At 42.6% G+C, this 71,666-nt stretch overlaps 1 protein-coding gene across 3 annotated transcripts; it reads left to right on the top strand.

Annotated features, from left to right (window-relative positions):
• Positions 1-18,493: 18,493 nt before the first annotated feature.
• EIF2AK3 (eukaryotic translation initiation factor 2 alpha kinase 3) lies at positions 18,494-70,266 on the top strand. Of its 3 annotated transcripts, XM_075571974.1 has the most exons (18): positions 18,494-18,855; positions 26,749-26,878; positions 34,415-34,609; positions 37,179-37,309; positions 37,774-38,008; positions 38,292-38,454; positions 42,428-42,568; positions 43,708-43,830; positions 47,542-47,652; positions 56,031-56,254; positions 57,674-57,786; positions 58,993-59,115; positions 60,348-60,497; positions 62,112-62,889; positions 64,259-64,426; positions 64,799-64,900; positions 66,891-66,953; positions 68,887-70,266. In XM_075571974.1, exons 1-18 carry the CDS (start codon positions 18,566-18,568, stop codon positions 69,061-69,063), a joined length of 3,417 nt encoding a protein of 1,138 aa, XP_075428089.1. In that variant the 5' UTR covers positions 18,494-18,565; the 3' UTR covers positions 69,064-70,266. The 3 variants fall into 3 exon arrangements, with proteins under 3 accessions (XP_075428089.1, XP_075428098.1, XP_075428106.1); XM_075571983.1 differs by lacking the exon at positions 47,542-47,652; XM_075571991.1 differs by lacking the exon at positions 26,749-26,878 and having other exon boundaries at positions 18,718-18,855.
• The last annotated feature ends 1,400 nt before the right edge of the window (positions 70,267-71,666 follow it).

Here is a 71,666-nt window from a genome sequence, read left to right as displayed (position 1 = left end):
ACCCACTAATATCTCGTACATCAGATTCTGCACTACCCCGACCTGATGATGTACTGGGCCAATGGGGTTTTCTATGTACACTCGTGCAGCCGGGTAAGTGCGATTAACCCCATGGATACAGGTTACCTGTAAGGAGATTCCTGGCAGAAACCCGGACTTAACCAGATGTGCAGCGACCAACGTAACTGTACTACCAGTATTAAGCATTGCTCTTACAGGTACCCCATCTACTTTGACTTCACACATCCTATTCTTCTCTAAATGTCCCATCTCTATAACAGTTTGCTTAACAGCAGGAACCCCACCCTAAAAATAACCCACAGAAATGTCACATTGTATTCGGTCAGAGTTCATAGGGCAAACTGCCGCCACATGTCCAAGTTCATGGCATTTGTAGCATTCAATATACATCCCAAAACTGGGCCGGGGGGTTTTCTCCAGTCTATTGGAAAGAGTGGGACTAGAGTACCTTCTATGGGCTGTGGGACTTCCAACTCTTTAAGTTAGTCTATGAGTCCTTGTGCCCTCTTAGGCCAATGAACAGTCTTACTGGACCTGCTGATGTGCGGGGATCGAGGACCGGAAACTCATCGGGACTTGAACTCCGGGACATCTCCTCAGCAGCAAAGTAACGTTCCACTAAAGCGACCAACTGCTTTGCTTTTTGGGAGTAATTCTGGCTGACCCACTTCTGGATGGTGCGAGGAAGGCCCCGCAGGAACCGGTCTATGACGACGCTTTCGACAACGACAGCGGCGGCTGTACATTCGTCGGGCTGGAGCCATTTCCGCGCAGAGTGGACGAGTGTTATGCCAGAGTAGCCCGCTGTGAGGACTCGGGGGTCACATCAGTCGCAGCGTGACCTCCCCTCACCACTGTCCGCTCCTGCGGCTGTGCGGTTCCCTCCTCGCCCGGCCTCCCTGCTGAGGGGACTTCCTCGTCCGCCCCGACGGGCTGTTGCTGCCCCGCGCGGGGCTGGTGCTCGGCTGCCTGCCGTTGCTTCTGCGCGCGCATCCCCTGCTGTTACGGAACACATTCCAGCACCAGCTAATTTATTCACTGCTCTTGCAGTGAAGCCACACCTCCCTTCACTGGTTACTAGTTAACCCTAAACCTTATCACCTGGCAGCCTATTATGGAAACCAATCCTGGACTGCTCCTAGGGCTCCTCCAGGCCTGCCTCCATTAACCATTGGTCAGCCACAGTACTTAATGCCTGTTCTGCCTCTCTCACATAGCTCGACATAGCTACAGGCGTCTATTCTGGCACTCCCTTTGTCTTCGTGCATTCAGGTTACGACCCGGCTTGGCGGACGTGCTTACCTGGCTCTGGATCCCGGCTCCCTCTTGACCCTGCAGCTACACCTGTTCACACCTGGCCTGGCAACGCCAAAACTCCACACTCCGGACACGCTCCTTCTGCTGCGGGTGCGTGCACATATACGTCCCCACCTCAGTTTAAGGGACGAGTCTGGTCTGCGGGCAGCACCGGCGTAACATTATGTCGAGCCCACAAGACGCAGACCAGACTGACATGGCCTCCATGATGACGGCCATGTATCAACAAGTCCAGGCCCTAACTGACCAAATGGCTCTCCTCACTCAACAGGTACAGGACGTTTCTTTTCAGGCACCACCTGGGACCGCACCGCCACTGTCGCCAGAACCGGGCAATTCCACGACTTCCGGCCCGAAGATCCCGGCACCTAAACCGTATGCAGGGGATCCACACGCCTGTCACGGTTTTCTCAATCAGTGCGAGATCCAGTTTGAGATGGCTCTACAGCAGTACTCCACTGGTCGCAAGAAAGTGGCATATGTGTACAGCCTGCTTACAGGGAAAGCACTGGCATGGGCCTCCCCAATTTGGGAACTCCATCCCGATATTACCCGTGATTATGCAGCCTTTAGACGAGACTTTCGACAGGTCTTTTATACCCCCGCACGCCAAGAAACTGCCTCTGACTCTTTGCTTGAACTTTCCCAGGGATGTTGTTCCGTGGCCCAGTACGCCTTGGAGTTCAGGACCATAGCAGCTGAGACACGATGGGGCCAGGAGGCTTTAGTCTCAGTCTTCTGGCGAGGCTTAACAGATTCCGTCAAGGACGAGCTCGCCTCACAACCTAGGCCAGGGCTTCTGGAGGAACTCATCTCCCAGGCCAATCGAGTGGATCAGCGCCTTCAGGTACGCCGCCTCCAATGCCAGCTTCCCCGATTTACACCCTTCCGTGCTCCTTTTCCGAGATTCTCTCCAACCACAGGACCTGCCGTCTCCCTGCTACCCCCTTTGGATGCTCCGGAGCCGATGCAACTTGGAGTCCTGCGTTCCCGGACACCAATACAGCATGCTCGCCAAGTCGGTGGATTATGTTATTACTGCGGATCCTCCGAGCATCTGATCCGTGAATGTCCACTATGCCCGGGAACCGACCAAACCCAGTGAGTACGAAGGGGCTCTCCCTGGGTGCTAAATCTCCTTGTCCCCTTTCCAGGAAGGAACTTCCCAAGAAATTGACCATTCCCGTCTCTCTCTCGGGTCCTACCTTCCATACCTCCACTGCGGCATTTATCGATTCTGGCGCGGGAGGAAATTTCATGGACCAAGCCTTCTCTGAACAGAACCAGATTCCTCTCGTTAGGAAGAAGTCTCCCGTTGCCTTGGTCGGGATTGACGAGCGTCCGCTCACCCCGGCATATATTTCCTTGGAGACTTGCCCCATCACCCTTTCCTCTCATTCACACAAGGAGACCTTGGCCTTTGATGTAATCCACGCCCCCGGAACTCCGGTCACTCTCGCCTTACCCTGGTTACAGAAGCACAATCCTCTCATCAACTGGACATCCCAAGATCCTATTGCTTGGAGGTCGAGATCGGAGGAGCCGTTTCCACCAGTCGTACTTCCGCCTCGACTGCTGGCCAATGCATCCAACCCTAGGGGAGGATTGCCCGCTCCGTATGCTGCTTTTCTGGATGTCTTCTGCAAAACCCAATCCGAACTACTACCTCCTCACAGATCTTACGATTGTCCTATAGACTTGGTACCTGGATACACATTGCCCAAATCCAAATCCTATCCCCTCTCTCTTCCTGAGACGGAAGCCATGAACGAATATATCTGTGAGAACCTTAAACGGGGCTTTATTCGGCACTCCAATTCACACGCAGGAGCTGGATTCTTCTTCGTCAAGAAAAGGGACGTACTCTCAGACCGTGTATTGATTACCGGGGACTGAACCGCATCACGGTGAAGAACCATTACCCACTTCCTCTCATTTCTGAATTATTCGACAGACTTCAAGGTGCTAACGTGTTCTCCAAGCTTGACCTTCGCGGGGCGTATAATCTTATTCGCATCCGGGAGGGCGACGAATGGAAGACTGCCTTCAACACCCGTAGCGGCCACTACGAGTATCTCGTGATGCCTTTCGGATTATGCAACACTCCGGCGGTTTTTCAGGACTTTATCAACAACGTCTTTCGGGATGTCCTTAATCAGTTTGTAATTGTTTATTTGGATGACATCCTTATCTTTTCCAAGAATCTACAGGACCATATCATCCATACCAAGTTTGTACTCTCCCGTCTCCAAGAGAACCGTTTCTTTGCCAAGATGGAGAAATGTCTCTTTCACCAGTCTACCACCTCTTTTCTGGGATATATTATTTCCAACACGGGATTTTCAATGGATCCTGAGAAACTTAAAGCCGTAATTGATTGGCCGCAACCTAACTCCCTCAAGTCTATTCAGCGGTTCCTAGGCTTTTCCAATTATTACCGGAAGTTTATTCGGAACTTCTCCACAATCATCGCCCCGATCACAGCACTGACCCAAAAAGGAGCTGATCATTCATCTTGGTCTTCTGAGGCAGTCATAGCTTTTGAAACACTAAAACAAGCTTTTGTCTCAGCTCCCATCTTCGACACCTGAACACCAATTTTTCTTTCGCCCTAGAGGTAGACGCTTCGGACTGCGGGCCGGCGCTGTCGTATCCCAAAAGTTTTCTCCCCAGGATAAACTTCACCCTTGCGGTTTTTTCTCGAAGAAGTTTTCCCCAGCTGAGAGGAACTATGATGTGGGCAATAGAGAACTTTTGGCCGTCAAGTTGGCCCTTCAGGATTGGAGACATCTGTTGGAGGGGTCAAAAGAGCCGTTCACTATTCTCACGGACCACAAAAATCTTTTATACATCGAGAATGCCCGTCGCTAAGGCCCCCGCCAAGCCCGCTGGTCGTTATTTTTCTCCAGGTTTAATTTTATTTTGTCTTACATTCCCGGCACTAAAAACGTCAAGGCGGATGCTCTCTCTAGACAATATTCTTCTGATGAGAGACCAGAGAAAACTACAGAGTCTATCCTTCCCAAAAAAATATCCTCGCGGTCGCTACATTCAAAAATCATGAGGTATCATCAAGTCTCAAAGCCACCTTCCTAGCGATCTTGAGATCCCGAAGGATACCTTATACGTGGAGGCCAAGTTTATTCCGGAGATTCTGGAATAGGGACATGCTTCCCGTTCTGCAGGACATCCAGGCTACAAGAAGACTTTGGATCTCATCCGTCGTACCTTTTGGTGGCCCAATATGGCCAAATCTATTCTTGAGTTTACCCGGGCCTGTCCGGTATGTGCACGCAACAAGATTCCTCGCCAGAGACCCCATGGTCTTCTTTTGCCCTTATCCATCCCGGAACGCCCCCGGTCCCACATATCCATGGATTTTATTGTCGAATTGCCTAGGTCGAATGGCATGAACACTATTCTAGTAGTCGTGGATCGGTTTTACAAGATGGCACACTTTATTCCTCTCAAAGGATTAGCCGAGGTGGAGGATAGGAGAGTTTGGGAGGTCAGAGGGCAAGCCAGGGTTCGAAGTCCAGAGCGGGTCCGCAGTCAAGCCGGTTCGGTACACGTGAGATCACTAGAAAACACAGAGACAGGGCACTGAGGCAGGCACGACCGTGGGTAACGTAGGTCACACAAAGCTATGCTCAGCCAAAGAAGGAATGGCTGAGCAGGGTACAAATGGAGGAGAGAGCCCAATGGGAAGAGGGGGAGGGACAGGGGAGCGACCCCATGGGAGGCAGGGATAGGTAGGAAAAAAGCCACAGCTGATTGCCTTGACACGAAGCTTGTGGGTGGTGTACGCGCATCAGGCGTGTGCACCGCACGGGGGAGGTGCGCGCGGCCTGAGCTGGGGTCGGGAGTTCCTCCTGCGGGAGGACAGAAGCGTCTGAGGACGTGCGCGCGCATGCGCGTGTCTTGTGGCGGCCGCGGGGAGCAGGGAGGAAGAAGGAGGGTCCCGCTTGCGGCAGAGGATCTGTGGAGCCAGGACCGGGGAGCGCCGGGTGAGTCGCGGCATGGGGGGGAACCCTCTTGGGGAGAGGTGTTCCCCGAGATCTTACACTGTAATATTTACTGTATATGAATATAGGAGTGTGTACTTAATACCATCTCGCTACTATCAAGTCTTGATGCAGGATTATTCTGCAACACACTCAGGGTATTCTACCACCTTAGGCTGAGTCACAGTTTGCCAGGAATAGCCCTGCCATAGTTTTCTAAATCTCCCTCTCTCTCAGTTCCTTTGTCTGTCCACCTGATGTGCTGCTGTTTCTGTCTACTCTGGGGTTTCCTCTGTTTGTCTCCTCTTGGGTGCTCCTGTCTTCTGTCTCTGCCTGCCTTTATAGTTTCCTCTTCCTCTTTGCCTTTGCTTTGTGATCCTGACTCCAACTTCTGCATGCCCTGACCTGATCTAATTTGACCTGTTCCGTTACATGTTAGTCCCGATTTCATATTAAAGGCCCTTGCCTATTTACTAGCTTGTCCCTGTCTGTTTCCTGTTCTCGAATCCCAGTACTGCTGCTTGCCATGGACCTAAGCCAGTGACTACGAGTACTGCTGCCTGCCCTGGACCCCTGCCTGTGACCCCCGACGATCTTTGCCTGCTCCCCGCTGTTCCAGCCACGAGGTCCTACCCGCTCATGGAGTCTCCCTCGTGACACAGTGATTGAGTCACTCCAAATAATAAAGATGACATATGAAAGCTAGTCATATACACCGATATGCCGTTTTTCTTCTCTTCTTTACTTAACCAATTATTGTACCCTGCACCAGTGAATAAGGAATCTAGTCAAAATTATCGATTTATTTATTTATCCACACCATTGGATCACTCCCTCGAGTTATTTCTTTATTTGGTTTAATTATGTACTATCTGACCACCAGCTGTAATACTCTGTCGCCAGGTATCCCTGGACGAATCTTACCCGATTAGGTTTTACCTCCAGATTGGTCCCACGTCTTGGGGTATATCCAACAACTGTATCAGTCGTACGTGACTCCACCCCCTGAAGAAGCGTGCCTCGTCAAGTGAAACACGCATCGGGTGTTGGTGACGTCATGGCCAGTGATGCTCACGAGTGAGACAGTCCTACCTGGGATATGCCATCCAAAGATGGTGATATAGCTGTGCCTGTGCTAATGTTATAGGAGTTTTTTTTACTGTGTTTATAATACGCACATGATGTTCTTTAGCAATTTACTGTGTTAATTATGTGGTGATTTGTTCCTGTTGCCTAATTAGTCCACTGATGGCTGATATAATATAGACGTATACTCGTCACAGATATGCAGCCAAGGCATCACACAGTAGTGGTATTGGATCCACTTATACTATAAGTATATATTTAATACTGTATAGACTACATGTTTCTCAGTTATGTCCATTACCTGCACATTATGAGTGCCACCTAAACATAAGTCTAAGTCTATGGCAACTGGCTATATTTACATCTACATCACATAGTATTGTTTGTTATATACTTATGTAGCAGGGTAGTCCGCTGCACCTCCAGAGGGAGCTGATACAGCTCTTCGGGCTTACATGTGGAGGTGTGGCGGCCACGTTGGAGCTCCTAAGGACAGGGGGAAAGGATATTCCCTACAGGGACAGGATATCCTCTGGTACAGGGGACGGCGTGGCAGTTCTGCTGGCGACCTTGGTTGAGAAGGTTGTGTCCGGGTAGCCAGTAAGGATGCCTGGGATTAGGCCAGGAACTCCCATAGGCCAGAGCTGGGCCCTGAGCCACCCTAGATCATGTGTGGTAGGGACGGCCCTATATCAGGACTAACCTCGTAGTTAGTCGTCGTGAATCAGTGGAATGGACGACCTGCAGAGGAGGAGATACTACTGTGGCTGCCAGAACTAAGGAGCAAAGGGAACTGTGGGGAGTCCCTGCCACGTGGGATCACGTATGTGGCTTCTGCTGGCTTATCAGGATTCCCTGGTTATACTGCTGTAACCAGGAAGGTACCAACGTGCACCATCCATACAAGGGGGAGGCTAGTGCTGGCCTCACACATACATTTGGGAAGGGATCTCTTGCGGGACACTTTCAGTTTGCGAGCGACCAAGGTATTGGGTACGGTTGGGACCCCCAGGGAAAGGGGGCTATTGTTACTGTTTTGTGTATTGCTTTATCTACATCAGGATTGGACCTGTTGATAAAGAATACTGTTTATTACTGCTGTGTGGTTATGTTATTACTGAACATGTTCCCGTGAGGAGACATCCCGCCAACGCAGAGATCCTCACGAGAGCGGGCGCTGCACTGCGCCCCCCAAGATCCCCAAAAGCGGAGGCCCAGGTCTGTTGTGAGCTGACAGGTTAGCACCAAAAACACCTGTAACACACAAATCTCCCATGGAGGGGACGGGGGGTTGTTACACTTAATAAGGGTGAGATTACTAATTGTATACCATGATCAGCTGGTCTACTGGCAAACCCAGACCAAATATTTTGTTGGGTACTATTATTGGATATATCCATCAATATACGGCTACTAGCCAATTGGCACGTATATATATTGTCCTGGTAAATATATTTACCACAATCCATGAGGATTTAAAAGATTATTCTCACTGTATATATTTCACTATCGTCGTTGTTGATATTATGATTACAATTTTATTATTTTCTTTTATTAGCCATATTGAGTACATTGATACGCCTCCCTCAGCTCCTATCTTGTGGGCTACACACTACACTCTCTGATCTTTATGGATATTGGCATTCTAATCCAATCTATTATCCCGTCTACACTTACAATAAGTTCATACTGCAGGGATGGCCATTGATAGTTTAAGTTTCATGTAGTAGACATGTATGTTACCTATGTCATGATTCTTATCTTATCCCTTCCTTATCTCATATGTTTGATGTTAGTCTGTTAATATGATTCATTTGCTTGTTAGCCATTTATCAAGTTTTGTTCTTCAAACTAGCCCTGATTAATATCAGGTGATATGCTGTTTTTAGCAGTATACATTCAAATACACTATGGGGGCGTAGCATTTAAAATGTTAATATTATAAAGTGAATATTTTAAGTGGAATAAAAGTTATGCAGGTGATTGGAAGGTGATTGAGAGAGAATGGGGGGGGGGAGCGAGAGAAAGGAGGGAGTGGGAGGAAATGGGGGGATAGGTAATCGGGGGGAGGGAGGGAGAATTAATAATACAGCATGAACGGGGAAGCTATTAGACATATATATTTATTTTTTAGTGATGGCATTGGTTTTATAAATATATTTTTAATGTGTCCCGGTTTTTAATTTTTTTTAATCAGGTCATCCTACCCCCAAAGGTATGTAACTATTTAACTTCACATTTATGTGTGATTATGTATAATTCTGATTGTGTTTATGTTTCAATGCACGGTTACTGTATGTGCATGGGGGGAATCATCACCCGGCCAGGGGTAGTTTCCTCCATGCATTGTTTTTTCATATTATGCAATTGTAGGTATAATTCTGAATATGCATGTTATGTTGTATTAAGTGTTCATTTTATGTGCATATTGTCATGCCAGTGGCAGGTGTACTCTATAGCCATGACCAATTAACTTATATTTGGATATGATTGTAGTTTCTGCTCGTTATGTACAGTTATGTACTGTATGTACTCAGCAGTTATTGTACACTGGATTAGCCAGGGATTGATGTAATTCAGCACTACTATGATAGGTTAAGACAAAACCACACAGGAGGAATTTTAATTATCAACCACATTAGTTATGAGGGGTATATATATTAGGGTGTTGGTAGAAGCAAACTATTGACTCCTGAGGAAGCCGTCGTGGTGAAACACGTGTAGTCTGGGAGACAGAAACAGAGTGGCGTTTTCCCCTCACCGTTGGATCATCTGGGTCCTCCTACACATCCGGGAAACCTAGTGGTCACGTGAGATGCCAATGTGCAGAGCAGTGTGGAGGCCGAGATACAGACGAGCACAGCTGCGAACTCCTGAAACTCGTATCTATGTTTTATTACGCTTGAAAGAAAGGTTAGCATGTGAGTGCACGGTCTTTAACATTTTATTGCATTATAAAATTACTTTTTGCACACAGCATCTGCACTATTGCATTCCCTCTCGGTTGTCCCTCCCAGAAGCTTACTGACTACCAGATGATCTTCATAGAAGTTTGCCACAGTTTGGAATTTGCATTTATTATTAAGGAAAATGTGAGTAGCAGTAACTGCTGACCTACGACTTCCCTTCCAATAGAAGAACGTATTACATTATTTTGTGTTTTTATTTCTTCTTTATGGTTCGATATCACATTTTAATCATGTCTGTACCGGCACACTTTTTGTTTCTAACTGTACATGACATGTTTGTAAATATAATGTATAACCTCTGTTCATTTAATGTAACAGTGTATTGTCACCATAACTCGTGCCAAGGACACACTTCCCAGCAGCCCCTGGGGCTGCATAGATCACATGCAGCCAGACAGTCAATAGGACTGCAAAGATTACAGAGCAGCCAGAAAGATACATTTGGCGCGCTTGCAGTCGGAGCTGGGACGCCGCGCAGCAGATGCGGCCTGTGGTCTGGGACCAGACCAGCAACGCACACAGAGACTGTTACAGTGGAACCCTCCAGCTGGATACCACCCCACGTGGAGGCGGATTCATCGCTGACGGCGTGGTACCGGACGGCCCTTTATCTTCGTTTGGCGCTACCGGGTGTTGGCGCACCCAGCAAGTATACCCCATCTACAATTGCACCAACTCCAGCACTGATTGTGGGCAGCACTGTTACACATACATTGGGTGGGTTGGTTCATGTGGACACTGGGAGGTAGAGTGCCCAGGGCACCTCAGTACTTTGGGGAAGACCCCACAAGGGTGTGGACAGGGTATTGAACCGAGGGCACGGGGTGAGGGTACAGTCCTGTGAGGCTTGTGTTATTGTGTGTAACTATTATTGCATGTTCAGTAAACCTGTTATCACATACACTGTGTGTTGTTATTGCATTGGGTCCTGTGGAGGGGTTATCCGGCGCTGTCAGGATCCCCCACAGGTGGAGGTGCTGTCACCAGACGATCAAGGTACACCCCAGGCTCCCAGTAGCGGAGGTTCACCTGTGAGCCACAGGTAAAGCACCACACACACACTTTGTATCCGCCACATCTCCCATAGGGTGAGGGAAACAGCGCTAGACATAAATAAAAAGGTCTGAAGAACTTGTAAACTAGAAGGAAGGGGATGGAAAAGCAAGAATCACTGCGCTAGACATAATAGATAAGAATGGGGAAACAGCGATGGGTCATGTGACTGGAGCGGGTGGGGGGGGGAAGGGATAGTTTAGCAAGCAGGGCGGCACCCATACTAAATACAGATAACAGTAGAAAACCTATACATACTAAAATCCATGGGTGGAGAAAGACAGGAGCAGATAAGCCAACAATAGCACAGATTTGTTGCAAACTTAACAGCATGGCACATAAAATGGGGGAGCTTAAAATCATTTAAAAAAATTGGAGGTGGGAACCAGCACACAAAAGAAAAAATGAAGTCACAGATTCTGCTGTAACATGGATTTATTGCATAATGTAATAGGTCAATGAGGCTGTCACCCCACAGACTGACCCTATCTCTTGGGGACAAAAAGGGTGTACACATTTGTTTGTAGACGTTACTTTCCATTCCTGTGGTGACACATCATAGTTACTGTACAGTATGTGCAAATAGGACATTTGTGAAAAACAGAATCAGCTTGTCAACATCAGCTTAATATTTAACCGAGTTTCAAGTAAACAGTGTTACAGTAGGTCCAAAGAAATGTGTGATCAGCTGCAAGATACAGTACATACCACGGACAAGAAAGGTACTCACCACACCATACTTCAATAAATGTGTGTTAAAGCTAATACCTGGATGGTTATTCGTTTACTTCAATTACAGGTATTTTCAGACCTCAGGAGCTACTTTAGCGTTGGGAATGCATTGTAAATCAATTATAAACTAGCTGAAAGTACCAGGCATTACTCGAGAATTCGAAGAAACCAAAAAATACAGAGATTTATAAATGATTAATTTAATTTTTTAGTTTCTTAATTAACTTTTGTTTTTTCTAATTCTGTTGGGTAAACTATATATTTTAGTTTTTTTCCATCAGGTGTAAAAACATACACATTTTTTTCCAGTTTTCACTCTGGAACAAACAAAATAAAATTGACCATGTGCAGCATATAGATTTTCTAAATTCAGTCCAGCTACTTACTATCCTGCCAAATTTGCTTAGAATTATTGCAGTTTTGAAAGGTTCAGTCCGCCATCTTGAGTCAAAATGACAACCAATTGTATCCAAACATAGACAAAAACCTGCTCGTTCATCTCAGGAACCATCATGCGAAATTTGGTTCTGATATATTAAAAGGTGTCCAAATGCCTAGCAAACAGACAAACAACCTTCCAAAATACTGTAAATAGTAGCTTATTATTATAACGGTTTGCAGTTGTTACATTAAATAGTTTTACATCAGTTTACTTGACAAACATAACATTTACTTACACTTTGATAGCCCAGTGTGTCTGTACTGTATAGCACATGCCACAATATCATAGCAACCCCATGCTAATAAGAATATAGACTCCAAATCAATCAGTAAGAATAGCAGGAATCGGACTAGTCAATAATTACACATACTGCAGACGCCAATGGTTATATCTCTGAGGCATTGCCTACTGAATGAAAACCCTTTCCTAAAATGACATCACTGTCCACTGACGGCTACAAAGACTTTTAAATAGAAAACATCCCCTGGGAGAGTTAGAATGAGATAATAGGAAATCTCATCACATGACAGGATGGTTTTCATGAATCTTAAATGAAGCAATTCAGAAACCACGGAGACAGGAGAATCCGTTTCTCTTTATCTTCTGTGAATTAAAGTATTACCTCATTCATAACCATTCGGCAAAGGTTGTTTTCCCTTGAGAGAATCGGAGAGAACCTTTACTGTGCAAGTGCCCATTACAAATCATTTCGCAGATAGGAGCTGAGCCTTAGGAATACAATACACTGCTTTTGTAAGACATAAAAGACAATGGGTGAGGACTGGCTATTCACTTGATTAAAAGTGAAAATGGAGATGATCAAATTGCGAATCACTTTAAAGCAGCAGTTCAAGCTGCTGTTTTTTTTAATATAATTTCCCCCCTTTAATGTGGGCAGCAATACAATCCACACAATAAGTTGCCGATCGATCCGTTTTTCTGTGACTGATCGGTGAAGATTCGGCTCAGGGGTTCACTAAATGGCTGTCAGTGAAGCAGAAGAGGACCAAAGATGCAAAGTTCTGTGGGGAAGATCATGTGACCAGGCAGTCACTAGATACAATTGGTGCACTGCTAGAGAGAGGACAGGGCTCAAAAAGGGGTGTTTCAGAAGAGGAAAGGGATGTGACGTTGGAAATGGCTGCTATGGAAACAAAAAATACTTGTTATATTATAATACATTAAAAATGTCAGATTTTTTTTTAAAATGCTACAAGTATTTTCTCATAGTACAGAACGGATTTATTTAAAAAAAAAAAACACGTAGGGTATTGCTTGGTCTGCAGCTTTATTAGGAACATTATTAAGGTTTTTCTTCTATACATTCAGCTGAAAAATAAGCTAAACAGTGTTCAAGGATCAATTCATGTTTTTTTTCTTTTTTTAAATCATACAGTAGGCTTGAAGCAGGGTGTTTCCGGAGCTGAACCCGATTAATTTCAGCCCAGGGGACCCCATGCTTCCCGAGATACAGACCTTCAAAGGGGGTATCTCTGCAAAGTTTAAAGCTGCCGCATCCTGCTGGCCAATAGGAAGCCGCACCTGATGACGTCACAGCTTCCTATTTTCCCACAGGGTGCGGGAGCTTTGAAAAGCGGCCATTATGTCAACGCTGCTAGCCGAGCAGCTATTAGTCGTTTATTTCTGTTCAAGATTATTGCTCTATTCATTATTTGACACTATTGGTCTTTATTTGACTATCCACTCTAGTGGTGTACCGAGTACCCAGAATTACCCGGTACATGGCACATTTCCAGCTACCCGGACCCAGCAACTGAGAAGTGGGCTCGGCGCCGGGTAATACCCGGCGTCGGGTAATGTCAGGGCAGCTGGAAATAATCTTATTACTTACCTTTCCAAAGACATCTAGGACCAGCAGCAGCAGTCCTGTGGCGGTGGAAGCATCGGAGGTGTCTTCAGCCGGCGGGGGAGCTGCAGGAATCACTTCCACAGCACCGGAGCAGGTAAACAGTGTCTGTGTGAGCCGCCGGGGAAACACGTGACCGGCGCAGGAGACGGAGCATTCCTATTGGACAGCCTCCTATTGGCAGCCACCGCCACAGGACTGCTGCTGCTGGTCCTAGATGTCGCCGCCACCCTGCAGGTAAGTGCCAGTTACTGCCCTGGTAACCCAGAACCTATATAGGGGTCCATGGGTGCTCCAATCATAGATAAGGTTGTGAGGGGATTCTTAGAGTCCAGTCCAAGTCTATGGGATAGTGTCAGAGGAATATAGGCCAGTAGAAAATAAAGTGCATCTTTCTATTCTATTCCCCATACCCAGAGACTTAGGACATGTAAACGTATATTTTTATTAACATTGTTTCATATAAGATATACTGTTGTGCACGGTAATGAGCTGGGACTTTCAGAACCAATGTTCCGACAGGCTACCAAGTTTGGTGCAAGTAAGTCTGCTGAAACATCGGAGTTGAAAGCCACCAGAGAATGCCTGAGGTGTGAAGACCATTTGGGTAGGAGGGAAGGGCTCAAGTACCCACATCCTGGGATGAATGGAAGTCGTCCAGACTATCATTTACCCCACCAGACTTGGAGGAGCCTGACACAGCGGGTGGCATCTGAATAGCGAGGGACTAGGTGGCAAACTTGCACATGTCACTTGGCAGATTCAGAATCCCCGCTTACCTGGCTTCACAGGACTGGCTTCGTTCTGATTGGCTAGAAGGAAAGTTCTGTGATTGCTGTAGTATTTTGTGAATGGACTCCAACATACTATAAGAAACCTCTCAGCCAATCAGCCGGCAGATTCTCAAGCGGCAAAACAGCGGCGGAGTTTTTGAATGTGGAAAAAGATGCTCTAGCGCGAATAGCAAGGCTTCAGAAAAAACAACCCGGAATATTTTCTGTCCATCTTTTTGGGACCAAGTTCTCAAAAATGAACGTAGCAGTCGCGGCTGGGATTTAAAGTCGATTTTAGTTCCAGGACGTTTGGAGCCAAGACCCAGTCAAGCAAAAGCAAGTCCTCCGTAGAGAAGGTTGCGGTGGCGTCTGGAATTTCATACCGATTTGAGTTCCAGGACATTTCGGGCTAAGTTCCGGTCAAAGAAAAACTCTTGTTTAGAGTGCCATACAGCTTGGAAAGTCTAGTTTTTTACCCCAGTTCCCAAGTGTGTGTCTCTTCTTATGTAGTTTGTGTATCATTGTCTGTATGACTTTTCATGCGAATAAATTTACAATTTATTTCACTTTACCTGTTTTGCTCCATGTATGATCCTTGTAAAAAGGTGTAAATGCCTGGTCTCTTGTGACAATATCTTGCTCCCTGAGCATGTCCTTAACATTATGGCCCAGATCCACAATGATCCATTAATTCAATGCTAATAACGGGACCTTATCAACATCATTAATGAACGCAATTTTCTCCAAGGTTAACGCATATCCACAAAGTTAAATAAATGTAAAAATAACAGTCATGTCTCATTAAAATAGCAGTTTCTCTGACTTTTTTTAGCCCCCCCCCCCCTTTTTATTTTTATAGGTTGGGTACCCCAGAGCCCAACGTTACCGTCTTCATCTCTGGGTACTTTCCTGTTCCCAAGATATTTACCGGTGAAGTTAACAGGTTTAAATTTCACTCAGGGAAAGAAAAATGGCTGCCATTTCGGGAAGTTGCAACATCAGTTGTGTCTTCATTGGATGGCCATTTAAAGCAGCAGTCCCACTAATACTCTTCTTATACGTTTGAAGTAGGGGGGTCTCCGGAGCAGAACCAAGTTACTTTCAGTTCCGGGGACCCCCTGCTTCCTGAGATACTTATCTCTGTAGGGGGTGCTGGTAACAGGCCAGATGGGGCTAGTCGTGGGCTATGAATATGGCGGCGTAAATGTTCCGTGTCTTGCAGGACAATAGGAAGTTGTGATGTCATTCCTTGCGGCTTCCTATTGGCCCATGTGACCTTTAAATTGTGCAGAAATACAGTTAGCACCAACGGAGGTAAGTATCTCAGGAAGCAGGGGGTCCCCGGAGATGACATCAATGCGGTTCAGCTTCGGAGCCCCCCTGCTTCAAACCTATTAAAAGAAAATATATAACAATAAAAAGTATCGCCGGGAGTGATGCATTAAGAGAGAGACAGAAAGGGAGACCTATTTTAATAAAGTCTTAATTTTAAGAGTCCCAAGTAGCTAATATACTTCCCTAAACACCTATCTACAATATGTGGAAAGAAACCTCTGTGAATATGTTAAGGCGAATGTCTCTGTTGCATATTATTAGCACTGACTGGCATACAGTTAATTCAATTTTTGCCTCAATCATCCCAATTTCAAGCTCTTAGCAAGACAGAAGCTTTATAGTAATCAGGGGCATTCATAGTGACAAAGCTATCTGCCAGTGTTAGTAACATGTTTACTTACAATTTACTCTAGGTTGGGCCAAATGCTTCAATAACAGGATCAGCATTGTATTGCTGTGTTAAGTAATGGTACAAAAATAGACACTATTTTGTGAACCTTTAAAGAGCAATCCTTCCTAGGACTAAAGTGCACTGACAGTGACATGTTTAACCCCTTCCCAGTCATATGGGCCAGCAACGCATTGTCATCAGATGACATAATTCCGGTGACATCAACAGAAGAGGGAGTACAGATCGAAGTGCTAATCGCAATATAGTCCTAGAAAACAAGTATAGTGCGATATTGGGTGCATCATAGGGGTCACTGGTGTGTCAGCCCTTGTGACATGCACTGTACAGTATGCCCATACGGCACAAAACAGGTTAAGCGCTTTCCAACGCCATCTGTAAACAGTCACTTCACAGACTCCTGCACTGGCCTATAAAGAATAGGTTATCTCTTAAGGGGACATTACACAGCTTTCTAAAACAAAGTGTAAATAAACCCTTCACTGCCCTAATAAAATACAGTGTAAATCCAAAAAAAGTGTCACTGAGCGGCCCCTATGCCCCACTGTATGTCAGGCCTGTACAACTCAGTATGACTGAGCCACTAATTGAGCCAGCTGTGCTGAAGTAGGGATATCCTGAAAACCTGGCCTCTTTGCGGCCCTCGTGGACTGGAGTTTTGCAGGCCTGCTGTATGTCCTTGCCCCTTGCTCGTTTTCTAAAGCAGCGGTGCGCAAACTGGGGGGCGCGAGACTGCCAGCGGGGGGCGCGGGGTTTACAGAGGCCCCGCGCACTTCCCGAAGGCACTTAAATTAAGTGCCGGGGGAGCTGCAGGGCCTCTGTAAACCTTTACTTACCTAAGCTCCGGCGGCTTCCTTCCTGCATCGCCATGGCAATGCGGCGTCAAAATGACGCCGCGAGGTCATGTGACGTCACGTTGCTATGGCAACGTGACATCATGACGCCGGAGCGCAGGTACGTGGGGCTTAGGGGGGGGCGCGGGAGTGAGGGGACGCCGGCAGGGGGGCGCAGGGAAAAAAGTTTGCGCCCCCCTGTTCTAGAGGCTTACACAGAGAGGAGGAATGAGGTAGCAAGATCTTCTGGCACTAGAGGGAACAGAGGACACATGTAAATAACCCATTTAAAGGACAGCTTTTTTTTTTTTTACTCTTCCCTTTGAAAGATTATGATAGATCCAGGCTGCAATAGAAAACCAACAGTGCTAGAGAAGGTAACAAAGTAAGAACAAGGTACAGCACAGATTATGGGGGTCTATGTACGAAATGTCGCAAATGGAATACTGGGCATTAAATTAACACAAAACTAAAAAATAAGGTGCGTATGTGCATGTCTACCTACTAACATGCGTGTCTATGTACTAACAGTACGTGCGTGTCTACCTAACATGCGTGTCTATGTACTAACATGCGTGTCTATGTACTAACAGTACGTGCGTGTCTACCTACTAACATGCGTGTCTATTTACTAACAGTACGTGCGTGTCTACCTACTAACATGCGTGTCTATGTACTAACATGCGTGTCTATGTACTAACAGTACGTGCGTGTCTACCTAACATGCGTGTCTATTTACTAACAGTACGTGCATGTCTACCTACTAACATGCGTGTCTATGTACTAACATGCGTGTCTATGTACTAACAATACGTGCGTGTCTACCTACTAACATGCGTGTCTATGTACTAACAGTACGTGCGTGTCTACCTACTAACATGCGTGTCTATGTACTAACAGTACGTGCATGTCTACCTACTAACATGCGTGTCTATGTACTAACATGCGTGTCTATGTACCAACAGTTATTTTATTATCAGCACTTCCCAGCACTGAGCACAGACATCTCACTGAAGTGTTCCCCTTGAAGGCTGACATTGGTTTATCGTGGCTCTAAATGGGACTGCACCTCTATTCCCACATGTACATCGCTCAGCTCCTCCCTGCCCCCTCCCTCCCTGTTTACACAATGACAGCCATGGCGGAGGCGGATAACACACTCAAAACCGGCCACGTTTCAACTGCCACCTGCAACCAATCAGTCTGGGACAGACCTCCCACACACCCCCCCCCCCTCTCTGTTGACGTTATCATCAGCCAATCCCAAACCTCCTCTTCATTAAGCCGGGAAGCCAATCAGCGCCCTCAAGCAGGCAGCCTATTGGCTGCAAAGCCTTAACAGATAAGGCGTCGGGAAAAGTAAACAGCGAGGCCGCGATCTGATTGGCTGATGCTCGGTCACCGCGGTCTGAAGACTGAAAAACGCACGCTGCATCCCAAGGGGCCTTGCGGCTGTATTGACAGCTCCTAACTCCACTCCCCTCCGCCAACAGGAGTCAGCATATAAGTGGGCGGGCCTCAGCGTGATAGACGTGACCGGCAACCAACCGCCAGCCGCTCCTGACTCACTCTCCCAGGCGATTGGTAGGTTTTGACGAAAAAGAGGCGGGGCGATCATGGGGAAACGTCAGGCAGACCTGGGGAGGGGGGGAAGTTTATAGATTGGAAGGTGTCATGGCGGCGCTGGTGTGAGCGGGAGGTGGTGTTCAGATGTTCACTTGCCCATGGAAGGCGGCGGCGGGCTGCGCTGGTGGCGGCTCGGGCTGTCTCTTGCCGCTGTGCTGCTTTTGCTGCTGAGGCCGGCGGGGGGCGGCCTGGTGGAGCAGCGGGGCCCGGAGACCGGAGCAGGACACCCGTGGGAGGAGGAGGCGGCGGGGAGCAGCCTGAGCTCGCTCTCCGGAGCCGCCGCGGCGGCTTTCCCTGGCGGCGGGGACGTGACGGTGGAGGACGATGAGTCCGTGGGGGGAGAGCAGGAGTTCTTCGCGGAGGGCGGCCGGGAGGAGCGGAGACCCAGGTGACTGAGCGGTGTGTCCCCCTGCGCAGGGGGAGGGTGGTGGGGGGGGGGGGGGGGGGGGACACTTGCATGTGGCTATATTGGGGATCCCCGTGTAGTTGAGGCCAAACGCTGCTGCTTGTTCTTTACCTGTGTTGCTTGCTCTAAGGAAAAGAGCAGAGTTGGTGATAATGTCTAAAAAAACAAACTATTACATTAGTGCGTGTAAATAAGGCATGGCAAGATTGTTTATGCTATATTTTAAGATGTGGGGGATAATAAACTAATCTAAAAACTCATTTGTTTGGGATATTACAGTAGGAGTCGTTTTGTGGAGCAACAAGCCTGCAGTTTAAGGTTGCGTTTATAGTGACAGCGACGCAACAGCTTGGTCGCGATCGCTGGAAGTCATCTCAATTTGAGTTTTCCAGCGACCGCAGTGTGCCGTCGCCGGCACTATAAGCGTAGGCTAAGATGTCCGCTTTAAAGAAATTGTTGTACGGCTCCTTCACATTATTATTTATAACATGCCGGCATGTTCTGGAGCGCAGTTCAATAGGGTTTGACGATGAAACCAATAAACCATTGGCATACGTTTTTACAGTAAGCAAGGTGGGACCCTGCCCCAGGAAACTTACAATCTATAAGACAGGGGGAGTGGAAACCTAGGGTACAGGTGTGGGTTTGTTATATCAAGGAGTTGGGGAGGACTTGGGATTGTGCAGAGGTAGAGCTGTGAGAGCAGGTAATGGTGAAGAGGGAAATGCATCAATATACAGCTGATATATTTTACCTGGTCACAGAGCAGCTGTAAATTCAGCAACCTGCTGGGACCCTTTGGCTGCCGCCTTTGCTGTGACGAGGTTGATTCTATGTGTGTCTGAGGTGAATACAGTTGAGTAGCTAACAGACCCCAATGGCAGAGATACAGGGGGGAGGTGATGACTATATGCAGGTCTTTTCAGTTGTTTGTCTTTTCCTCATGTTAACGTTGGCTTAGTGGACAGGAGCAGTGAAGCATTTTGGGGGTGACTCTTAGGGGGGCTGCCTTTGTTGCGACTCTAGTGCTTCTAAGAGCGTCTGTGGTAACCCCCTTGCAGATGGCACCACCGCTTTTCCTTTCTTACCCCCCTCCACCACTCAAAGATGATGGCATCCCTCCTTCACACCCCTCACCTTAAGGATACTGTCAATTGGTCTTCTCCAGCAGATCACTTTGCTTTGTTTGCCCCCTTACTAATACAGTATATGCCATTTCAGTAAATCACGTTGTATTTGTGTGGTTACTTGCAGTAGTGCTGAAAACCACGCTCTGCTTGTTTTTTTTTTTGAGGGGGAGAAGACAGGAAGGTATAATTCATCTCATCATGCCACTATCTTGAAAATAAACTGTATGTAACCTACCAATTTGGTAGATTAGGTTCAAAAGGCATATTTGTCCATTGAGTTTACGTGATAACACCCCCCCCCCCCCCAGCGCACCATTTGCCAATTATGTCTGGAAAGGCAGGGGTGCACAAACTGTTTTTGTCTGAGTGCTCCCCCCCCCCCCCGCCTTAACCTTTTCTCCTGCATATTTGGATGACTCCATTTGCCATGGCGACACGTCGGCAGAAGCGGCCCGAGACAAGGTAAGGGACATACAGAGGCCTCGCGCGCTCCCCTCATTTAAATTAAATGCAGGGGGAAGAGCGCGAGGCCTCTGTAAGCGCTGCACCCCTCTCTCATCCCCCCAGAAAATGTTGTGCCCCTCAGCTTTTGCACCCCTGTGGTAAGGTACAGACAATCCTTCTTGACTCAAATAATTGCAATCATGATTTTCTCTGGGTCCACACTCTTGAGATTTTGTAATGTATTTTTTATATCCCTAAATACCTTTCCATTTTTTTAAAGAATGTCTAAACAATTCATTGATTACTGTAAATTATCTTTCCTTTGGTGCTGGGGAAAATCTTTCTCTAATCGCAAGGGATGAAAGTTACTTTTTCCAGGGTAAAAAGTTAACTTAAAGGGTATACCTTGCATATCTACATCTCTGTATTATAAATTGTAATAGATCTAAGAGGAGATCTCTTTTTATTAATGTAAACAATCCTAATTTGATAGGCTTTGCAAGTCCGACCTTCCATCCCCTTTATTAATTCGGCAGCAGCTCTTTGCACTTCTAATAGTTCCTTAATCTTAGGTGCCCAAACTGTAGTTTATGTTCCAGGTTTGACCTTGCTTAGGATTTATACAGGGTACAGTTATGCTCTGTTTTCTTCCCTCTATCACCTTTTTATGCATGATGATATCTTGGTATCGTTTACAGTTTAAAGTAGCTTCCCCACTATTGATGTTGGTATTACAGGTCTAAAATGTTTTAAAAGCAATCCCCAAAAGTAGCATTTCCTTTGCTCCCCCCCCCCCTTCTTATGAACTAGCGTGCCATTTGGGGGAGTACTGTGGCACGTTAAGCTCTGGGGCCCCTCAGATTGCTGAGGACATTGCATATTTATTTTTTTCCTGTACTTGAAAAGATAAGTGAAGATGGCTGTATGGTCACTTAAATGACCACTGTCCCTGGAGTATCTTGTAAAGGCATTTCAAAATAAAATTTGATACCCAGTACAAATGCTTGAAGGTAAATTCCCAACCTTATTTGTCCTTGATATTTTCTATTTTCTTCAAGGCCCAGAACCTGCAGTAGTAATCACAATGTGACCTGTTCTGACCACTTGCTTCACCAACCTCATTGGCATATGGTTTACCATGCAGATACCCAACATATTTGTTAATGAAATGTTCTTGTTGTCATAAACCTCTGGTTGTTAGCAGCCTTTTGAGGGGAAGACTTTTTTTTATGGGGGGGGGGGGGGAAGTAAAAAACAAAAACAAAAAAACAAAATGGTGAGCATGGAAAAAGAGCTGTTTTACATTGTTCATGAAGGAAATTAAAGTTTGGATTAAATGAGATTTGACAGATACATAAATATAATATTCATTAATTAGCATTGCTTTAGAATAAATAATTCTTAAAGGATCATTAATATACTGGCAGGTCGAGTAGTGAGTTCCAGCAAGTTGGATGTCCTTTTCTTTGTTGATGCGGGTGGTTGAATTGGGTGTTGTGCACTGCAAGGCCCTCCGCTACTGAATGATAAATGAAGGGCTTCTGTCCTGTATAATCCCTAATACCGACTCCAAGCATGGTGGTCAAAAGTTTACCTATGTAACACACATTATTGTCATGTAGTAATAATAATAGCATGTTCTTGTATAGTGCTGCTAGTTTTACGCAGCGCTTTACGGAGACATTTTGCAGGCACAGGTCCCTGCCCCATGGAGCTTACAATCTATGTGTTGGTGCCTGAGGCACAGGGAGATAAAGTGACTTGCCCAAGGTCACAAGGAGCCGACACCAGGAATTGAACCAGGTTCCCCTGCTTCAAACTCTCAGTCAGTGTCTTTACTCACTGAGCCACTCCCTCATGTCGCATTCCAGCCCTTCAGACATTATTAATTTATTCAGTCCATGTTTGCTTATGGTTGGGATTGATGTAATCCTTAATGTCTGCTGATGAACCTTAGTAAATATGTTTTACTTTCATGTTTTTTTGTTACTTTATCACATGGTAAGGAATGTGTTGGGATCCAATCAGATTGAAAGGCTCATCTCTAGCCCTAAATATGACACTTGTTAATGTTAATACACCTTTTCCTACATTTATTTCATTTTTTAAATCTTTTTTTATCTATATTTATATATTTCCCCATGCCCTACTGTACTTGCATCTCTATTTCTCCTCGTTAACTTGGACAGTTTATTGGATAAATATAACAATAGCAGACTAGTACAGAGAAGAGTCAATGTTTGCTGCCCGTTGAATGACTGTCAGCCAGTCTGCATGACTCCTACCAATACAGTTGCTTGTTAATGCCCTGCGTATGATCCAGGCTATTTCTGCCTTAATCTCCCACCTTGGGAGCAATTACAGATGCTTCTGACTGTGGATGCCTGAGATGGGAATTAACAAATCTTTGCTGCTACATACTGTTATAAAAAAATGTTGAGGTACTTTTTGTCACCACCAGCTTGGCTTAATTAAAGAGCTGCACATTTAGATGCATAGTATATCTAACAAATGTGTGTTTTCTATGCAGTTGTAGTCGTGCATAGGAACATGATGCCAGAAGGAGGGTTAAAAAATAGAGTACCAAAATATATATACATATACACCGTGTTAGTCCAGTTGCGATGGTGCAGAATAAATGAGTTCTTCAGTATTGGGTGATAACTTTTTTTTAATTTGGACTAACAATTTGTCATAGGACAAGCTTTTGAGAGTTCGCCTCTTCCTCAGGTCTGCAATACTGATTTGCAAAGGAATCTATTTCTAAAACAGAATAAGGGAGAGCAAAAAAAAAAAAAATACAGAAGAGATATACTGGAGATAAGGTGGGGTGAAAGTGTTTGAAGCTATGGAAGGGTGACAGGGAACAGCATGGTTGAGGGTGTGGGGAAGAAGGTGTGGATAAGAAGAGAGGCAGGCAGGATAATTATAAACAATTCTGATAGGGGTTTCTCACACACTAATGTTTTCAATGTGCGTGTAACTGGCATCTCGCGGAGTTGATTTGTGGTTCTCTGATGTCAGCAAACTGAGCACCTGAGCGCTGAATAAGTTTCTCTACCAGGCAAGAATACTGGTGCCTCCAGTTGAGTGGATGGTCATTGGGATGACTTTTTGTGACCCTGCTGACTCCTCATTGACATGTTCAACACACACACACTGGTTCATAAATGTAAGTGGTGTATTGTAATATAGCTTCCTGCGAGTTTAGTTTTATTACTTTGCAGGAGTGATTCTCGGCTAAAGTGCTCTCCCCTCCAGAAGTTTCTGTGTTTTATGTGTGCTTGAAGACTAAGTTAGTCCCTTGTCATATACAGGGCTAGGTAGTCATGTGTTCACTGGGGAAATAAACACCTGTTGAAAGATTCTGTTTGCTTTTACAGAATGTGTCACAAGTGGTGAGTGAATTCAAAAAAGAGAAAAAAAATCTGTAAATAGGTATTTAGTCTCGGCAATTTGCTTTAAAAAAAAAAAAAAGGGGTGTCATGTTTTTGATTTTAAAATGTGTAGGAATGTAAACCTATGGGTTTTTTTTAGGCTTGGCCAAGGGCCACATGCATTTGATACTACTCAATACTGTACACGGCAAAGTGGGGTGTGATTTATTTATTTTATATACAGTATGGAGTTTCCAATGAATTGGTTTCACGCAGTTCCAAATTATTCTTAGTTAACACAGGTTACAAATGGAGAGCGGTTATGTGGGCGAAGTGTTTCTGTTCTGCCAGATCTGTTCCGAAACATACATGATATATCTTTTTCCTAACTCCAAATTAACCTTTAAATGGCTTGTTAGTATGGTGAGAAAGTTGTGAGGACAAAATAGATCTTCATTCTGGAAGGTTGTTTATCTGCTGCCTGTGTACACCCGACCCAGACTTATCTGTTTCCTGTGTACTCTGCAGAATATTTTCTGAGTATTGTATGTCTTTATTTATATAGCGCCATTAATGTACATAGCGCTTCACAGCAGTAATACATGTGGTAATCAAATAATTAACAGATAATATAAATAACAGGTCATGGGAATAAGTGCTTCAGACATTAAAAGTAACATTAAGGAAGAGGAGTCCCTGCCCCGAGGAGCTTACAGTCTATTTGTTAGGTAGGGAGAACGTACAGAGACAGTAGGAGGGAGTTCCATAAAACGGTCAGCAGCTTTATGGAACTTGCAAAATGAACCCTAAAATGGAAACCGCATTATAAAGTGTGTGTGTCTCTACTTTTTACATCTCTCTACGGGTAATGCATATTTAGGAGTCCGGATTTCCACACTTCAATGTGTGTGAATGTATTGTTAACCCTGCATTATGATGAATAGGGACCTTCAAGTATGACGGTAATAGGCTGAGGTTGTAAAGGTAGCTGTTATGATCATTGATAGCTGCTCAGACAATGTTTTAATGTTTAAAGTTTAAGAAGTTTTTAGAGGATTAGAAATGTGTAGCTGCAGGTTTATTTAACACTTCCACTGTGAACTCCACTATATGGGTTAATGGGCAACAATAATTAATTATGAAAACCAAACTACTTGCATAGGGACACCTTTTTTTTGCTATTGTGAAAACATGCAGTTCTTTGCTAACTTGATTTATTTGGAAGATCTGTCATTATTTGATTGGCTGAACATTATACAATGCAGGATTCCAAAGCTTTATGACAGTTTGGTTTATGTGCATTTTGAACAGCTGTTGCCAAAACTGCATGGGGATTTCCAGTGGCGTCATAATGTCATGTTTCCATGGTGCTGAAAAGAAAAAAGGACAACACAGGGCACTGTGGATTTTCTTATTCCTTTTGAAGTGAAACTTCTTTGCCGGCAAAGAAGTTTCACTTCAAACGAATAAGAAAATCTGCAGTGCCCTGTGTTGTCCTTTTTTCTTCTGATCATGCACACTGGATTACCGACAGGCAATCCCTAAGCACAGGAGCACCAGTATTTATGTATTTGACATTGTTCTTGTATGGAGTGCAGTAGGTATCCTTTTATTCCATGGTACTGAATCCAACAAGCGTGATCTTATCGAGTCAAAATGCTGCTACTTGATTTTGAAGACATGAAGAAGCATTTTTAATAGTGCCACAGTTTCCGAAATGTGAAATATGGATATACGCTGTGATCTGTAAATCCGGTTGCTATTTTTGTGTCACTTTCACCTAACGTTACTGTTTGTTTATTGCAGTGTTGGAACCTAAACAATACATATGCACTTTCACAGAAATCACACATTTGAATTAACTGCTGGTATCTTACTGTAAAATAACAACTGTTCCTGTTCTAAAGACAAATATTTGTGTCTGTTTTTTGTTCCTGTCTTGTGACGGTAACCCTTAAACAATTACCTTGAAATTAGCTTCAATGAAATTAATCTGTTTGCTTTGCAGGTGCGGTTAGAAATCACATGCAGCTAAACACCTGCAGTAGCACACTTGTCATGGCATCAATATTGGTCTTTCCTATAGTTCTTATGCGCACTTCGATCGGGCCTGGTTTTCCTTATTTAATAAGGCGAATTTGCTTTGCAACTGTATATGCAAAATTAATATGGGAGCACTCCACCGGTAATCCTGATCATGTAAACCAGCGGTGCGCAAACTGGAGGGCGCACCCCCAGAGGATGTGTGGGAGTTTTCTGGGGGGGTGCAGATGGTTGCAGATGCCCCGTGCTCTTCCCAGAGGCATTTAAATGAAATGCTGGGGGACCGCGCAAGATCTCTACAAATTCAACATACCGGGATTCAGCCGGCTTCTTGTCACGTCGCCACAGGGTCATGTGACGTCATGAAAACGTGTCAAATGACGTTCTCTGCGCCATTTGACGCCAGGTAACTGGGGAGGGGAGGGGCGTGAGCTCTGGAGCCGGCAAACGGGTGGGGCAGCAAAAAACCTTTGCGCGCCCCTGATGTAAACAAAGGGAAACGAGATGTAGAGGCAACATCTGCTATTTTTGTGTTAAGCAATTATAGCAGAATAAGTGGCGGCAGATTTTTCAGGAGACACCTGGTTTTGGTCACGTGATGGCCGGGTCACGTGAGCTTTCAGCCAATGCGGGCGAACCAGCCTCATGACATCATGGCCACGCCTCCCCGTCGCTGTGGATCTCAGGCCACAGATTGCTCGGCCGACAGGAGCACGCGATGCCATCCACTATATCAGAGGCCTTAAGAGTTGGCTAAACATTTGGTTACGTTGTAACAATAGAAGAATCTGAAGTTTGTAATGAAGGGGAGGGAATTATCTTTAATAACTTCCAGTGTGAAGGTAATTAAAGTTTTCACAACCTGTAATTTCTCCCATCAGGTCTTTGATCATTATCAGCACATTGGATGGAAGAATTGCAGCCCTAGATGCAGAGAATCATGGCAGAAAGCAGTGGGACCTAGATGTCGGGTCGGGGACTCTCGTGTCATCCAGCCTTAGTAAGCCAGAGGTATGTTCAGTTTATTCCTTTTCCAAATGCTAGTCTGTCCTGTGTTGGATTGTAAATTGAGGTGGGTAATGATTCCTTTACAGACTTCTTGTGTTGGGCCATCACATTCTACACAGAGGCCTTTATACCATTTATTTACCTACCTCATGTCTCTTACCACGTGACATTCCTTGCCTAGTATAATCTGTTCTTTAGCACTGCAAATGTGTTCTGGTTTCCCCTAAACATTAGTTTGGGCAGCCAGCAACCCATAGGACAGTGTTATTTTACTAATGTGATGTTACCGGCGTGTGGTTTCCATATGCCTTCTAGCCACTTCCTGAAAATACACAGGCACATTTTATTTTTTATGCATATACATACGGTCATGTAGTAATGTGGGCATATTCCATGCATGTTTCAGAGAAGCATGGACAATTACATTTGCCATTATTGTATGCTTCATTAAGAGGTAAACTTATTTTATGTATTTATAAAATGTTTTACCAGGAAGAAATACATTTGAACGTTGCCTCTCGTGGTTACATAGTACATAAGTGAACATGGTATACATTATATACAAGACATTGCATGCACAGTTAAAGATAATATATATTATAGGTGTATGAAACAGTTACAGACCAGATTAAAATGTGAGAGACAGCTTTTAGTTTTGAAAGAACTTAGACTGATGGTGGCTGTGAGTCTCAGGTAGATTGTTACAGTTTTGGGGTGCTCGGTAAGAGGAGGAGGAGCGGCCGGATACTTTGCATGGCACATCTCTAATTTTGAAATACTATTTTGACTCGCGATGTCGTTTTTTTTGTTTTTAAATTCGCTTCTTGTCAGAATTTCATTCATCAAGTGTAGCTTCTTCAGGAAATTATCTATGGATGTGGTGGAACATAGCAGAAAACATAAGATTTAATTGAGCAGATCTCGCTGTAAATACCAACTGGAAGCGGACTTGGTTACTGTGATATCCACTATGTTGCATTAGTTTTGGACAGGTGTAGATTAGATATGAGTACACTGTTACATTTTTACATGTATTTCTTGCTAGACCTTTTGGGGGCCAAACTGGCTACATTATTTTATTTTCTGTTTGCATAGATATAGTTAGTTTTGAGAGAGGGGCGATCTCTTCAGCTGTTGTTGATCCTCTACTGGATGGAGGCCTTCCCAATTACCTTCCAAGTACTGTAGTTGCAAGCCTCTCAATGTTCACCAACAAACTTTCTGATTTCTTACCATTTTACTTTTGGTCTTTTGGAATCTTGTAGAGTACGATCTTTGTCCAATTATGGTAATTTCTGTGTGTGACCTAACTGGGCTAATTCTATTTGAGCTTTTTCACCCTTGTGATGACAGTCTTTTTGTTTGTTTTCAAACCCATTTATTTTTCCTATCACTTCAGGTAATACCCAATCTATCTACTCCTGAGTTGTCCAAAGCGCCTGAGTTGTTGTCTTTCCATACATTTTGATCTTTGTAGAGTTGACGTATTTGACAATAACTTTGGTCCTGCTTGTATTAATATGGAAACCCATCTTCATATTGCTTTGGTGAGTTGCGATTAGTTGCTGGATGTCTTCTCCGCTGCTTCTGGCCAAATTGCCAATGTTATCTGTTAGATGTAGCAAAGCTTAGTCTCTCCGGTGCTGCTGCATGTGCTGTCACGTGACCCCAGCGGTTATGGCACCGAGAATGAATGCTGTGCGGTGTCCCATTCTGAAGCATGGACCCCCCCTGCAGTTACATCGCGGCATACATTGTCCCTGTCACGGGAGACCAGGACGAATACCAGGGATCAATATCGCCAGACAGAACACGAGAGTTTATCAAATTAATTTATTGGAAAAACATCCACAACTATACAAAAGACACAAACATCACACATACCCAACTAGGGAATACCCTGCCTAACTAGTCGCAGGGACGTACTTGCAGAGACTTACCTTGTTCTCTCTTTGCCCAATGCCTACAGGACTGGTTTTCAGACCTGAGACCAGCACTGGATTGGACACTGCAGTTTCTCCCTGTAGGGCTGCGTCCAGGGTTGCAGCAGCCGTGCGGAGGCTGAGGGAAAGTGGGTGCTTTCCCTGGCCTTGGTCCGGGGGGCGTGTGGTCTGTGACATCACAGAGCTGGTTCGCCCTCCATTGGGTGAACTGCTCACGCGACCGGCCCTGCGCTCCCTTGAACGCTTGAATTTAAAATTTGGCTAAGACTTAGGCCTCGTTCAGGGTGTCAGCTGCAGGACTCGGAGGGAGGGCGTGAGGGAGGCAGTGCTGCAGTTTGCTGGGCGATCTGTGTTTATCCCCCAGCAGACTTTTCAGCGTTGGGGAGGGGGCGGGGTTACACACGGCAGGGTAAGTATCCAAGTTGCAGTCATGAAATCATTCTGAAGAATGATTTCATTGGCTGCCTTGGTCCCTGTGACGCTGCTACAGCTCCAAAAAACGAAATTTTCGTTTATTGAAACTGTAGTCCGCTTCAACTCCTGGCTTCGGAGACAGGGCAGTTGCTACCCTGAAAACGAGTATTCAAATTGAATACTTTGTTTCTCACGGCAGCACGTACGGTAGCACGCCCTCCCTCCGAAGCCAGCACCCTGAACGAGGCCTTGCGCTTGCGTAAGCGAGCCCCTGCTAAAGCCGCTCTCATTGCGGCTGCAGGGGGTCACTGCCGAGCAGCAGCGATGCGCTGACCATGCCCGAGGCCTAACTCTCTGCAGGCTCTGTCTGCTAGGGGTCTCCATCCCCACCTTTTTATATACTTAAACCATAATATTGCAACACTCAGGGCCAGGTGCTGCCTACATGCCCAGGCCAGATTGGTGGGTAGAGCTGCAACATAACATTTGCAACAATTCTACTGCAAACATATTAACCCCTGATTCCTGAGGTGCTGGAACCAAGCAAATATCTATCTATCTCTCATATAATACAATACAATACCAATGTATTACTGACGGGTAGGGGTAATGGCAGATTTAACCTTTATTAACAGCAGCCATATTTACCCCCACCTTCACAGTCCCCACCTCTGATTTTTGCTTGTTCGTCCTGTGCTTGGGACAGCAAGTCTTTCTTCATCGAAGTTAATTATTCTTCATAGTAGAATTGTTCATTAAGATATTTGAATTAAGAAAAAATAATCTTTTGATATGAAATGCTTGGGAGACATGGTGTCTCCTTGCTGCACTCAGTTGCTGATCCTTCTCTTACTGGTATCTCCATCTAGTCTGATGGTTGTGGTATTCTCGTAAATAATCCTTATAACGTCCGTGTATGCTTCTCAAATATTTTAAATGCATTAATAACTCAAAATATTTGAGGTGTAGACCGCATCCAATTTTCTGTAATCAACAAATCCTAAAATGAAGGGTGGGTTATATAAAAAGTCCTCCTGGGTGCTGGAACTCCGGTTATGTGCTCAAATATAAATCCAGTGAATATGTGGAAATAAACAATATAATAGACATCAGTTATACTGTGCTCACCTCAGGTACACTTCTATTAATACTGGTGTGTATTCCAATGAACATACCATGTGCATATAGGTTTCATATGTCAATTAGCCCTATATCTCCCACATATTCGGGCTGTGTTTTATTACCAATCTGTGCAAAATACTATTTATATGCTATAACACTGTGTTGTCTGGTGGGGATCTATTGTTGGGTATTTATATCATGTATACATACTGCTGCAATTAGATGAATGTATACTCAACTTTGCTTTTTCCTTGTCCGGGGTGGGCGTAATGTCAGTAGGTGTATAAGTAGGAAAGAGAGCTATCATGGCACAATAATGTAAAAAACTTTACTAAAATAACATAAAACAGAATCTGTAAGAATCGCATTCATGAATTCCAACTAAAAATTGCGCAGTTGCGAAAGTTGTCATCACCGTAGGTTATATTTGAGTTTGAGAAATCCTTTCTTGTTTGACATGGATGTAGCCTAGCCCATTGTGTAGCATCCACATTGAAAGCCAGCTTTTACTCTAGGTTGGTCAAGGTGATTGGAGGTAAACTTTTTTTTATTTGGTCTGTTGTTGAGGTCTTCATTTTTTTTTCTTTTTTATTGCTTCATCTTTTAACTATAATATGGGTAAGACTAAAGAGGATACAGTTTTAAACTTGCATCCTCCGTTATCCACTTGCAGATACTGTAGTCTTGCACTAGTCTGTCTATATTGAATTCTTGCTCTTGCATCTTAATTGCTTAATTTCATGTTTTCTCAAACTACTTTCTCATTTGCTGACTTATTATCCTATTTTTGTTGGCGATTCCTCCAGTTCTGTGCTTTCAGCTATAATATATATATCATTTTAAGTATCCCTGTGCCTCGCAAGCAAGCTGAAATGTTATTTTGGTTTTAGTTGACATTTTATGCTACTGTTACTGAGGTTTTTAATGTTGTCTCTTTAATCCGTTTTCCTTATTTGCATTAAAATGTAATTTGCAGCAAACCAATGATTAACTTGTCAAAAAGGTTGAAGACTGCACCGTTCTTAAACTTGTAAAATCTCTTTCATTGATTTTGATTTGGTCTATTTTCTATTTTGCTGCTTCTTGAAGGCTTTAATTCACGATGTTGGTAGTCTTAACGTTCTGCAAATTCTACAAATCTGTCCATGGTCGTTCCAATTGCCGTAACCATACTTACCAACGGATACTTTGGTTTTTCTGCTAGATCCCAGCAGACCGGGAGGTGTATGCTACCGATGTAGCGGATGTTATTGGTTGAGTTGCAACATTATTTAATGCATGCCCACACATAAATCGTTCAGTGTTAATACATTTAAGAGTTTAAATAGGCACCTGATTGACATGCAGTTTAGGATTATCATTTTTTTTTTAATCCTCTTAAAATGAATTGTTTATCCATTTGAAGGGAAACATGCATCATCTTTTAATCCATGTCCATCAAGCATTTTAACTAGTGCTGTATCAGTCTGTCTGAGCTGCGAGGTTGCACTAATGGTTTATACTCGAGCCTCGGAATGTGCTCATTCTGTAATCCACATTCTGCTGCTGGAGACAGTAAGCGTCCGGCCGTGTGACTCACTGCCTGGTTTAATAGGTGAGGTAATGCTGTGTGAGAGCTGATGTCATCCTTCACCTGAAGCTCCTTCACACTCCACTTCCTTCCTATTCAAGTGCCCTTCACGTCCTGCAGTCTCCAGGGATTAGCGGCAGCATGGTGTTCACATCAGTTGATTCATAAATATTGATAAGACTTTCATTTAAATTATCCTGCTGGCTGCAGTTAGCCTTTGTTAAGGGATTTAAGATCGCACAGTGATTGCATATGTAATATTGAGATTTATACAGTATGTGTATATGGATTTTTTTCAGTACTTTGAAGTGTTTTTTTTTAATGTATTTATTTTTTTTCATTTGGACATTAAAATATCCATGTTTATGCTTTGTTTTCATGGTTACTTATCCCTTGGAAAAAAAAAAATACAGTACATGATTTGAACAAGTTGTGAGAGGTGGTTTTAACGGGGGTTTTTTTTTTTTTTTTAAATTATATGCACTGCAAGGAAATATAAAATAGAAAGGTTGTCACTAGTAACTTGGTACTTGAAGTCTCAATCTTGAACTTTTTTTTTGGTTTGTTTTTTTTTTTTTTTTTTTTAAACGTTCGCTAAATGCTACAGAGGATAAAATTTCTTTGGTCATCCAATTCAAGGATAAAATATAAAATCTGTTTTTACTACCTGAGACCAGTTGGACAAAGATAATAAACACACTCAGCTGTTTTGGAGGTTTGTGGCTCCTCCCTCCCAGGGTTTAAGCTGTTCTTTTTCATGCAGCTGGTTGGGACAGATCCAATGCGATGATTCTTCCTCTAACTATAAAGGTAAATAAGAATTTTAATCAGTTGGTGTTAGGAACTGCAATATTTGGTTATGCCTTGTAGTGGCTTGCAGGCTTACAATGGTTTGACCACAGGGTTTAACTAAATGTCCCTTTTTTCAAGAGCTATTTAGGTAGTTCACTGTATATTTTTGTCATATTGGATGTTGCTTTGGGAACATTTTTTTGTTGAGTTTAATACATTCTACACTGATGCCGACTAAATCTGAGTATTTTTGTATGGTTGAAATCCAGTCTGTTTTTTCACACCCTAAGTCTTGTTCAGTTGGAAATCTTGGTCAGTAAATGTATGCATCTTTTGTTGATGCACATACTGTAATACAATTTGCAAAACAATGAGATGCAGAATCAAAACCGGACCATGACATTTCTGCAGAGAAACGTCCTTTTTTTTTTTTTTTAATTGGGTGGGGCGGTTGTAGTCTCAATAGCAAGTGTCTGCTTTGAACATTTATTTGTTGTTATTTAAAAAGGCCTGTAGTCCATGGATGTTCAGTTCACATCTTAATTTCTGCGTTTAACGGTTTTCCTTGTTAGGCCTCGTCCATGGTTGCTGCTTGCTGGCTGAGGCGCGCTCCCGCTCAGCACTGAGCCCCTACATCCGCAATTAGAGCGGCTTTAGTAGGGGCTCGCCTACGCTTCCGCAAGCGCGCGGAAGCGTAGGTCTTAGGGAAATTTAACATTTCCCCGCTTGCCGGCGCGCAGGGCCGGTCACGTGACCAGTTCGCCCAATGAGGGTCGAACCAGCTCTGTGACGTCACTGGCCTGCCCCCTGACGGCGCGCAGGGAAAGCCCCCGCAAGGTCAGGGAAAGTACCTGCTTTCCCTGAGCCTCAGCACGCCAGCGGGGAAGCTTGGCCGAGGCCTAAGGCTGCATCCAGGGTCAGCGCTTATGCGCTGACCTGTGGGTAGGCGCGCTCACGCTCGGCACTGAGCCCCTGCAGCCGCAATGAGAGCGGCTTTAGCAGGGGCTCGCTTACGCTTCCGCAAGTGTGCGGAAGCGTAAGTCTTGCCTACATTTTTAAATCAAGCGCTCAAGGGAGTGCAGGGCCGGTCACGTGAGCGATTCGCCCAATGAGGGCGAACCAGCTCCGTGACGTCACTGGCCCGTCCCCCGACACGCACCCGGACGGCGCGCGGACCAAGGCCAGGAAAAGCACCCGCTTTCCCTCAGCCTCCGCGCGCCTCAGCACGGCTGCAGTCCTATGGATGCAGCCTAAGGCGTGATTGTATAGGAAAATGCACGCTGTGCGCCTGTAAAAAAACAATAGCGGCGTACAAACCTGCTCGGTGTGCGCGCTGCGTGGAGCTGCAGGGTGGCTGTCTCCTGGCGCGATCTGCAGATTTGATCTTGGCTGGCAACGGGAGAACCGCTCACGACCACGCCTCCTTGCCTGCTCTCCCTGGTATAATCACTCTGCTGCCCGGTGACAGCGCTGGGTGACATCACAGAATAGCGCTGCCCCCTTGCAGCATTTGGTATAATTGAACCCTTAGAACATAAACTTCTCATGCAATGTGTGTGGTGTGGTTTTGTTTTTTTCTACCAGGTTTTGGTTCACTATTGGCATTCCCCCTCCATACTCTCCCCTTTTCCCGACAAGTAAAAACGCAGTTTATAAGTTTTTGTATTTTAAATGATTTTCTTTTTTTTTTTCTTTTAGGTCTTCGGTAATAAAATGATAATCCCGTCTCTGGATGGAGACCTCTTTCAGTGGGATCGGGACAGAGAAAGTATGGAAGCTGTCCCATTTACTGTAGAGTCTCTCTTGGAGTCTTCTTACAAGTTTGGCGATGATGTTGTGCTAGTAGGTGGCAAATCCCTTACGACCTATGGTCTCAGCGCTTACAGTGGCAAGGTGAGGTTAATACAGCCTTTTGGTGGGGGTGCGGGGGGGGGGGTGGGGAGTGGAGGGGTGCAGCCTTAGAGGCAATCCCATCTTTTTTTCTTTTTCACACAAGTTTGAAGCAAGGCGTCTCCAGCGCTGAACCCCATTAATTTCAGCTCCGGTGACCCCCTGCTTCCGGAGGTACCTCCTGAAGGGAGTGCCGGTATCCCCTGCAGTTTTCATCTTCCTCATCACATGGGCCAGCAGGAAGATGCACCTGATGACGCTGCAGCTTTCTATTGGCTCACAGAGCCCGGGAGCTTTGAAATGCAGAAAAATAGTGTATCCCAGAGTGACTACTGGCACCTCCTCCAGAGGCACGTACCTCTGGAAGCAGGGGGTCCCTGCAGCTGAAATTAACGGGGTTCACCTCCTGAGACCCTCTGCTTCAATTTTGCATGAAAAAAAAAACTGACTGGGATTGCCTCTAAAAAGCATTCCTGCATTTTGTATTTCTCCTTATTTGTATGTCCTTCAGTTTATATAATTGATGGCACTCTGTACCCCCCTGTACCGCACTGTGGAATATGTTGCCGCTTTATAAATAAACGATAATAAAATATTTCTGTAGAATCCCAAGTTTCTAGGAATTTATAGAGTATTGACCTAGCTATATTTTAAATCTAAAGCTGTATAGCGAAGAAACCTCCCTTGTGCACTCACAAACACCACTGTTTTAAGTGATCTGTAGGGAGAACTGTCACTGATGTGAAATGAACACTTTTTTTTTTTATTATTGAACAAATAACTTAAAGCTGGAATAGAATGGCTATTTTTAACATGCACATAAAATGTCTGTCTTTGGCAATTCTGATTCTTTAAATATGAAATGTAAACTACTATATAGCGAGGCTCTTGTAAAATATAAAGTTGGACATTGTTTTTTCTTATAGTACTTACAATGCACGCAGCGCTGTATGTAGAATTTTGTAAATACAAGCCATTTTAGCCCTAAATCGCTTACAATCTATATGTTGGCGTCTGAACAACCAGAAAATAGGGACTAGGAGAGCGGACACTGGGATTTTAACAAGGTTCACCCCCTTTCAAAAGCAGTATTGCTTTTAAGTTACTTAATTGGTTACCGTTATGTGGCTACATTAGTGGCCAAAAACCTGGAATGGGAAGTTTGGCAGGGACCAAATCGGCACTGGCGCTCCGCTGCCAGGACAGCTTGTCGCTGGTTACCTCGCTGCTAGATGACATTTTGTAATGTCCTCTGAGTCTGAGTATCTCCCCAGCCGCTGCTGGTCTGCTGGCATTTGTTAGCGCATATCCACGGGAAATGTAAAAATGTGTCCTGGCTGGACGTACGCATGAGCGCGCTTTCAAATGCCGGGGGAGATCCTCTGATTACATTTAAAAAAAGGCGCAAGGTGAATTGTCCTGGCGGTGAAGTGCCGGTGGCAATTTTGACCACAACCAAACGTCCTAAACCAAAAAAATCTGTCCTTTTCTTTTTCTTTTACCAAAGCGCTAGGTTTTTTTAAGCTTCTATTTAAACCTCACAGTCCAACACTTGGTGATTAAAGGCGCTCCAACGCCGAATTCTTTCAGTTATAGCATGTAAACAATATGCAGATGAACAGGATAGCACAAGGGGATTGACACTGAATGTTGTAGTAAAGTCCTCAGACAGACCAATTATCCCCGAAGGGCAAGATAGGTAGTTGTGAACCACAATCAAGCCCTCATTGGGATGGTTCATGGACTCACAATGAATGTTCATAAAAAATGATTCCTCCATCCTGTGTGTCCTGATAGGCGTGCAGCCAAGCGAAGTGATGCTGATTGAAAGAGGTAAAGAGAAAAACTGGCGCACAGCAAGGAGTGGGTCCCAAATGGTGTGATAAAAAATACTTTTATTGATCCATCTTTAAAAAGGAGGTTAGCACCCTCCTACGCGTTTCGTGTATACAATACACTTTATCAATACTACACTCATTATCATGCTACATTATCCTTGATAAAGTGTATTGTATACACGAAACGCGTAGGAGGGTGCTAACCTCCTTTTTTAAAGATTGATCAATAAAGGTATTTTTTATCACACCATTTGGGACCCACTGTGCAAACAGCTGTGCACCAGTTTTTCTCTTTACCTCTATTTAAACCTCAATCGTACGAAGTCTCACACTTTGTGACGCCTAAAGCTGCGCTTATAGTGCTGCGACTGCGCCATCGTGCAGCACCATAGCAAGTACATGCAGTCCGTTGCGGTGCCCATAGTGTGTGCGTGACCACGATAGCGCTGCAGAGCGACTGAGCGATCGCCGGTAGTCAAAGGATTTTGACTTTTTCCCCCGCGATCGACGCTTGACGTCAGCGGAACGTGAGTGAGCGGTTTAGCCAATGAGGGTGAACCGCTCAGCCACGCCCCCTGTCGCCCTCCCTTGGTCTCCTGCACCACAGTGCTGAAATCGCGACGGCTGACGTCACGCGGTCGCGTAGCCGGTCGCATAGCCAGCACTATAAGCGCTGACTAACGAGCTGTGTTAATTTGTATGAATTAATGCATCTTGTCACTTATGTACTGTAGGTAAAATACATCTGCTCTCCCATGGGCTGCCGCCGGTGGAATGAAGAAGATACAGAGCAAGAAGATATACTTCTATTGCATCGAAAGCAAAAAACTGTGCGTGCGGTCGGTCCTCGTAGCGGCAGTGAAAAGTAAGTGTTGAGCGGAGTGTGCCACAGATATTGAAGTAAATGGGTGGCGGAGGGGGGGGGGGAGAGCACGACTTACAAAGTTAATACATTGGGAAGGTGAATACTGACTCAAACATGGCAGTTGTAATGGATGAAAGTATGTTGCAGTATTTTTACAGCACTAGATCTAATTTTCTATGTCTTGGAATAAAGCATAGGCAATTACTTCATTTTTGCCAACTACGCTGGTAACATTTCTGGCTCAACTCCAGTCCTCGAGACCCAGTCTTCGACTGAGCCACTGATTGGACCAGCTGTGCTGAAGCCGTGATATTCTGAAAACCTGACTGGGTTGGTGGGGGGTCTTAGACTGGGGTTGAGCACCCCATCTCTACTGCGCTTCTGCCATTTTCCAATAGACTTTCTGAATTGTTCATTCTTCTGGGTTGCTGTCCTGTGTATAATGGCTTCTCTTCTCCCGACAGGTGGAACTTCAGTGTCGGGCACTTTGAGCTACGTTATATCCCTGATATTGATCATGGAGTTGGGTTTATTGAAGGCCAACTTGAATCTAGCGTAAGCACGGACGAGTCTAAAATTATTTTAGGTATGGATGACCAAGAAACTGGGACAGAGGACATGGTCATAAAGATTTCTGTAGCCGATTGGAAAGTCATGGCTTTCAACCGACTTTTGGGCCATCTGGAGTGGGAACAGCAGGTATGAAGGTTTACCACAAATGTGGAATATCTGCTTTATCTTGCCTTTACAAGAGAAATAAGTACTTGTTTGACTTCTGCTTGACCGGTGTACCATTTCTGGTAATGGGGGAGAACATTTTTAGTTTCAGATTGTCTTTCTGTTTTATACTGATGGAATTAAGACATTCTGTCAATGTTTATTGTATGTGGCCACTTGGTAGCATGTTTTCAGGGGTTGCTTTAATATGCTTCATCTGTCAGAATTTGAAAAAGCCATTTGCTTGGTTTTCCCACTCTTCTAGTTCTGTACGCCAATTGCTTCAGCCTGGTTAGTTAGAAATGGAAAAGTAATTCCCATCAGTCTCTTTGATGACACCAGCTACACATCTCACGATGAAGTTCTAGAAGATGAAGAAGATATTGTGGAAGCTGCTAGAGGAGCCACAGAATCCAGCTTCTATTTGGGTATGTTTTTATGACGTGTGTGTGTGTGTGTATAGTAGTTGTTGTTGTTGTTATATAATATTTAATATTATACGCAGTAATACAAGCAACATAATGGGAATAAGTGTGTCATCCATAAAATAGCAAAAGGAATCCCTTCCCCGAAAAGCTTACAATCTAAGTGAAAGTGGGGAGAACTTGGGGTGTTTTGGTAAGTGCGTCTGCAAGGGGTCCAGGTCAGTGGCATCTTAGATGTATAGTATCAGCCTGGTGTGTTTTTAAGAAAGGTCCTGAAGGTGGAGAGAGAGTGGTAGTCGTATATTAAGGGCATTCCAGAGGTGTGGGGCAGCGAGTAAGAAAGGTTTAAGGTGGGAGAGGACTTTAGATACAAAAAGGTAGACAGAAGTCCTCCTTGAGCAGAACGCAAGAGTCGTGATGGTGTATAGCGAGAAATTAAAGCCGAGATGTAAGGAGGGGCAGAAGAGTGTATAGCTTTTAAAAGAGCGTTTTGTAAGTGACATGGGATTTAATAAGCAGCCAGGAGAGACGCGGAGAGAGTAAAGTGTAGAGGTGGGCAACTCCAGTCCTTATGGGCCCACAAATTAATCAATTTTGAAGGCCATCCTTGCTTCAGCACAGGTGGCTGTCATTGAGCCACCTGTGCTGAAGCAGGGATATCATTTAAACCTGACTTTTTGTTAGCCCTTGAGGATTGCAGTTGCCCCACCCCAGGAGTAGTGATTCTAGCAGCCAGCAGTATTTAAGAATGCTGGAAAGTAGAAGATTACAATAGTCAAGATGGGAGAGAATAAGGGTCTGGGTTAAAAGGTTTTTTTTATTTGTTTGTTTTTTTGGCAGTAAAGCGACAGGAAAGGGTGTATCTGTGTATTGTTAGAGGACAAAATGATCGGTGAGGGAGGAGTCAAATGTGACATTACTTTTTCGAAGCCTCTGTGTGTACCATGCCAGTGTGTTAAAGATAAAGAAAATGCACAATGGCTTGTTTCGCCGCAGCTGATATATCTTTTAGCATGAAACAAAAAAGCTGCACTTAGTGCTATTATAGTCATTTCTGTCATAATATGGGGCACTATATAATCCGCAGGACTATGGAATAATAAAAAATAAAAAAAACGTATAACGAGGGGTGAAATTCTGATTTGTGACTTTTCCAAATGCAAGTGATTCTGTGGAAGAAATAAAACCCCACTCATACTTTAGGGTAACAGTCGATCAGAAGACTTTTATTACAGATTGCGTAGCTATCAAGCGTACAAGAGTCGAACCTGAGTCTGAATAAAATGGATAGTGAAATTTTTATCCTAAACATCTACTTTATAACCGAGGCAAGGAGGTATTGCATGCATATTCTCACAATGGCTCAAAATGGGGTGTGTACAGTACTGCGCTCCGTCACTTAACTGTTGTTTGCTACAGAAATTGGCATATGTATTGCAAGCTGAGCTAAATAGAAATGAAACAATAATCCACCTCTGTACTGCGCAAGAGTCTGAATTTATCTTCTACACTGGTAAAATTGGGAAATCCTATTAAAATTTGAGCGAGGGGGGCATAAAATTGGTGACATTCTGAGCAATTAGATTTGTGGCTTACATTCGTTCGTCTCGAAGTGACACTCTGCTCTTTCACTGTATAAATGAGGGGCAACAATGACTGGAAGAGTTGTCTTAGCTGCTGGAATTGCAATTGCATCTCGCATCTGTCTGTCCTGTGTACCGAGAATCCTCTGTAATGTAATTCTGCCGGCTCAGCTGACATCCCACAAACTTACTTACTGGTACCCAAAAGCTCTCTGCTCATGAATGGACAGATTCTGTCTCTCCCTCCCCTCATTCAGAAAACGCATCTTCAAATGCTGTTTCTCTCGCAGTTATCAGCAATTAAAATTTTAGATACACAGGACAGACCGATGCAAGATGCAGTTTTACTGATGGGATTCTGCAATTGCAGTTCCTGCAGCTAGGATAACTTTTCCTGTTTTTCATTCGGATTGATCTTGAATTTAGTCAATCAGCAGCTAACTGAAAGCTTTGTTTTATTGAAAAAAATAAAACTGCTGTGCAACCGAAAATAAATGCATACCTTTTAGTCTTCAGATATTCTACTTTTGTTAATAACTGTCAAACTCTGAATAGTCTGTCCGAGCAAAACATTTGTAAATATTGAGAGATAATGGTCTTGATTTTCTGTTCGGCTGCCATCGTTGCTAATATCTTCTGAATCAGCTGCCTCAGGAATTCCCCCTGTTCCGAAGGCCTTTCTAATCGTTAGTGCTGCTGTCTTCTAAGGCTTCCTTCACCCAACATGTCACATAGGAAAGTGCTGCTCGTGCATTTTTCTAGTCTGTGTACATGTGAAGTCCTTCCGTCATCCATATTTCCCAAAGGTTTCTCACCTTTGCCTTGCAGGATTTTATACTCCGTCTAACAGTCGTAATTTTTTCTTAAGGCCTCCTGGAATGATCGATAATTCAGCAGAAACACTTTTGCAAGCGCTTTTGACTTTATTTTGAACGTGGGCTTTCAGAGTCCATTATTAAGAGACCTCTTGGGCTGAAAAAACAAAACACTCCTTTTGCATGTGCACCACACAGTGTCCAACCACCTTGTCATAATACGCGCGTTCATCCAGCCCTTTTAGTTTACTTTGATTTTAACCCCTTTGGGAAACTCTTCCTTTTGGTAAAATTTTCCTTTTTAAAACTTGGTGGATCCAACTTTTCTCCACCTGCAGCGCAAGTCTAAAACAGCATTAATGTTTGATTTTTCATGACCAGGAAATAGTGCTATTCCCACAAGCATCAACAGTACGGCTTGGAGGACGGTCAGAACTGAGCGGCACCTCGTCCATGTGTATAATTTGACTGGGACGATAGTCAATAAATTATCTTTCAGAAAAGCCTCAGCCTTTTCCCAGTCGGCGGGAAGACTTTGACAGACGGTTGTCCTTTGCACGCCCTTACATTTTTGTGGCGCATGAAATGATGGCACCACGTGGCCTCGCCTTAAACTTTGCAGCCCCATTTCTCAGGCCATTATCTGAGCCTTGACCTGAATCTTCACAGCGGCGATTGGGAGACCAGCTTCTTGTTGAACAGTCATCCATCTAAAGAGGTGTCCTGCTAGTATCTGCAAGGCTGGGAGTCCGTGGCGGTTCTGTGTTCTTTCTCCCAATTCTAACAGTTCTTTTGTCAACTCCAAGTAACTGTCCTGCGTCACGGTTCCCGGCCTCTAACGCCTTTTTCATGACTAAGTTTAACATCGGCGGTATAACTCGCATTATTTCGTTACCCTGATAATGCGCTGTGTCCTTCATTGCTGAATAAATTATCGGCAAAAAGCCATAAAATGCACCTGGCCAATCAACCTTGTGGGAGGACTAAAAAAAAAAAAAACCTAAACTGCGCAGATATATTCAGTGCCGTATTTGCTCACTTTTAATAACAACTTGTGGATCATAACTGAAATGAGGGTAATATGATGCTCTGCGTTTTTCAATCTAAAAAGTTGGCAGTTTGCGTCTCTGGCTACTGAAGTACCAGTTCTCTTTCCCTTTAAAACACAACATTGCTTACATGTGCATAGTTGAGTCAAGTTTCTTAATTTAGAACTTGGTAAGCGATGACTGTGTAAACATAAAGGCAGGTATTGTTAAATCTGTAAATGGCTAGGCATCGTAACACCCAAAGTGAACATAGTCCAGCTAGTTTTTCAAAACATTGCCAAACTGCACTTCGAAATATTAATGTAAGTACTTGCACCACTGAGTGTTTTTGTTTTTTATTTTTTATTTTTTTTCTGTGTTGCATCGTTACCTCGATGTGAGTTTTTAAAAATGCCATTGTAATTTGTTCAGTCTATTCTTTATGGGACAACACCTGTCAAGCATGAGTGCTTTTTGCTCTTTAATACATTGTTCTCTCCTTCAAAAGTAAATGATAAAACTTCATCTTCTGCATTTGTTTTCCTCCTAGGAATGTACAGAGGGCAACTTTACCTGCAGTCATCTGTCCGAAATTCGGAGAAGTTCCCAGTAAATCCCAACGCTTTAGATACCAGGAGGAATGACAATTCCATTATTTCTTTACCCAGAATCAAATGGAAGCCTTTAATCCGTAAGAACCGTTTTATTACTTCATTTACACTTCATCCTGGACATAAATGTCTTCGGAAGCTTTTTTTGTGGTGATAAAATCACAATGCAATGAGAAACCGCAGGCTTTTTGTTAAATCAGTCATTTGTTTCTAATCATATTGAGTCCTCCGTAGTTATAAGATATACAATCCTTTTTGTAAATGAAACTGGTACACAAAAGTTTCAGGGCTCCCAATAGTCTGTCATTTCACAACAGTCATCTGTAAAAACAGAGGACCTACTGTAGCGCCGACGAGTACTCTAAAACAAATCTGGGGCAATCACCAACAAGACCCAGGTACATGCAGGGTACATGCTGCAACGTTTCAGTGACATTTCTGCAGAGAGACTAAAGGCCCATCGGATTAACACAGCGGGGGTCCCTGGCAGTCCCATTGAAACTGAATGGGACTCTCAGGGACCCCTGCTGTGATAATCCGGTGGGCCATTAGTCTCTGCAGGAATGTCACTGAAATCTTGCAGCATGTACCCAGCATGTACCTGGGTCTTGTTTGGTGATAGCCCCAGATTTTCCAAGGCAAGTTTTAGAATACTCGTCGGCGCACCTGTACTTTCGCCAGTCTGCAAATGTCTGCAGTATGGGACAGACACTCTCATTAACCTTTTTTTTCCACAAAATACAGTGTATTGAATTCTTTGCATCGATTAATGCGGTTCTCCTTTAAAAAAAAGAAAAAATAGAAAAAGAAGCAACCTTTTTATAATGGGACTACTTGTTATAGTGTCTCATTTTGGCGTGCTATGTTGATTAAAGAAATTACTTATCTGGGAACATTTTCGTTTATAGGGCTGGAACCGAATAACCTTGTTTGACATGGCTCTAATTTTCATGCAATTACAGTAAATCCTTTATTGAATGCTGGGCATGTATGGAGCGGTTCTAAACAGGTGTTTTACAAACATGGCACTCTTGAAAGTGTATTTGTGTTTGTTTCCCATTTCAAAGTGTGCAAAATGGGTCAACTCCACTTACCTTTGGGGTTAGGGTGGAATAAATTGTCAATCACAACAGATCAATTAGTAGCAGTGTTTAAAAGATATATGTACTCTTAACAGTTTTCTAAACAGTACAACTTATTCAATCGCCTTTATTCTTAGACTCTCCATCAAGGACTCCTGTGTTGGTTGGATCGGATGAATTTGATAAATGTCTTAGTAATGACAAGTTTTCCCATGAAGAATACAGCAACGGGGCACTTTCCGTTTTGCAGTATCCATATGGTAAGTGTCAATTGTATGTTTTTCTGTATTGTGTGCGCTTTGGAAAGCATACATTTCTCCCCCCCCCAGTTTGGAAATATAATGCATTTCAATATGACTTTCTGTTTACAGAACTGTGTTTGGTATAATTTTAATTGGCATGCTTCAAGTAACACAAAATTGCCATACTTTTTGTATTTGTCTCCAAAGTATGTGATTATGGCTAGTGAATGTTGATATTCTGTGTTTTTTATTTTATTTTTATAAACCTGTTTAAAGTGTTTGCTGTTTTTTAAACACTTGGATTGATCTTATGTGACCTTGGAGGTATGATGGGCTTCAGTGTAGCACTGAAGAGACTAATAATTCCTGCAGACATTGACTGCACCAAGCCATTTCTGAGATAAGGGCAGGTATTGGTTCCCTTTTCAAGGATCTATGCAGCTTGAATGCTTGTTGGCAGGTGTTGCTATTTTTCATGGGAGGGGGGGGGATTTATGCAAAATCGATGAATTATGTCTTAACTTATTTAGTCTGAAGTATTTAAGCATTATGGACATTTTAGTGTTTGACTTGGCATTGGGGAACAGCGGCATCTACTGTAGCACAGAGGACTGCAAGGGAGTCATGCTACATCTTTGCATCTTCCTTAATGGGGATGTGCCACAGTTTGTTCCAGTAACTGCAACAGTCTATTCTCCATCCATGCAAAAACTGTAGAAGAGAATGGGCACATCGGAATGATTCTTTATTATGCCGTAGCTGACTTTTGGCAGCCTCTCAAGGCAGTAGCTTCGCTATTGCAAGCTTTTAGAGAGCCCGCTTGCGAGCAGCAGTAACGTCGGCTATCATATTATAAAGAATAATTTGCTGCACAATCTGAAGTGCCCATTCACCAAAAGTTACACTATCCTGCAGGACCAATCAGGGGGCCCCTCGAGAGGATCGCAAGGCATTGGACGCCAAAAAACCCCCCAAAACTATGAAAGGAGTGCACAATGTTACATTTTAGTTCTCAGTGTAACACCATACATTTCTTGGTCTGAATTAGGACTCCACTGTACCAAAATTCAGAGCCAAGTTTCTTGTGAAGAAGCCGTAGAAGAGCTTCTGAAGTAGTGTACAGTAACTGCTGAGCATTTCACCTGGCTCAGATCTTTGGTTTGAAACACTTTATATACTTCCTATGACAGTACAAATGAAAGGAGATTAAGCCCCCCCAGTTATTTCTGTTCAACTGGTCAAGGGGGTAGGTTCTCTCCTCCATAAATTTTTCTGTAACATCTTCGTATAGGGAGGTCAGGCTTTCTTATTCCTGGGCTACGGAAGATTTTGCCTGAAGTTCCCAAATGCCACAATACGCTTGGTTGGCAAGTGGGAGACAAGCAGGTGTGGACTTACCCATGGTCCTAGCCATTGTACTGACAGTATGCTACCTGCATTTGGTATTCGATTGCAAGCAATGCCTTCCTGTTTAGCTGAACAAGATCTCGCTGCAGTCTGAAGATTTTGCTTTGATCGTTTGCTACTCTAGTCCGGAGGGTAGAGGTCACAGTTCTGGAAACGGGCCGCACTGGTGCTGCCTATGGTTCCAAAAGGCAGGATATGCTTACCATGATCTGTCATATCTTCTGTGGAGAGTACTTGTGCTGCTAAATATAAACAGGATTTGTATGATTGCTGTATGACGGTATGTAAACTTCAGAAGTAGGTGAGTGTCACCAAAAATTAAAATTAGACCTTGGGTGGGACTGCCTTCTGTTTAATGACTCGCCTGTTCAGGCTAATTGGTAATTTTCTGTAAGTAAATATTGGCCTGCTCCCTGCAAGTGAGCCAGACTATTCCACCTGTCTACTCCGCTTGTGTGCTCTGGCGACCTCCTTAGACGACTCCCATAGGAAATGTATTTCTCCCCCCTGTTATGCGGTCTTCCTATTACCTGACTTTTCCCCCCTGGCATGGAGGGACCAAAAGAAATTGAATTATTGTAAATCGGTAAAACTAATTCTCCTTTTCCTCACTCTTAAGAAAGAATCCTTTGGTAAAATATAGGTCCAATTTTGATGCCCGGTTACAATTTTCTTTGAATTGTTTAATTGAGCAACCTGTGAAATGAAAATCGAGCAATTTTTTTTTAAGCTGAAACAATCTAATCTATTTAAATATACAAACATGTAAACACTGTTACCAATACACTGGACTGAATTAAAGAAAATTAATGTCTCCAAATATTCCATTGCCATAATTAAACATTGCAAAGTATTAAAATTTACTTTTGGACATTCTATGCCACAGTACAACATTAATAATATATACCAAGAGGGAAATCATTAGTCCCCATAAAGAGAAATCCTTTGGACCCTATAACCTAGATCTAAACGATTTTATGTAAAGAAAAAGCAAAATAATGTATGGCATCTTCTTTTTTTATAAATGACATCACTTGTTGCAGATTTAGCCCGCTTAAACACAACTTAAGGAGACATTAACATGACTCGTACAGTAAGGAGCATGTGCACCGTACCAATTATTTCCCTCGCGCTGCAGTAATACCGGTGTATGTGCTACATCTGTACAACACTGATAGAAATAGACGCCATTCCATTTTGAATGTGGCTGTACAAGTCGCAGGACTAGAAAACAATTTTTGTGTGACATACTAAAAGTCCTAGGTTTATATTTAAGAGTGGATATGCCTAACCTGAAAATGGACAAGTTGCAACTGTTGGAGGCCTGAAATGATGTTTGCGGCGTATAGTATTCAGCAGCCTAAAAAAAACATTTTTCTGCCATTACAGGTGTGTTGGTTATCCTTGCATAAAAAGTATGATGGTATTCTGTTTTGGTTATGCAACATGTTGGCACTTTTAAATCCTGTAGGGCTTTTGTAGGTTCTTCGCGCACACATCTTGTAATGGTTACGTGGGAGAGGATGAAACGCCATATTTAGGTGCTGTGGGGATGGGAGTCAGTTCTCAGCTGTTTGGTATGGCTGACTATTCATGAGGTAACTCATTTGTGTTCTGCAAGGCAATAGAGTGTCCTTTGCAAGTGGAAGACTAACCCCCACTAAATTGGCATGCCATGTTTTGTCTCCTAATCCTGACTCTTGCATGTAGTGAATGATTTTTCAGGTGCAGTGTTATGGCATGAAGTGAGTTTCCTTGGTTAATGGTTGCATGATTCTGGAACTACAATGGAATAAAATATCACAGATTTGGTATATGCCCACCTGGTTTATGTGCTGGGCTTTATACTTAAAAGGCCATTTTACCATGTGCTTTCATGCTCCAGACCTAGGTTGCAAGCTATTTGGGGAGGGGGTATATTAAAAGTACCATTCTGACAGTGGGGTTAAAGGTTAGATTTAGTCACATAATGTAGATCATAAAAGGATGAGTACAAGAGATATTAAAATATATTCAATCTAAGTAGTTTGGTATAATAATTATAATCTATGCCCAGGACATATTTGAAAACGAGAGGTAACTCTCAATGTATTACTTCCTGGTAAAACATTTTCTTAATAATAATAATTATATATATATATATATATCTCTCATCCTGGATGGGCTCCAGAGACACCATTCTTCTACTTTGTTTTATGGGGCTACATGATTTGTTTTTATATGCAGCTTATTCTGGTCCTGTTGGTTGAGGTGCCCTTCATCCTTTTTTTAGCAGCAAAAGGGCTTCATGAATATCCATTGAAATGTATACCTTGTTTCTAGCAAAACTTGGAGGAACCCCAAGACTCTATCAGCAAAGAACTCCAAGACCCATTGTAGCATCTGTCAGCTCAGCTGGACATCCTGTCCACCATACTCCAGCACTAACTAATGGTACAAGTTTGTACTCTGTGACATCCCTTCATACCAACACTTTCACTCATTGTTACTAAAGTTCTGAGCACCGGGTCATTGTGTATTCCTGCCTACCCCAACTTCTGACATGGAATTTATGCAGTACCACATGGAAATAAATTACAGGTGTATCCCAAAAAGCTAAACCATTACCGTTTTTATATATTGCTGTAATCCCCTTTTATATCCACTCTTATTTGTTCAATAAATTCAGAATTGTTTTTGTGTTCTATCTAATCTGAATTGGGATTTAAAAAAAAAACTTTGACCCTTTAGTTGTTTATCTTCATTTCTGGAACGATTTTTCTGCAGCATAACTTAAAGTCCAAGATTACCTGCAACAAAATAGTCCTTTCTGTGTGTGGAAACAAGTAGCAGTCAAATACAGGTTCTAGAAATGGATTGTCTACAAACTGTATTACACACTGTCTTCTTTGGAACTAACATTAATCTTGTACTCCCTGCAGTACAAGAACAAAGGAGGGAGAATGAGTAGGTAGTATCATCATTCCTTGTAATGTATCAATGATGTGATCCAATAAAAGTTTTCAAACCTTGCAGGGTTCATCAGAAGTGCATAAGGTATTGTATAATCTGATCTGAAATAACTAGGTACAAAATATTTGATAAGATGGTTCAATGAGCGATTATTCAGCTAATAAAAGCTTACTGTGTACCAACTTCCTTACTTGCATGTATACCTCAACAGACGGCAAGTTATGGTAATTATATTTTCCCCGACACCACACCACCAGAATAGTCCCAGCCAATGAGCTCGATGGTTTGTGATATCGGCAATATTTATTCGTGTCAACAGACAAACTCGTGTAGCTATTACTGCTGACCATGAAATTGATTTCCATTAATTTCTTATGAACATCCTTCAAGAGTGACCCCTACTGATATATTCCTCTGGACCTGTGATTATCGATCTTATTTTGATGCACTTACTCTAACACAGAGAAGGGGGCCAGGGATTTCTCCATCTGACTATTTTCACTAATAAAATAATACACAAGTTGAGAATTCTGTAACATGACTTTGCATTGTCTAGTTAGGGAAGTTTAAAAAAAATAACGGGAAGAATCCTGTAGCATATGTTTCTCTTGGTCTTTTGGAAAGTCAAGAGAAACTACAGGAACATCAAAAAAAAGCAATGGTTGCTTTAATTAGGAAATTGTAACAAAAATATATTTAACAAAAAATTAATCATTCCACTGTTTTTGTATCAAACATGACGAGACTTTCCATGAATGTGATATGATACTTGTTCTGAGAGGGGGCTTCAGAAGTTCATTCTTTGATTATTTTCATATGAGGGTTTGGAGTGGTCTCCCATCATCGTGGATAAAATTGCACATCCCTAATCGGAGCATCCACAGGTTTGGTCATTTTGCTTAGATTATCCCTTGCAACAAGGTTTTTAAAGCCTTTTTAGTAGAATTGTAAAGGCAAAGCCTCTTCAGACCTATGGCTTGCTCAGTGTGGGATCCTAGATGGCTGTCCCTTAAATGTTACCATTGTTGTTGCGCTAATACACATTACAGTGAAAATGAACGCTAAGATAAAACACGGAGTTAATATATCGCCATCATGGGGATTATTGATTACCGTGATTTAGACTTCCAAAACATTTCAATTACTGAAATGCTCTATATATTCATCAATTTAATACGGTTCATCTAAGGAAGGAAATCCTGGAAATGTGATGGTGCATAACGGCATTATAATGTCTCACATGTTTAAGGCCTAGGTTGTAAATTTTTTGTTTCTTCAGATTGGCTGAAAGATGATTTTAGATTATATTAGGTTATTTTTAAAACAAAAATCATCTGTATATAGGTATACACCAGGAAATATCCTTGTTCATGTTGATTACCAAGAACTAAAATAGTAAATGATCTATTATCACGGGAGACCAGGACTAATACCAGGGATCAATATCGCCAGAACGAAACATGAGTATATAAAATTAATTTATTGGAAAAAAGTATCCACAACTGATTTATAAACAGACAACACACACTCAGAACTGGGGAAAACTGTGAATACCCTGTAGTCCTTGTTGCAGGGATCTCCTTGCATGGATTTCCCCTGTTATCTTCCTTGCACAGTGCCTACAGGGGCTGGTTTTCAGGGCTGGGACCAGCACCAGCACTCTGTATCTATAACTGGCAATCACCACCAGAACCTGAGCTAACTAGGGGTCTTCCTCCCTTTTTATACACTTAAAACATAATATTGCAACATTCAGGGCCAGGTGCTGTCTCTATGCCAAGGCCCTAATTGGTGGATAGAAACGCATCATTAAAAAGAGCAACATACAAACTGCTACAGGGAAAGGTCACAGACAGGTTTGCAACCACATTAACCCCTGGTCTCTGAGGTGCTGGAACCAGGTATACAATACACATGCATTGCTATGTATGACCTAACATAATACACTGTATTATTGACAGGTAGGGGTGATGGCAGGCTTGACCTGTATTAAGAGCAGCCATATTTCCCCCCACTGTCACATCTATCATTTTCCATAAAATAACCGCTGATTCTTCTGAAGATATTCCAGAACCGTAAACAAATATAATTAACCTATTCATACGGCAAGTGACACCCAGGATAGAAATGTTTTCTATAGTTCTCTTATTTCCTTAATAAACTCTGGATTCCAATCAGGATGGAGAGGACAACGAATCATTGCTGCTCAAATCCTCCAGGAAAAATACCAACGCATCTTCCAATTCTCAGGCAATTGGCCTTGTTTATCTTTAAGTAGTTGCAGTAAACACATCCTGCGTCATTTTACACCACTGTGTTCACATCACATTCATACTTCTGTACAGTATATAGTTAATTTTTAGTTTTAATGTTTTTTTTTTCCTGTTCCCAGAACTAGAATCCATTAGACTCCCACATTAATGATATAAAATAACCATCCAAAAGAGCCTCCATTTTTGATTTTTTTTTTTTTTCTCGCATGTGCTTCTATTTTTCTTAAATGTTCAAATGTTTTAGTTTACTTTGAACAATTGGGGTAGACCCCAATCCAGCGGTGCGCTTCCCGAAGGCACTTAAAGCTGCAGTTCAGTCATTATCCTGCATGTGTGTTTTTTTTAATAAATCAGTTCTGTAGTAAGAAAAAATACTTTTAGCATTTTCTGTTTTTAAAAAAACAAAGACCAATTTTCTTGTATTCTATTTTAACAGCCATTTGCTAAGGCACTGCCCCTTCATGTCCTGGCACAAGCCCTGGCACACCCCTTTGTCAGCCCTGCCCTCCCTCTAGCACATGTCAGTGCAGGAGTGCTCATGAATATTCATGAGCTTCCACTGACAGACAAACAGAATATAAACAGATCCCTTCACTAATTATGTCACCAAATTTCGACCTATCAATACATGGAGAACTAATTGACTGGCAGCTATACAGTTCTTTAGGTAATTAGAGATTGCCCACATGAAACTATTGAAGTAAAAAAATAAATTAAAAAAAAAAGACACAACTGCAGCTTTAACTGAAGTGCAGGGGAAGCGGAGAAGGCCTCTGTAAACCTTGCCGTGGTTCAGCCGGAGACGCGTCGCCATGGCAAATGGCGCCGCAGGGTCGTGATGTCGCGTTGCTATGACAACTTGATGTCATCACACCCAGCCGTCGGGAACCTTGTTAAGGAGGTGGAAGGGAGGGGGCGCATGGAGAGGACAGCCGGCAGGGGGGCGCAGGGGAAAAAGATTGAGCTCCCCTGCCCTAATTAATACACAGCATCCTTTGGTACAAACTTCAGAGTAAACCACTCCACTCAAATTATCAACATCCTGACGGGTGTGATCTCTATCTCATCAACCTTAGGCTGCGGCCATAGTGCGTGCGATGCGAACAATATGCAGTACCTCTATCAGGCCGGCCATAGTGCTCGCCTGGACGCGTGACGGCGCAGCAGGATTTTGAAGAGATAAAAAATTTTTTTGCGTGACTGCCAAGTCCCGTGAGAGGTCCAGCCAATGAGGGTTAACCAACCTGGTGATGTCACGGCCACACCTCCCCATCAGAGTCGACGGATCTATATATATATATATATATATATATATATATATATATATATACAGTATCCATTTTTGACAGTTAAATATGTTCTACATGTTGCACGTACGACTTGTTTTCTCAATTTTACTGGAAATCTCGCTAAAAATTAATTCCGCATAATTGAATCTCAATTTTACATTTTAATCCTCACTTGATCCCCTTTTTTCTATCTTTTTTTTTTTTTTTTTTAAAAGGTACATGCTGTAATCTGACACGTTAGTTTTGCATCATCCGTTCTCCAAGTAATTGACCCAACCCATTTGAAAATACACCCATTATCACTAGGGTTTTGCCTATTTATTCAGGTGTTTGTCTATAAAATACATTTAAAACTTAGTAAGCATCTACTTACCACTAATTCCTACTATTAGCCACTTTATCAAATTGTCTGTACAGGCATACCCCGGTTTAAGGACACTCACTTTAAGTACACTCGCGAGTAAGGACATATTTTCAATAGCACCATACCCCTGTGTCCGTATGCTCGCTTCGCGAGTACGGATACTTATTCTGCCCTACAGAACGCCGTAGTAGTGACTTGCTGATTCCCCTCACCCAATTGGAAAACGGCAGCTCGCGCATGCGCCTGTCGGCACGTCCTGAACAGCCATACCTGCTTCCTACCTGTACCGGAGCATTGATAAGTGGAAAAAAGGCAGTCCTTCACTTTAAGTACATTTTCGCTTTACATACATGCTCTGGACCCATTGCGTACGTTAATGTGGGGTATGCCTGTAGTATGTTTGTTTAAACTCCGACATTTAAACCTATGCATTTAATTTTAAAGGGAAGAAAATAAACCAATTGTTTAGTTAAATCTTAAATAATTTAATGTTGTTAAAGCTACATTTCACTCCTCAACAAAAGGATTATTTCTTAACTTCTTTCCTTAAATTGAATATTAACCTACAAGTAGCATAAACTCTTGTTAAAATCATAAGAGGGGGAGGTGGTGGTAGAAAAGGATGAGGTTAAAATCCAGTTGCTGCAGCGTTCAGTTTTTTAAACAATGACATTTTAAAGCTGCAGTTCAGTCTTTTTTTTTTAATTGAAATTTTTTTTTTTTTTTTTTACTTCAATAGTTTCATGTGGGCAATCTCTAATTACCTAAAGAACTGCATAGCTGCCGGTCAATTCGTTCTCCGTCTATTGATCGGCAAAGTTTGGCGACATCTTTAAATATGGGGAATGTAAATCGTTGCTATAGGAACAAGCATGCTTGTTAAAATAGAATACAAGAAAATTGGTCTTTCAAAGTTGTTTTTTTTTTTTTTAAAACAGAAAATGCTAAAAGTATTTTTTTCTTACTACAGAACTGATTTATTAAAAAAAAACACACATGCAGGATATTGTCTGAACTGCAGCTTTAAACATCCGTGAGACAAGACAAAAACTAAAGGAAAAAACGTTCAAACTTTGTTTCCTAGAATATGATTTAAGACAATCTCTAAAGGAAAGCAAATGAAAAGGCCATCACATAATAACATTCTCTGATCAAACCCCAAATAATTTACTTTACGTGCACGAATACCACGTTGATAATTGAGACGTTTAATTGTTTGCAGACAACTTATTATATTAATGCGCTCATGATGGAATACCACGTGGTTTATATCAAGTCATTGGTCTTACGTTTATAAGATATCCAAGGTCACAATATATATTAACCAATTAAATGTGATTACAAACTTGAACAATGAATAATAAAATAAAACAATCTAAAATTGGGATTATTGTTTTTTTTTCTCCGTAACTTAATTACAAAACTAGAACATTTAATTGTGACACTTTAAACTTGTGGGTAGAGTATATGTACGCATATTACTTTGTCCTATAAATGATGAATCATAATATGTCATACATTTCCCCTTTGTCATTTTACAAAACCCATGCCAGGTCTGCTCACATGATTAAACAATTTAAAAACCAATAATGTACACTTAAATAGTATTTACCTAATATTTAGGTAATTATAGCCTAGAGCCAGGGGTGTGCAAACTTAGTTTAATGCACCCCCACCCCCCCGTCTCCTCTCCCCTCTGGCCCATGCCCCCCCCCCCCCTCACGGCTCCAGTGCACGTTGAGGGGTCATGTGTTTATTTGTTAGGCAATAAAATGCACTATATGAGTTTTTTTTTTTCCCCTCTCCCTTGTTCGATTGCTGGTCTTAATGAATCCCTCACGTGAAGGACTTGGTGGGGTAGCTGCTGATAGGTTGACATGTCACTGGGAGGTTTTCTCTATAAATGTTTTGTAATTGCACCCTTTGCCTGCGCTTTTCAAACCGTTCCCCTGGCAAAGAAAATGCTTATGCTAAAGCTGCCCTTCCAACCTCGTTGGTTCTTACCTGATTTTGTTCAACAGCCAATTGGAAGGCTGTCATTTTTAAATCTATTTATTTGTGCAAGTCTGAAATCTCTGTTTTGGATCCCAATTATAATTTTTTTTTTTTTTTTAATTTACCTTTTTTCCTGAAATGTCTTAAATCTGCTGTTCTTTCACGAGTATTAGTTCTGCATTTTGCGTAGCAATTTGAAATGGGGCATTTTCTGCTGTGAAAAGCCGTTCTAGTTCTGCGGTTACAACGGACTTCTTGCCCCTTTCCTTTGTGCTACGCTTTCTTGCAACATGGAACCACCCCCATGATGTTGACCAACAATTTAAACTAGTATTTTTTCCTTGCATGAGTATACATAGTGAATAAAGTGGGTGATCAGTCCACTTATTCCATGTAACCCTCTCACTCCTGGCAGATCACATAAAACCTTAACTGTTTACCTATTAATAATCACCACCTGTTTGTGGGTGTTTTAGCGATCGCCAATGTACAATCCTTTGAGATTACCTCCGTTTCACGACTACCAATCAACCGTTAATGGTCTATGCTCACACACTCTTGGTAGTCTTCCTCCAGTGTCTCCTCATCTATGCCCCATGCAGTCTGCTTCGGAAGCCCTGATAGAAAGTGGTCCTCGTGTAGTCTAGTCTTCAGTTCTTGGTCTGAGATTAAGGTGTGATCACAGTCTCTTTCATGGTCGCGCATAAAATAACTTGGTACAAAATACTTGATAAATCTAATTGGCGATTAGTTATTCCGCTAATAAAGCCTCACAAAGTACATGTGTACACACAAACCCTCTTACATGCATGTGTACCTCCTCAACATGGTAAGTATACTTTTCCTGACACCCCACAACCTCTGAATAGTTTTAGCCAACCTGGAGATGTCGCTGTTCATGCATTTTGTCCATTACTAATTTCTTCTGATGAACATACTTTATAGATCGGTAGTGGTCACTCTTGCATAATCATTGGGGAATATATCCTATCTTTACCTTCAGACAGAGGTGGAACTTGGGGGGGGGGGTGTGGGATGTGGGGGGAAATAGAGAGGAGTATTTGCCCCATGCTCGGCCTCTTAAGGGGGGTGTTGGTCAGGCCCGTGGTTACAGGTAGGGCGTCTGGCGGAGGATGTGGCCTGCCGCAGTGGTCCAATCCAGAAGGTGGCTCTGACTTCTGGTCTCTGCTGCGGAGCCAGAGAGGGAAAGGGGGAGAGAGAGAGAGCTTTGTCGATAGGTGGTTCTTTAAACTTTTGCGAAGACGTGAGAATTGCAGGAACATCATAAAAAGCAATGTTTGCCTTCGTTTGAAAACTAATCTAGAGAAATATATTTAAAAAGCAATTATTTCCTGGTCCTTATTACTTCTTTGCTTCTATACTTCTGCTATACCCTGCAAGATTTGAAAGCTATCACACTACCTACTCCATTGCCCTACTTTGGTATTTTACTTCATGGAAGAAAGCACTACCCACACTTTCTCTTCTAGTCACTGTAACCACCTCTGTCACATCTGTTTCTTGTAGGACATCATTGGTCGCACCTTCATTTCCCATTTTTTGTGATATTTTGTCTTTTTGTATCTGCACCTTATTAAAATAAATACATTTTATATGCACTATAGTGAAAAGGGGAAGTTCATTGCATGAGAACCTGAAAGTCATACTATTAAATGTTGATATTTTGCCTTCTGCATTTCTCACAGTAATGTGTAGAAGGTTCAGCTGGCATGACGGTGGCTAACATTTGTATATCTTTGCTAGAATTATATTAACACATTAGAAAACATGTTTCCACTGCACAACATTCATAAATTGATGTAAAACCTCCATTGTATTTAGTTCTTTCATACTAACAAGCGCGTACTGCTTTGAGAAGATTGTTCACTCTGAGAACTTGTTGCAACTTGCTATCCTATAATATATCTCCTTTTCCAGACAACGGTTATTATTTGCCATACTACAAGAGGGAGCGTGGCAAGCGAGGCACTCAGATCACTGTTGGAATTTTAGAAAATCCAAACTACAAAAACATCCGAAAAAAGGATCCGGTTCTCCTGCTGCACTGGTGGAAGGAGATTATGGGCACTATCCTGTTCTGTATCACTGCTACAACCTACATCGTGCGCAAGCTGTTCCACCCCCATCCACTCAGTGCCCGGGTAAGCAATCCAGCAGGGACATAACGTGTTGTTGTGATTGTTTTATATATATATATATATATATATATATATATATATATATATATATATATATATATATATATATATATATATATATATATACTACCCTTTTACATGTATTTAATACATTAATATTTGTCTATATCATATTTTTTTTTTAAATATATAACGTGGCAAAGTCACCCAAGAAACCATTACACACAATATTTCATTGGACTGCCAGGTCTGGCCTTGTTCTGTGAGGTTATCTGGTGATAACCACACCGCTTTCTATTGGTGACCCCCGGTGGGCATATTAGATTACTGCCATAAATAGTGTTGCTCTAGCCTACATTTCCTGAGAACATTGTTCAGTTTCAGGAAACATAAACTGAACCGCCTTAGATTTTAAAAAGAAAACACATTTTCATGCCATGGGCTTTCTGCTTTAAAAAAAAATGGTCAATTCCAAATGTTAACAATGGCAAGCAATATCAATATTGCTCTGTTATGCATTTTAGACATGGATACCACAATTTATTCTCATGACAGGGAAGCAACCTACTGTACGATGCTTCTTAGCGTTGTTTAAAGTGTTGAAGGATTGTTGGTGTCGGCTTGTCTAAAGTGTCACTTCTCTAATACCCACGTGAATGGTAGTTCGTAGAAAGGGGCCCTTAATCCCAGTTTCTTGTCTCACCACCCCCCACCTCAAATGCAGTCTGTTTATGCTTCCCATTCAATCTCACTATATATATATATTTATGCACAGCAATGTACAGGGGAATACACCTCAATTGTAGGTGCTGCAAACCCTTAGACCCTTGTATACCAATGACAGATGTAGGCAATAAACCCTCTTTGATAAAGCGCACCTGGCGAGAAACGCGTTAGAGGTTTCTCTTTTTAATTAGACTAGATGCCTCAAAAAAATATATTGTTCGTTTTTTCAATCTTGCCTCCAGTTCTCTGCTTTTTTGCAGTGCTCCCAGTTTCTCTTTAATTTTTTTACTTTTATATATATTTTTGTTAAATGTATTCTTCATCTACCTCACAGGAGGCTAAGAGATTGAAATGGCTTCTGTTTCTTTTTCCAACTTTGAATCTCCTCGAACTTTCATTCCCATTTTTGTAGATCCTATGTTGGAGAGAAGTCATTTTATTTTTTTCCCCCAATTCAGATTAAACTTTGTACATTTCACTTGGGTAAAGGGAGAAATATTTTTGGATACGTGGAGGCATTAAATACTCTAATGGTATCCTCGACTTCTCCCCTCCTCTGTTAAAATTAAATAGAATCCTATGAAAGATTTTCCGTATTCTGTTTTTTTTGTTTAAAAATAAATAAGTTACCATTGAAAAACTAGTTTGGTTGTATAGTAATGACCTTTTTTTGTTTTTGTTTCTGCCATTATACAGCAGAGGAAAGAGTCCGAGACGCAGTGTCAAACTGACAGTAAATACGAGTCTGTGAGTGGAGAAGTTAAAGATGATAACTGGAATGATTATAAGAACTGTGGATATGTATCACGGTATGAGCAAATCTTAATCATTTGTATAGTGTTCTCGTACGGGTATGAAATGCATCTTTTCAATATGGAGATACTGCATCTCCAGCAAATATCACTATTGTGTTCATCCAGTTATGGAGCATAGCAACCAGAAAATGGTGTTGCCCAATAAAATACAACACTTGCAGAAGAAACCTAGGAGGTTTTGACACTTGTCTATGAAGTACTGTACTCGTGTTAGTTCAGTAAAAGGGATCCCCAGCTACAATCTACATTTCCCACAGAACCGTACCCTGCTAGAACTTTAAGCTACAGTACTTTTTGGCCAAGGTTGCATCTGCTGGAACTCTATTCTAGCAACGTTTTGATTTGGTTGTAATCAAATGGAAAAAGTTCCGGGCGTCTGTTCTAGCAAACTGAAACCTGGTGTTGAGTGATTCTATGCATTGCCAATTCTCCAGCCTTTAGAGAGCGAGAGTGTGTGTGTGTGTGTGTGTGTGTGTGTGTGTGTGTGTGTGTGTGTGTGTGTGTATCTTTTAGCAAATTTATTGGCACGCTTGTGGTTAACCAATTATTTCTGTAAACGGCAATGGTATGCCTACAGCAGCGGTGCGCAAACTGGGGGGCGGGGGCGCGAGACTGCAGGCGGGAGGCGCGGGGTTTACAGAGGCCCCGCGCGCTTCCCGAAGGCACTTAAATTAAGTGCCGGGGGAGCTGCAGGGCCTGTGTAAACCTTTACTTACCTAAGCTCCGGCGGCTTCCTTCCTGCATCGCCATGGCAACACCGCGAGGTCATGTGACGTCGCGTTGCTATGGCAACGTGACGTCATGACGCTGGAGCGCAGGTACGTGGGGCTTAGGGGGGGCGCGGGAGTGAGGGGACGCCGGCAGGGGGGCGCAGGGAAAAAAGTTTGCGCCCCCCTGGCCTACAGGATGCATTTGGGGCACCTTATATTTTTGTTATATACCCATTTAGGCAATCGGATGGGTCAGCAAGTCAAGACCACTGGTAATTGAGTGAATGTGAATTGTATATGCCAAGCAACATCTACTATTGCATGTTGGTTGCATGTTGGCTATCTAGTTTCTATATGGATAGTATAGAGAAACTAGATAACCTAAGCTATACGTATAGGACTTGTACATTTAGGGCCTAGGAAAAGGTTGGTCTGCACCTGTGTATTTACCACCACTCCTTATCTAACAGGCGTTTCATTGTTTTACTAGTTATCTCACAGATTTTGAGCCTGTTCAGTGTCTTGGCCGTGGAGGCTTTGGGGTGGTATTTGATGCCAGAAACAAAGTAGATGACTGTAATTATGCCATCAAAAGAATCCGTCTACCCAACAGGTAACTGGAAATGTCTCTCTAATATACGTAAGAATGTGAAGATGGACAACTTTAAACTTTTTCATATTTAATAAAGAAACTAACCTTTTCAGACTTGATTTCTTCTCCTGTCCCATTTTATTTCCCTAATACACTGATTTACTTCGTGCCAGCAAACATTTTCATGAAGCCTGTAATGCAACACACAATTGGGATGTAGTTTGACTCTCCTGAGGATCCATAGTTCTGCAAACACAGATATCAGAAGTGGAAATTATGGCCTGTACTTTTCAGGAGTAGTAACCTTTTTGGGTTTGCTCACGTGGGTTCTCCCTTTACCCAATAAAAGAAGATTAATGCCTACACTGTTAAATGACGTGTTAACATTTCCTTAACAGTGCTCCAGGAAGAGGGAGTTCTTATGCTCATTTTGCATCTCTGCATTATTTTTAGGTAGGAAGCGGTGGGGATCTCCACAGCTAAACCAAGTTAATCTCAGCTCCAGGCAACACCTGCTTCCCCGAGATAGGTACCAAGGAAGGTGCTGCCGGTAGCGTCCCCTTCAGCAGAAACAAAATGGGGTTTTAAATATCCCACATGACGCAGGCCACTAGGAAGCCGCAACATAATCTGTCGCTGCTTCCTATTATTCCTATTCCTATTAGCCTGGGTGTCGCAGAGATTTAAATACCAGGCTGTAACCGGCGCAACCGTTCCTTGTACCTTGAAAGCCCCTGAGCTGAAATGATCACGGTTCAGCTCCGTGGAGGAGACCCCCCTGTTTCCCACCCATGTGTGATGAAGAGAGGGTGGTGGGAGAGTGGGAAGAGGTGAAGTGAGGATTGGATTATGTTAACCCCAAGTTAAAAGCCTAGCATTCTAAATCAAATAAACTTTGTGCATCTTTTTTTAGTTGCCACAATAGGTGAAATGGAGTTTAAATCTTGGACTAAGTTGAGTTAAACTCTGTTTTTGGAAAGAGCAACGTTAAAGAAAGGCACAATGATATTTTTAGTGGGGAAGCCCTTTAGTTATTTGGTATAACATATATTCTAAAGATTAAAACGGCTCTTTTGTAAACACCCCTTGGTATGGGACAAATTTAACATAATTAGTGCCCTCAACTGTATCTTTTGAATGTCCTTAAAATGTAATTTGGGGGGAGGGGGGGTTGTCTTCTCTCAAAGCCGCAACCAATCGGTGTGTAATAAATACTAACGTTTGCATGTACTTGTGTATTTTTCTGATCTCAGAGAGCTGGCACGGGAAAAAGTAATGCGTGAAGTCAAAGCTTTGGCGAAGCTCGAGCACCCGGGCATTGTGCGCTATTTCAACGCGTGGCTAGAAGCGCCACCCGAGTTATGGCAAGAAAAAATGGATGAGCTGTGGCTGAAGGATGGAAGGTTCGGGACCTAAACTGTTCCGCTTACATCTTCTGAATAATGGGGAACCGTAGTGTGTGAAAAGGCTGTTGGGGCTGAGTGGAAGTAGAACAAATGTATTGCAACAATAAAACTAAATATCCTTTTAGATCACTTAATCCACAGTTTATTATAAATTAAAAGTGTAGATTGGATTTATTTCCATATCAAAATAACTTGTCAGACCTATAGCACTTTATTTCTTACTAAAATGCTTTTCATAACAACCAATGTAGTGCCAAATGTTAGTATAACAGGTTAACTAAACAGTGGATTCAAATGTAACCCAATCCCAACTATTTACCAAGATAAAGACCATGTTAATGGCAGAAAATAACTGTGTGTGTATCTTTATATAACTATGAAAAGGAAGGATCCAGCGCTCCACGGATTTTGCAAAAATATCACATTTTATTGCACCATGCACAACGACCGTTTCGACCTTAGTAGGTCCTTTTCAAGTGAAAAGGCCTTTTCACTTGAAAAAGACCTACTAAGGTCGAAACGGTCGTTGTGTATGGCGCAATAAAATTTGATATTTTTGTAAAATCCGTGGAGCGCTGGATCCTTCCTTTTCATAGTCCAAGTGGATGTTTTGACAGGTATCCTTGAACCAGCAGCACCTGTAATACCTTTTGTTTATACATCTAATGGTGTGCAGCACATTACTGTTTAGCTTTATATAACGTCATTAATGTAGATAGTGCTTCACAGCAGTAATATTACACATGACATAAATAAGAAATAATACAAATAACACATAATGGGAGGAAGCGCTTCAGACATAAGTGTCTGCAAGGGGCCTTGGTCTATGTCTGAAGTGTATAGTAATGGCCGATGTGTTTCGCTAAGGAGGTGGGTAAAGAGGGTGCTAGTCGGATATTGAGGGGAAGGACATTCCAGAGGTGTGTGGCAGTGAGTGAGAGGGCTTTAGATACAAAAGGGGCAGAGAGCAGACCTTGAGCAGAACGGAAGAGACGGGATGGTGTATAGCGAGAAATGAGGGCTGAGATGTAAGGTGGTGCAGAAGAGTGCATAGCCTTAAAGATGTGGGGGGGTGTATTTCAGCAGAAGAGATGCTGAGACAGATTTAGGAGAGTAAAGTGGTTCTGGCAGCAGCGTTTATGATACGTTGTAGGGGCGACAGGTGAGGGGCAGGATGGCTGGACAGTAGGTTACAATAGTCTTGACTGGAGCGAATGAGGGCCTGTGTCAGCGTTTTAGCAGTAGACCAACAGAGCAAAGAGTGTATTTTGCAATATTGCGATAGAAAAAACGGGTTTTGGCTACATTTTGAATTTGAGAGGAGAATACAAGTGAGCGTGCTTGTGATAGTGGGTGTATGATCGTGCTACTAACAGTAATGTAGGAGGCGGTCGGAGGATCAGGTTTGGGAGGAATTATGAGGAGCTCCTAGTCCCACTTTTACTGCATACAGCTCCATGTACAGTACTTGGTGGGAATACATTACTTTCTCATATGGCCAGACAGTGCTATGTAGTAAGGCAAGTAGGTTAAAGTCAAATTTTTATGCCATGTTGAAAACCGGACAAGACATGAAAAGTTATTGTAGCTCTTAATATTTCTTCTCTATAGCACTGATTGGCCGCTCAGCTCCCCAACGCCTCTGGATGGCATCTCTGTTAAAGTCCGAAGCACAGACCCATTGTCCATGAAAGAGCAGGTAGAAGTCATCACTCCATCAGACAGTTTTAGCTCCCTCTCTGCTGGATTTGTTGCTATTCGGCCAGGAGGATGTGAGAGCAAGTCATCTCCTCACCAATCGTCTGCAGCAGGAGACCTAAACCAATCTCAAGATGTTCTGCTGAACCTCCAGGACAGTGTTCTTACGGACTGTGATATGCAGCACAGCACACTGGATGAAGATGATCTGGGGAACTCCTATGAACATTGTCCTCTTACAATTGCAAATTTTAAACTCCGTGAGAAAACTTCCTCATCCATAGTTTTTGAAGACTCTGGTTGTGATAATGCCTCCAACAATTTAGACCACAAAACAGACGTGTCTGTCCTTCTTACAAATAGTGAGTTCTCTGAAAAAGAAACTGGAACTAAAGACTCCCATGGGAGCAAACCCACTGCTGGAAGTGTTTTGTCCATCTCTCCTCCCAGACCAAAAACTTTAAATTTGGATTTAACTAAAAATACTGCTGAAAAATTGAAACCCAGCTCTCCAAAGGTGTACCTCTATATTCAGATGCAGCTGTGCCGCAAAGAAAACCTGAAAGACTGGATGAATGCTCGGTGCAAGCTGGAGGAGAGGCCACGGACTGAGAGCCTGCAAATCTTTTTGCAGATTGCAGACGCGGTGCAGTTTCTACACAGCAAAGGGCTAATGCACAGAGATCTGAAGGTGTGTTGCTGTGTTTGTTTTTGTATCACTTAATGTGCACACCAGTGAGTGGGAAATAGAAATAGGAGTATACACATTCAAATTGGAAAACTTCTACTTGGGCAAAGCAAAGAAAATGATTGGAGCCCTCCTATAGTGTCATTACAAGGCTGACCTTTCACCGTACCCCTGTAGTCCCACCATGCTCTTGTGGAGGGTTTTTCTAGTGGTTATAATGGAATATTAAAGGAGTTTGCAAGTAGTCTTTACCACTCCCACCCCTTCCCCCACCCGCCTATCAAACCGTTGTGTACACAGGTGCGCCGACGAGTATTCTTAAACTTGCCTTGGAAAATCTGGGGCCATCACCAAGATCCAGGTACATGCTGCAAACATTTCAGTGACATTTCTGCAGAGACTAATGGCCCATCAGATTAACACAGCAGGTGTCCCATTCAGTTTGAATGGGACTGCCATGGACCCCCCTCTGTTAATCCGATGGGCCATTAGTCTGTCTGCAGAAATGTTGGGTCTTGTTGGTGATTGCCCCAGATTTGTTTTAGAATACTCGTCGGCACTACAGTAGTAGGAAACTATTAAAAAGCAGTATATATTTTATGCCCTGCTATTAATGTTACTGATCAAATAGCTTATACAGTTTTGTCAAGGAGGAAAATGTGAGCAAAACATGTTTAGCCCATATTTGCTGCATGTTTTTTAGGTCACAGTATTTCGATACCCTTCCAATCTCTTAAAACCTCCCATTTAGAAAATGTAACTGGCTTTTAATTATTATTCTTGAAGAACAATACAAAGGTAAGTGTACAAGCCTGTGCTTCTTGCTATTCCACATTCTCCCACCAGGGGACATCCTCTTTGCAATAGTGTAAGTGGAGCTCATAGTGGACATGGAATAAGGCCGTGTCCATATTGGATCCGACTGCGCTCGCGCCAAATTCAAACAACTGGAGGCCCGTACGCATGTCCATAGATCGCACGTGAGCGCCGAGGCGTGGCAAGAAACTTGTTTGAATTTGCCGCGCGACGGCCTGGTCACGTGCGCAGTTCAGCCATTGAGGGCAAACCTCTCACGTGACGGGCACGCCCCCATCGTACGACCCTGCAGGCCACGGATCCTGCAAGTACACGCGCACCTACTATGGACCTGGCCTTAGACTGTTAGTACAAGAGGTTGGTAGGGGAAACCATAAGTATAGAACTGTTTTGGGTGGAAACTCTTCTAACCCCGAAGCTGCTCCTCTTTGGGTAGGAGTTATAGATCTCTTGAACAGCAGTTGTTTGTTGATAATCGTCCATAATAATATTGTGGCTGTGCAGAAATGTTTTTTGTTCAATACTTGGTCATAACCTGTTTTGCTCTCATTTCCAGCCTTCCAATATATTTTTTACGTTAGATGATGTAGTGAAAGTCGGGGACTTTGGGTTAGTTACGGCAATGGACCAGGACGAAGATGAAGAAACTGTTCTGACGCCAATGCCTGCATATGCCAGACATACCGGGCAAGTGGGAACGAAGCTGTATATGAGCCCAGAGCAGGTGTGTTATGCTTGCACAAACTCCAATGCTTCTTTAGGATAGATGGATGGTTATAAATGTTGGGTGAAACTCTCAAATGGTCCCTTTGTAAATTAAGTAATTTAGTGACTTCAGAGTTTTCTCTACCTAGAGGGGTGTTGCATTTTTATAGCCATTTTAAAAAGAAATGCTTGTGTATATAAATTTAGATGGCTTTGATGATTGGGGTTCTGACATCTAGGTCCATAATTACTAGACGGTGCTATTCCATAAGACCCCTTCTGGCAGCTATTTTGGGAGGTACAAGTTTACAAAAAAATATCTTGTAGGTCAGCTGGTCATGACTTGCTTAATTTTCTACTAATGCAATTTTTTTTATCATTTTTTTTATAGATTTATGGACAAAGTTACTCTCACAAAGTAGACATCTTCTCCCTGGGGCTGATCTTATTTGAACTGCTGTACCCTTTTGGTACTCAGATGGAAAGAGTCAACGTAAGTACCTATAGCTAAACCTGTTCAAAGTGATATAAAGTCTGTTAGTATGTGAGGAATTTGTAGTTGTAGCAGAATTGACTGTAAGTGGCCACTCTGCACTTCCTGAATAAAGGTTTCGTTACTGCTATAACACACCCGGAGAGACTAGCTCATTATATAGGGAGTAATTCTATATCTGCCAAGGCAGCCCCTCTGGAAAATTTTGGGCAAAAATGCCTATAGATTGCTATACTGTAGGTATTTTCGGTCACTTCAGCTGATGTCTTCCAAGACCCATAGTGTGTAGAAAGGAGAAAGTGTATTTGTCGTAATGGGAACATATAAAGCAATGCATTGTGTAATTTTTTTTTTTTAATGCATGTCCTCTGTGTTTAACATGGTTATAAATATGTTTTTGACAAACCACGTGGCTGTTTGTCTGATATTACAAACTAGCAGATCTAATTCTAATATCAGACGCACCTTGACTTTAACTGCTGGTACGTTTCTTCTTCCGTGCAAGTTATGCAGCCTGCAGAATTGTTTGCATGATAAGGGACAAGCTTTTTTTCCACGCAGGATTTTCAGAATACGTTATGCCACATTAACTATTTGTACAGCTGTTCATCCTCAGAATGGTAGCTGATTTTGGCACAAGGGTTATAAATAATGAATACATAGTTTTGGTTCTTGAATGTCTTCCATCAGCAAACACCATAAATATCAGTGCAAATCATGTGTGGCCTATTGTAAAATGGATCAAACACACACACTGGTAATTTAGCTCCATATCACACAGCTGCTTTATATTTCTTAATGTCTTCGCTGTTTAAAAGTATTGAATGCATTCATTTCCCCCTCTCCTGGGTAATCCGTTGCATATAATTCTTAATGCCCCTGTTCAGTATGCAGTGCAGATGTCTTCACAGTGCTGGAGAGGCATTCGGCTCTATTCAGATGGTGCACACCAAAATCTCCCCCTAGCATATTGAACGGGAACCCAAGACCTTGTACTGTTCCACTAGGGGGCACTAAGGTTCCTGTCAGAAATATACACATTTTGTGTAAAGATCAATGCAATGAAAATCAGCTTTGCCAATGACTACCTTTTTTTTTTTGTCATTTATTTCCCAAGTGACGCACATTTCATTATCTCCCATTTGGGGATTTAAAAAGGGAAAGAGAACTTTTTTTTTTTTTCCTGAAAGGGTAAAGCATATATTCAGGCATCGGCCCCTGTGCCGCCAGCCTCGTTCTCCTTACCATATGGCAGGGGCGTAAGATGAGAGCCAGTCTGAAACTTCACTTGGTTGTACAGCTCTACATATATCGCCAGTACACTGCGATAGGAAGTCGTAAAATAGAGGTGTGTTCTGGGATTAAAATGGTTAGTATATGGGTGTAGAAAATGGTAATGGATGGTAATTATTTCCCCCTCCCCTTCCCCCTCTCTCTATGATGCTTGGAGACTATATTCACTGAAAAAATTAATTTGAGAAGTTTTCAGACTGATGCAGTCTTAGGAAAGTTTTAACGCCTATATTCTTCTCTTAGGCTTCGTCCCCGGTGGCCTCTGCTGCGCGTGAGATGGCGTGCACGCTACACAGAAAGCCCTCTATGGGGCATGCCCCAGACGGCGTGTGGCGCGAGCGCACAAAGCGCGATGCGTGACCGCCTTTGCCAAAAGATAAGATTTTTGTCTTTTGGTGTGGCGGCGGTTCTGCCAATGAGGACGAACCAGCCGCGTGACATCATGGCAGAGCCCCCACCACAGGTTTTTGAATCAGCCGTGCCAGAAAGGTGCAGGGCTAACACGCCATTTCACCTGCAGGAGCGTGGCAGCGGGTACGATAATCTTGGATACATCTACAAATCCATTACATGAGTCCTAAGAAATTGATTTTGCCAGCTCTTTGATGCATATCTTGCTTTAATAGATCATATACTGAGTGATTTGATGCAAACTTCTATTTATTTTGATTTTTTTTTTCTTTTTCTATTTTGTTAGATATTAACGGAATTGCGCTCCTTGAAGTTTCCGCCACTCTTTACACAGAAGTTTTCCCAGGAGGTATGAATACTACACCGAGCTGCTGTATTGATTTTATTTTTCTGTTCATTTAATCCGCAGGGAAATGTTGATGATCAAACAGGAAGTCGACTGTCATAAACCCAGAAAATATTTATTTAGGGCTTCTATGGCGGCATCTATCCTGTGGGGGAACGCTCCTCTCTTAGCTTAGATGAAAGCCATTTACTGACCTGTTATAATGGGGTGGAGGGGTGAGATCCCCCATCTCGATCAGTACTTTCTGTCCGGCTAATGGTACAAGTTGAAGTGCACTCTGTATATTTAGTTTTTTTTGTGGAGGCTGCCTTTACGATACCTATACCACTGGAGGGTTAAAGATCCTGTGCCTTTCTGGAGAGACCGGTCAGAAGTGACAATCACACCATTTTAGTCAGAGGCATTGGTTTGTCGATCCAATAATCCTGTTGAAGGAATCTCCTTTTTTCATCTTCCAAAGATCACAGGTCGGCTCAGCCAAGTTAATTATTTCATTCAAATGTGGATCTGTTAAGAGTAACAGCTTGGCGATTGAGCGGCAAACACTGTCCCACTTGGGAATATCAGAGGTGGGACATAAAGACTGATGCAGGCCAGGAACTCTCCCACATACTCCATTTAGTTGACGCATTCCAGAGTGAGAGTCATCAGGAGAGCATTCAAGTTAATGTTGCTCAGGTTCTGGATTTCTTGCAAGAGTAGCTTAGTCCGGCGTCTTTTGAAGGTTCATGTTTTCACATTGGCTTTCTTGTTATAGATGCCTCTGAGCAAAGATCTTGTACAGTATCTTGTTTTTGTTAGAACCGCTGCAGATATTAAGCCAAGAATCAAGCAGCCAGTACCAAGGTGGGATCAGTATTTCTAGAAATGGTCCTTTTGAGTACATAACATATATTCCCTTCTATTTCTTTCTTTTTATTTATTTTTTTATAAATCTTATGGTGGTAATCACGTCAGCAAGGCGAATAGGTGAAAATACAGCAATTGTCATGTAAATCACCTTGCATACAGATTCGCCAGGATAAGGTCATTTTACATACCAATCCTCAGTTCAGCCAAAAAATAGTCTTCATTTCATATCAATCGGGAATTTATTCTGCCTTAATCCATACAATGCTTTAATAAAGGTGGTTAACGCAGTAACTTAGACAGAACCTTTTAGAAAATCTAATAGTCTGCTCAATTAACATTCTAGACAAGAGGACATACTTCATCAGTATTCTAAATTTTGAGATATATTTTGGAATGGATCCCCAAAGTTTATGATTTAATGAGTCTTATGGTCCATTTTTCACGTAACATGCACTCTACCAGGGCAGATAAAGCCTAGGCAACCCCAAAAGAACTATACAGAGTTGCCATGTGGTCATCAGCACATTCCTTTATCAGATATTACAAGTTGGATGTTCACCATTCGGCTGAAGCAAAGTCTGAAGACCAGCGCTTCATGCAATGATGGAGATGAATTGGGGAAAGTGTACCCACCTTTTTGTAATTATTGTTCGGGTACTTTCCCCACATGTTGGATGCTGCAAGGGGGGTGTAGAGAAATTGACCGTCAATATTTTATTATCTTCAAATCCCTACATGGCAGAGTAATTGTAGCTATTGTTACTCGAATACTGACATATGAGGGGAACGTCCCCTATTGTACCTAGTCAGTAATTGGCTATCCTACCCTAAGGGAGGAGCGTTCCTCACAGGTTAGGTGCTGCCATGGAGAGACTTGAAGAAAAGAAAATATACAGAGGTATTTTTTTAAATCTAGTCTGTATGGATATAGATGTATATCTATCTCCTAAATCTGCCGTAAATTAAATCTACAGTTTCTGGTTATAGTAGTAGAGTAATTTTGAACTTGATGAATAGTGTAGAAGTGATCACCATAATTGTAAATCCCAAATGTGCATCTACATTTCTTTCATCTTTGTTTCAGCAAAACATTGTCAAGCACATGCTTTCTCATAACCCAAGTGAAAGACCTGAGGCTGTGGATATCCTAGAAAGCCCTTTGTTTGAGAACCTTGAACTTCCAGGGACACAGATGCTGAGACAGAGGTCCCGGACATTAAGTACTTCTGGATGGAAGCATTTAAGACAGTCAAGCAAGTGACTCCACTTGTTTTATGTTGCAGTTGATGTTTCATGTCTCACATGACTGGGACCATGCCAGTTAATCCGGTCAAATTCCAAACTTTCGCCGTATCTCACTGTAGTTTCAAAAAGTGTTGGTTATGCAATAATGACTCCTTTTAGCAAATGCTTCCAGTGAAAAGGATTAGCATTTTTGTTTGGACCGGTGATCTTCAACCCGTTATTGAAGCGAAGACCGGCACTCCTTTACAAAGTTGCAGTCTGAATGTGCTTGCGTGTGACAAGAGGGCATAGTGGTGTAAAAATGGAGATCAGACAGAATGGCATAATTATTGAAGACCCCTGATGAGGGGTATTTAAAAAAAAAAGTATCTTGGCACAAGTTTGAAACCACCGGTCTGAAGAGATGCCAGTATATAAACATTGTCTAATGTTTTTGTTTTCTTGTCTGTCTTCAGATCAAATGTAGTTCTTCGTCTGCTTTTTTTTTATATATGTTTATATCCAGTAAAGCACAGATATTTCAGATCAGGAAATAAAAAAATAGATGTTCAAATTGTAAATAGAATAAAATATTTTTATAGCATTGAAGACATGATGTTTCCAGGTAAGTGCTTTGAAAATAATTCAAAGAATGATCACTCCAGTTATTTCTGCGCGTTAAGAATAATGTAATTTGTCTTGGGTAACGGTTCTCTTGGTTTTTAAGGATTGTTTTCTTTTTTTAGTGGACAATGGATATTTCTATATATTTGAAATCTCAATGTGTCTATAAAAATTAAACTTTTAAGAGGAAAATGTAGACTGCTCTTATTTCTTAAGAACCTTTTTAGAACATCCTCTCAATTACACAAAATTGCTTTGAATGATTTCTGTAGGTTGTCTTAGCTCTTTTATCATTTGAATTGTATTCCTCTCCCATCCAATTATGTATGCATCTTAAGGTTTTTTTTTACAGCCATCCATTGGTATCATTGTTAATGTCTCAGACTCACGGGAGAATGGATCGATCGGCAGCTTAACTAATCACTTGTCACTGTTTGGATTGCATTGATGAACATATTGAAGGGGAGAAAACATAAAAATAAAAAAAAAACACCAGCTTGAACGGCTGCTTTAAAGCGACAGTTCTCGATGCTTGTAAATTCTTGCCTGGTGGACACACTGGCTGCAGGGTCAGGCTTTCTCCAACGACCAAAAATAAATTTATGTTGGCAGATGACATTGTGGACTTTTCTTTGGTGACCTAATGGACATATTTGTAGTGTTGTTGCGTGCTGACACAACTCAGGAAATGGGGGGGGGGGGGGGGGCAGGGGGCAGGGATCACACTTTAAAGCATCAGTCCCTGACTGGTAATCCTTTGCTCCTCTGTACTTTTCTAATATCTTTGTAGCAAAGTACAGATACAGTACGTGTAGTTTAATTTCTTTATCCAAAGGAGTTTCCTCATGGTTTCGTATCTTGCCAGAGTTGGACGGGCGGCTCTTGACAACTTAATTTAAGAACTATGTTATCTCTCATCGGCTTCTGTCTTTTGGTCTAATTTCCATAATCTTATTCCATAGGCACAAACTCCGGGTGACCCCCTAGATCCGGTAATTAAAAAAAAAAAAAGCAATTACTATTATATATTTGGATTGCGGGCTTAAAGTGCCAATGTTTTGTGACAGACAAATTCCAGGGTTTCTAAATTGCCATCAACCAAACAGAACACATTTCCAAAAAATGTATTCCAAAAAATGTATTCCAAAACTCGAAGGTCACACCACAAGCAAATCCATAACGAACGTCACCCATTCTTCTATTTACACCAGCGGTTTACCACAAGACTTGGCATTGGAAGATAGGGTGGGCCATATGTACAGTACTAAGCAATGCTAGGTTTGGTTGGCACCACTTGGAAAATATATCCCAGTCAATTCTGATATCTTGGGTAGTGTTACCAAATTGACTTGATATTCATTGAAAATCTAAGTTGCGCCGGATCTTGTATGCATACCGGTATTTGTTTTAAACTTCTGCCACAAATGTCTTATCAAATGGGTTAAATGTCCTGTAATGTTGTGAGACTTTATTTTAAAGCTTTGTCCTCCTACCTGTTTAATCCATTGTAATGTCTTATGTGCTACTTGGATATGTAACATATTGCAGACTCTTGCATCTTTTAAGGGGTTAAAGTAACATTCTTGTCTTGTAAATAGGTTTTCTTTTATTTAAGATACAAAATCAGTCTCTTTGGGTTGGTGCTGCAGAGAGCACTTATTGCAAAATAAGAACACTAAAGTGCATTAAATATTCTGACTTTTTTGAAGTCTAAATGATTTAATAAACATGTTTTATTTATCTTGTTTTCTTTTATTAATGTATTGTCCCATGCTATTATTATTATCAGGGTCTTGTGTTGTCGAAGAAAAGATGTCCCCATGATAGTCACCTTTTTGACTACCAAGTGTATATTTCCAGTAATTAAACTTGACTACAGTGGCCATTAAATCCGGGTTTGTTTAAAACGTGGGGAGTGGGAATAAATATAAGTACCATAAGGTTATGTGTAATGTACAAAAACCCAGGGAAATGGTCATCATTTACAAATGGACAAAATTAGATTTCTTCCCTTGT

This window comes from Ascaphus truei, chromosome 1 (assembly GCF_040206685.1).
Source record: "Ascaphus truei isolate aAscTru1 chromosome 1, aAscTru1.hap1, whole genome shotgun sequence".
In the NCBI taxonomy this organism is placed as follows: domain Eukaryota; kingdom Metazoa; phylum Chordata; class Amphibia; order Anura; family Ascaphidae; genus Ascaphus; species Ascaphus truei.
Note: the sequence above shows the minus strand (reverse complement) of the source record. Positions and strands in the feature narration are given on the sequence as shown.

Excerpts from the sequence above, each read along its gene's own strand:
- EIF2AK3 (XM_075571974.1), top strand. The coding sequence starts at position 18,566 with ATGGAAGGCGGCGGCGGGCTGCGCTGGTGGCGGCTCGGGCTGTCTCTT. Across the intron at positions 43,831-47,541 it reads CGTTTTGCAGTATCCATATG|CAAAACTTGGAGGAACCCCA; the intron begins GTAAGTGTCAAT and ends CCTTGTTTCTAG. Across the intron at positions 57,787-58,992 it reads AACTGTGGATATGTATCACG|TTATCTCACAGATTTTGAGC; the intron begins GTATGAGCAAAT and ends TTGTTTTACTAG.